The sequence below is a fragment of the Papio anubis genome, chromosome 7 (assembly GCF_008728515.1).
Source record: "Papio anubis isolate 15944 chromosome 7, Panubis1.0, whole genome shotgun sequence".
NCBI classification, from domain to species: Eukaryota; Metazoa; Chordata; class Mammalia; order Primates; family Cercopithecidae; genus Papio; species Papio anubis.
The window spans coordinates 2186345-2256901 of record NC_044982.1 but is presented as its reverse complement, the minus strand read 5'-3'; the positions used below and the strand labels follow the sequence as shown (position 1 = coordinate 2256901).

At 53.7% G+C, this 70557-nt stretch overlaps 2 long non-coding RNA genes across 6 annotated transcripts; one reads left to right on the top strand and one right to left on the bottom strand.

Moving 5' to 3' along the window:
* Nucleotides 1-25224: 25224 nt before the first annotated feature.
* LOC103886536 lies at nucleotides 25225-29665 on the top strand. 5 transcript variants are annotated; one of them, XR_650256.4, is made up of 6 exons: nucleotides 25225-25813; nucleotides 26062-26175; nucleotides 26360-26475; nucleotides 26692-26811; nucleotides 27148-27186; nucleotides 27569-29665. It is a non-coding gene; the product is annotated as an uncharacterized LOC103886536 (long non-coding RNA). The 5 variants fall into 5 exon arrangements; XR_650255.4 differs by having other exon boundaries at nucleotides 27016-27186; XR_650251.4 differs by having other exon boundaries at nucleotides 27016-27194.
* A 25560-nt stretch (nucleotides 29666-55225) lies between these two features.
* On the bottom strand, nucleotides 55226-60900 carry LOC116275677. Its single transcript, XR_004184747.1, has 2 exons — nucleotides 60074-60900; nucleotides 55226-59414 (listed from the first exon to the last, which is right to left on the bottom strand). It is a non-coding gene; the product is annotated as an uncharacterized LOC116275677 (long non-coding RNA).
* Nucleotides 60901-70557: the final 9657 nt, after the last annotated feature.

Genomic DNA, 70557 nt, shown 5'->3' with positions numbered 1-70557 from the left:
GCAAAATAAATTCCCTAAAACCCATTATGCTCAATGTACAGTGTGTTTTGGAGGCCGGGAGAGGCTGGGCTGGGGGCTGCACACTCCTCTTAAAATGTGGCCTCAGTCCCCGCTTGGCCACGGGGCCCGTTTTCCTAGAAACCTGGTAAAAATGGGAATGGTGATTGCCCAGCTCATGGTCTGTGACCGCGGCCAGGTGCTGAGAAGCTTAATCCCAATGCTTCCTCCAAGAAAATAAATGCCTTTATGGTGCTCCCCACGCAGGTTCTGCCTGACTCCGGAATGCTGCTGTCCCAGCTCTGGGCTGAGTCCCCTTTTGTAATTACAGGGGGACCCTTTCCCTGTTGGTGCAAACACTGAGGCCTTAGGGGTTAGAGAGCACGGGCTTCAGAGTGGCCGCTCCCAGATTCCTGCACTGCCTCCCCTCGGCAGCTTAATAAACTTCGCTTCCACTTCTGTATCCCGACTCCTTCCTTCGTAGTGATATTCACGACTCCTGATTGCAGGTGCAAGTTTTTTCTTTATTATTTTTCTGTTTCAGGAGACGAAAGCTCCAAAGAACAGGCTACCACATTAAAAAAAAAAAAAACATTTACAACCAACTTTATCGAGGTATAATTTCCATGCAATAAAATGCATGCCTTTTTTTAAAAAGTAGGCTTTATTTTTTAGAACGGTTTTAGATTCACAGAGAAATTGTGAAGATTGTACAGAAAAATGCCACAAACTCCAAGCCCCATCATCAGCACCTCCCAGAGTCTGATACGTTTGATACAATTAATGAATCAACAGGGATACGTTGGTACTAGCTAAAGCCCACGCATTCCTCAGATTTCCTGAATTTTCACCTCAAGGCCTTTCCCTGCCCCAGGGCCCTGTCCAGGACACACCACGCCTTTTGGTGGTTGTGGCTCCTCCTCAGGCCCCCATCAGCTGCCACAGTTTCTCAGACTTTCCTTCGTTTTGATGACCTTGACCGTTTGGGGGAGAACGGGTCAGGTATTTTGTGGAACCTCCCTTTATTGGGATTTGTCTGCTGTTCTTCTCGTGATTAGACTGGAGTGATGGGTTGTTGAAGGAAGACCGCAGGGGCAGAGCAGAGGGCCACTGGTGCCACACCCTTCCCGGGGGGCGCTCTCAACACGTCTGTCCCCATTGATGCTGACCGAGGTCACGCTGTCAGCTTTCTCCTAGGTGACGTTACCGCCCACCCCCCACCCTGCCACGCCCTCCCGCACTCTTTGGAGGAAAGTCACAGTGCACAGCCCACACCGGGGGGTGGGGAGTCATGGTCGCCTCCTTGGGGGCAGAGTACCTGCATGAATCCTTCCGAACCCTTCTGCTTGGAGATTCGTCCCTTCTCCCGCGTTTGCTCATTTGCTCGCTGGATGGTTTCCATCAACACCGACTCACAGACACTCTTGTCAGATTTCGGGCGTCCCAGTCCCCCTTCATTTTGTTGCTCAAGCTGTCCTGTCTTTGGTGGCGGCAGCTCTTCCAGTTGGCCTGTGCCCCATCCCTTTGGTTTTGAGTGCGGCCTTATTTTCTGGGATGAGAAGCTCCAGGCTTATCCTGTGTTTCCTGCCTCAGCCCCAGATCAGCCGTTTCTCCAAGGAGTCTGGTGCCTTCTGTTGGAAGGTCCTGTTAGACACCCAGACCTGGGCACCGGGCGTGCTTGCTGCTTGGGTGTGGCTGCTTCCAGGCCCTCTTGGCCTACAGAGCAGGGAACTGTCTGTGCGTGCACTAACCTGGGCATAAGCCTGTGTCTAACGCATTTCTGTGTGTGACCCTCCGTGTGAGTAGGGGTCATCAGAGAAACGTATGCAATGGGACATTCACACGCACTCAGGTTTGAGATTGCTGGGAAACCTGGGTCCAGGCGACGACGCAGATCAAGAGGTCCCACGCCCGCGGAGACCCAGGGAAGTCGGTGGTGCAGTGTGGTCTGAGTCTGAAGGCCTGAGATCTGGAGGGCCAATGGCGTTTATCTTAGTGTCAGGGCTAGAGAAGGTGAGATGAGTGTCCCAGCTCATCAAGCAGGGTGGCAGGAAGAGAGGGGCAAATTCACCTTTCTCTGCTTTCTGTGCTATTCAGGTCCTCAGCAGATTGGGTGACGCTTCCCACCCTGGGGAGGGCCGATGGCGTTAATCTTAGTGTCAGGGCTAGAGAAGGTGAGGTGAGTGTCCCAGATCAAGCAGGGTGGCCGGAAGAGGCAACCCTGGGGAGGGTGGCCTGCTTTACAGCACCCACTGATTCAAATGATAATCTCATCTGGAACACCCTCGGACATCCCCAGAAATAACATTCAATCCGGTACCCCATGGCCAGCGGAGCTGACACATAAAGTTAACCGTCACCGCCCTCATGGAGAGGGAGCCCACAGGAAGGGCCTGGTGCTGCTGTCTCAACGCTGACCCTTGGCCATGTGGGTCGTTCTAGTCGCTGCCCCTGCTTGTCTGTAGCTCCAACCTCACAGTGAGGAACCTGCCCCACCACCCAGCATCTGTTGACCTAATCGCTAAGCTCCAGTGTACTGGGGCAGCAGTGTAGGAATTACTCACGTGTACCCCGCGGCAGAAGCATGTGTCTACCCGGGTACAGGGCTCATGTGCGGGTGCATTTGCTTTTGGCTTCACAGACTTCATCATTTGTGAGGGTACCCAGGTCAGCGCCTTCCCCCAGCCCCTCCCTATGCTGTAATGCACCTGCTCGCTGGGTCTGTAATACAGCCGGAGGCTCTCGCCACACACGGCCTGCCTTCCGTCCCAGACACCCAGGCTCTTGACCAAGCTTAAAAATTGCATCCGTTAAGGCTCGCTCTTGCTGTAAAGTTCTGTGGGTTTTTTTTTTTTTTTTTTTTTTGAGACGGAGTCTCACTGTGTGTCTCCCAGGCTGGAGTGCAGTGGCGCCGATCTCGCTCACTGCAGCTCACTCGGTTCACGCCATTCTCCGCCTCAGCCTCCCAAGTAGCTGGGACTACAGGCTCTCGCCACCACGCCTCGCTAGTTTTTGTATTTTTAGTAGAGACGAGGTTTCACCGTGTTAGCCCGGATAGTCTTGATCTCCTGACCTTGTGATCCACCCGCCTCGGCCTCCCAAAGTGCTGGGATTACAGGCTTGAGCCACCGCGCCCGGCCATGTTCTGTGGGTTTTGACAGATGCGTAGTGTCGTGTCTCTGCCATTACAGTGTCGTTCACATTAGTTTCCCAGCCCTAAAAACCCCCTGTGCTCTACCTATCCAGCCATCTCCTCTCACCTGGAACCCCTGGCTGACACTGATCTTCTTACTGTCTCCGCAGTTCTGCCTTTTCCAGAATGTCACGCAGTTGGAAGCATGCAGCACTGTAGTCCTTTCCGATCGGCTTCTCTCACTTAGCAATGTTCATCTGAGGTTCATGCATGTCTTTTGGCGGCTCGATAGCTCACTCCTTTTTATCAATGAATTTGTATATCTACCAGAATTTGTATATCCATTCACCCAGGACATCTTGGTTACTTCTAGGTTTTGGTAATTATGAATAAAGCTGCTATAAATATTTGCATACAGGCTTTTGTGTGGACCTAAGTTTTTCAGGCCAGTTGGGTAAATACTTAGGAATGCAACTGCTAGATCATATGGTGAGACTATGTTTAGCTTTGTAAGAAACTGCCAGACGGTTTTCCAAAGTGGCTGTGCCATTTTGTCTTTCCACCAGCAGTGAATGGGAGTTTCTGTTGCTGTGTATTCTCATAGCAATTGGTATTGTCACTTTTTGGAATTTAGCCATTCTCATAGGGAGAGTGGTGCGTCATAGTTGTTTTAGTTTGCATTTCCTTCGTGAAAAATGGTATCAAGCATCTTTTTATATGCTTATTTGACATTTGTCTTTTTTGAGTGAGGTGTTTGTTCGGACCTTTCCCCCATTTTAAAGCCGAGTTGTTTGTTTTCTAGTTGTTAAGTTTTAAGAAGTTCTTTGTGTGATTTGGATACAGGTCCTTTAATTTGACTTACATTTTACAAAGATTTTCTCCCAGCCTGTGGCTTGTGTTTTCACTCTTTTAATGTTTTGTTTTGTTTTGTTTTGCAGGGCAGAAGTTTTTAATGAAAAACACGTCTTAACAATTTTTTCTTTCATAGGTTGGGCTTGGAGGTTGCAACCAAAAACTCATCGTCAGACTCAAGGTCACATAGGTCCCATGCTTTCCTCTAGTTTTATGGTTTACATTTAGGCCTCTGATCCGTGTTTAGGTGACTTTTGTGAAAAGCGCCCTCAGAGTGTGTCTAGATTTATTTACTTATTCTGCATATGGATGTCTAAATATTACAGCACCATTTGTTGATGAGACTTTCTCTGTTAGAGGCACATTTCTCCTTTGTCAAAGATCATTGGCATTTGTGTGGGTCTACCAGTGGGTCTCTGTTCTATTCCACTGATCTGTTTATCCATTCATTCATCAATACTTCCTGTCTTGATGCCATCATCTTATAGGAAGTTTTGAAATTGCATAGCGTGAGTCCCCTAGCTTTGTTCTTCACCATCGTGTTGGCCATTCTATGTCTTCTGGCTTTGTGTATAACCTTTAGAATCAGTGTGTCCATATCTACAGGATAGTTTGCTGGGATATTGATTAGGGTTGATTAGATCTATTGATTCTATAGATCACATTTGGAAAAGTAGACACCTTAACAATATTGAGTCTTCCTATGCAAACAGGGACTATCTCTTCATTCATTTAGATTTTTTGGATCAGAGTTTATCTTTCATCAGAGTTTTGCAGTTTTCAGCATATAGAGCCTGTACATGATTTGTTAGATTTGTGCCTGAGTATTTCACTTTTGGGGGTTCTGCTACAGCTAGCATTGTTTTTTAACTTTCAAATCCTGATTGCTTATTGCTGGGATATAGGAAAGGATCTGACTTTCATATATCAAACTTGTATCTTGCAACCTTGCTGTGCTTGCTTATTTCTTGCAGGAGATGGATTCATCCATTCATCCATTTAATCATTTACACATTGATATGGTTTCGCTGCATCCCCACCCAAATCTCACCTTGAATTGTAGCTCCCATAATTCCCACGTGTTGTGGGAGGGACCCAGTGGGAGATAAATGAATCATGGGGGCAGTTTCCCTCATACTATTCTTGAGGTAGTGAATACGTCTCACGAAATCTGATGGTTTTATAAGGGGAAACCTCTTTTGCTTTTTTCTCATTCTCTCTTGCACGCTGCCATGATTGTGAGGGCTCCCCAGCCATGTGGAACTGAGAGTCAATTAAACCTCTTTCCTTTATAAATTACTCAATCTTGGGTATGTCTTTATTAGCAGCGTGAGAGCAGACTAATACACACAATCTTAGATTGATTTTCCAGTGTGGAAATCATACCTCAAATAAGTCCCACTTGGTCATGCTGTGTAATTGTGGTTATACATTGTTAGATTTGATTCGATAATATCTTGTTGATTATTTTCACATCTACACTCAGGAGAGTTATTGGTTTGTAGTCTCAAGTTTCTTTTCTTGTAATGTCTTCATCTGTTTTGGTATTAGGGTAATGCTGACCTCTTAGAATGAGTTAGGAAGCATTCCCTCCGCTTCTATTTTTCAGAAGAAAAATTGAATCACTTAACTAATGATCTCCAGTTCCGTCTGTATTATTGCATGTAAAGACAGATTGTAGAGAACTGGTATTTATTGCTTACATAGTTGGTAGAGTTCACCAGTGAAGCCATCTGGGCCTGGTGCTTTCTTTTTTGAAGATAATGAAATATTATGTAAATTTCCTTAACAGATATAGACCTATTAAGCCTTTTAAAAAATTTAAAGTTATTTAAAAAGTCTTTGTGGGTACATGGTAGGTGTGTATACTTACGAGGTGCATGAGATGAAGATGTTTTGTTATAAACATACGGTGTGAAATAAGCACATCATGGAGAATGGGGGCATCTGTCTCCTCAAGGATTTATCCTTTGAATTACAAACAATCCTATTACATTCTTTATTTTAAAATGTAAAATTAAGTTATTATTGACTATAGTCACCCTATTGCGTTATCAAATACTAGGTTTTATTCATCCTTTCTACTTTTTTTTGTTTTGTACAGATTAACCACGCCCACCTCCCTCCCAGCCTCCGACTATCCTTCCCAGTCTCTGGCAACCATTCTTCTATGCTCTATGTCCTTGAATTAAATTGTTTTGATTTTTTTAGCTCTCACAAATACGTGAGAACATGAGATGTTGGTCTTTCTGGACCTGACTTATTTCACTTAACATAATGACCTCCGGTTCCATATGTGTTATTGCAAATGACAGGATCTCATTCTTTTTTATGGCTGTAGAGTACTCCGTTGTGGATACACACTGCATTTTCTTTAACCATTCATCTGTTGATGGACACTTAGGTTGCTTCCAAATCTCAGCTATTGTAAAAAGCGCTGCGACCATCATAGGAGTGTAGGTATTTCCTCCATATACTGATTCCCTTTCTTTGGGGTATATACCCAGCAGTGGGATGTCTGGATTGTTTAGATTTTTAGTGTCTCCCTGGGTAGTTTATGTCTTTTAAAGAATTGGCCCATTTCATCTTAAATTTTCAAATTTGTAGAGATAGAGCTGTTCATGGTGTTACTTTATTAAACTTTTAATGTCTATGGAATCAGTAGTGACAACCTCTCTTTCATTTCTGATATTGGCAATCTATATTTTCTCTGTTTTTTTTTTGTTGTTGTTGTTGTTTTTCCTTAGTCAGTTTTATTGATCTTGTCAAAAAATGAGCTTTTGATTTTTTTCTATTGCTTTCCTGTTTTCAGTTTCATTGAATTCTGCTTTACTTTTTATTATTCCTTTTCTTCTGCTTACTACAGTCTTAAATGGTTCTATTTCTAGTTTCCTACAATGGAAGCGTAGATGGTGTATTTTAGACTTGTCTTCTTTTCTAACATGTACATTCATGCTATAAATTTCCCTTGAGCACTGCTTTTGCTGCAGCCTGCACATTTTGATAAATTGTCTTTTCATTTATTCCTAAATATTTAAAATTTCTCTTGAGACTTCTCCTTTGACCCATGTGTTATTTAGAAGTGTGTTATTTAATCTCCAAATATTTGGAGATTTTCCAGCTATCCTTTCTGTTATTGATTTCTAGTTTAATACCGTTGTGTCTTAAGAGCACGACTTCTCTTCTTTTAAATTTGTTATGGTGGGTCCTGTGGCCCAGAATGCGCTCTGTCCTTGGCGAACGCTGCACGAGAGCTTAGAAGAATGTGAACTTGCACGTATTCTACTGTTGCTGGGTGGAGTGTTCTAGAAACGTCAGTTGATGAAGTTGATTGATAGTGCTCTTCATGTCACCTCTCTCCTTGCTGACTTCTGATTGCTTCATCTACCAGTGACTGAAAGAGGGTGTGGATGTCTCCACCTACAGAGGTGGGTTTGTCTGTTCTCCTTGCAGCTCCTTGAGTTTTTGCCTCTGGTGTTGTTTGGAAGGACGTGTCTGGAGCTGCTGCAGTACCGCTGCAGAAGTGACCTCGTGGAGTCCCAAGCCCCTGTGGCTTCTCAGTTGCCAGCAAGTCCTTTCCTTGGCTGTGGGCCGGTGACTGCAAGACTGCAGAACAGTGAGCAGCATGTGAGTCGCCAGTGGAGGAGCCTGTTCTCCCCAGCTCGCCAGCCCCGCGCCCACCCTGTCTCAGAGACTTATTTTTCCTCCCTCAGTGTCGTCAGGCTTTGCCTTCTGACTTGCCTTGGCCAACGGAACGTGAGCAGAAGCAGAAGTGCCCCTTCATGAGAGTGAAACTGTCCTGCAGGGAGCGGCTCCTCCAGCCCGGATGCTCAACTGTGGCAAGCGCCCGGCTGACCTACGGGAAATGCGGAGCCCGAGTGGAAACACGCGTGTGTTGCAAGCTGCTGAGATGCCGAGATTGCCACAGCCCGGCCTGGCATCAGCTGACTTGAGGAGAAACTGGCACCTAGAATTCGGTGCTGTCACACACAAAACCTAAAATTTGTGGCATTGGCTGGGATGGGGCAGGGGAAGGGGAGAAAACTGTAATTAGAGGCTGGGAGCAGCATTTTTATGTGGTGAAACATTTGGCAAGACTGTCATCTATATGATATCTCGGGGGCAGAAAACATAGGAGGCTGTGGGCTGGGCACGGTGGCTCACGCCTATAATCCCAGCACTTTGGGAGGCCAAGGCGGGTGGTTGACCTGAGGTCAGGCATTCAAGACCAGCCTGGACAACATGGTAAAACCCCGTCTCTACTAAAAATACACAAATTAGCCAGGCATGGTGATGGACACCTGTAATCCCAGCTAATTGGGAGGCTGAGGCAGGAGAATCTCATGAACCTGGGAGGCAGAGGTTGCAGTGAGCCAAGCTTGTGTCACAGCACTCCAGCCTGGGCGACAGAGTGAGACTCCGTCTCAGAAACAAACAAACAAACAAAAAATAGGAGATTGTGGATTTAAGCAAAGAGATTTGGAAACCAAATGTGACTGGTGTGTCTTGGTTGCCATTGGAGATAACGGATGAGATAATACAAGAAAGATGTGCTCCGGTGGAAATTGTCTGGCTTGCAAACAGCCTTGAAAGAAGCAACTCCTTCTTATCTCTAACCAATAAAGGATAAATGGGAGAAATGCTTGCTCAACAAAAGCCAATTTGGCTCAGGCTGGTGGCAAAAGCCAGGTGGGGAGTGTGACTTCCCGGGGTTATGTGGCAGCCCAGTACATGTCCCCTCCCCTCCCCTCCCCTTCCCTTTTTTTTTTTTTTTTTTTTTTTTTTTACCAGTGCTCACTCTGTTGCTCAGGCTGGAGTGCAGTGGCACGAGCACAGCTCATTGCAGCTTCGAGCTCCTGGGCTCAAGCTATCCTCCCAACTCAGTCTCCCCAGTAGCTGAGACTACAGGCGTAATTTTAAAATTAGCCCAGCTAATTTTTAAACTTTTGTAGAAATGCGGTCTTGCCATGTTGCCCAGACTGGCCTTGAACTCCTGGGCTTCAGAGATCTGCCTGCCTTGACCTCCCAAAGTACTGAGATTACAGGCGTGGGTCACTGTACCCGGCCCCAGCAAATCTTTTGAGTCAGGTGAAATTTCGTAAGAAGAGAAATTGGGGGCATTGCTCTCCCAAGGAAGCCCCAGAAGTTAAAAGTAGCTGCCATAAAGTCCAGACAGTGAGACGTATCTCCTCACCTGCCGTGAACTGCCTGAAACAGACGTGAAGCCAGCCACGTGCTGAGGGAGCTGCACACCCGGCTTTGCCTTGCAGTGACTGCGAAGGTGCGAGATTTAAAAATCATGTCTGAGCCTCCAACCTTCTCTGGACAGAAAGCAGGAGCGGTGCAGGCTCCCTGAGGACATAATTTCCAATCTCCTCTTCAGATGTAGGCCAGAGGGTGATGGACAAGGAAGAACCTCCCAGAGGCGAGCTCAGTGATGGGCCAGCAACGGATTAGGGGCTCCCACCGTGGAATGGAGTCAGGTGTGTTGACCAACCCGCTGGGGTTTGCCTGGGACTTTGCTGGCTTCAACACTGAAAGTCCCGCCTCCCACGAAACCCACTGGTCCTGGTGAACTGGGCTGTATGGTCACCGTGGGATCCTGGTTTGGAAACATTCCCCGCACCCAGGTATGGGGCTCTCAAAATCTCTGCCCAGCAGAACCACAGGGCTGCCACCCACGAGCGAGCACGATGCCGCCCTTCCCCTCTCCGAAAGGGGTGCTTCTTCCATCCCCCCGGAGTCTGTCCCACCGTGGTATTTTGTGTTGTGAGTTGAAGCTGATGTTCCCTTTCAGCTCCTAGGTCGCTGGATCGGAAGGATCTGTGTTCAGACGGGAGGCGGAGGCTGTTCCCCGCGTGTTCTGTGTGTGGACGCGAGAGAAGCGAACATGAATGGCGAGGCAGGTGGGCTGCTGGGTTACGGTCACCAATGTGGACTCTTCTTCTTGGACTTTCCTGCCTTACTCACAGCAGTCTCAGCCACGCGACTCGCCCAGAGTGAGCAGATGTTAGCAGCAGTGGGCCGGGCTGTATCCAGCACCAACCTGAAGAGCACCACGTGGTCCTGCCACATTCTCTCTCCCTCGGCTGTGGGAGGGCCTGGATCCCAGGGTAGAGAAGATGCGTGGGGCAGAGCCACAGCCGCCTGCCACCTACATGGAACACCAGCCAGAAAAAAACCTCGTGTTGAAAGAGAGATCGGTGGCATTGCTCAGTGATTCCAATCCTGAATTGCTGAACTTCTGGGGATGTTTGTCACAGCAGCAGAATCCAGCATAGCGACTAACACAGACCATGCCACTACCTTCTCCTGGAGACCCTCACTGACTTCAGGTTGACAAGCACAGGGACCTCCTGCCTCCTCTTGCACCAGTCCTGGCCTTGCAGGCACTGTCTATACCTTGACTCTGCTGCCATGCACGTGATCTTATCTGCCTCCTTTTCTACTGAAATATTTTAAGCAAGGGGAGAAACAAGGGTGGAGCAGCAACCAGAGGAGAGCCTTGCCCAGGGGATGCCTGCTCGGGGTCTGTCCTGGGCAGGGAGCAGCACAGCCCTGGTGGCTTGGGTAATGTGGCAGCCCCCCTCCCCAGGAGTCCCCTGCACTGGCCACTCCAGGCAGCAATATTCTCTTTGCCTTAATGAATTCCCCTCAAGTCTCCAGTTAGAAGTTTCCTGCTCCAATCTTCAATATGCATCTTTTAAAACACTCTGCAAATTTGAGGGCCTCTCATGTATCATTTCAATCCTCCAGCTATTAGAGAAATTGGGGTATCATATAGATTACGGAAAAATTACTTTGGGCAGAGAAGGAGGTGGAAGATCAAACGCTTATCCGTACAAATAAATTCAGTGCGATCCACAATTAAGCAGCATTTGACATTTAAAAAATATTTGATCCATGTTTTGGCTTCCAGAGCTGCTTGAGGGAGCCGCGATGTGTAAATTACATTCAAATCAGGGTTAAATATAGTTCCCAGAGAAAGATTGTATGATTTAAATTGCCTAATTATTTGGGGGAAAAATCTGTTCTCCAATAATTAAGAGAATGAGGATGCTTGACTTATTGGGGAGAGAGATCAGAAGTGGCTATTCCCTTCTGGGAGACCAGGAGATGCTGCCTTCGGGAGGGGATGGTCACACCCCTGGGGTGGGGGCGGGTGATAGAGACCCAGCAGGCAGGCCCCAGGCAGGGGCAAGAAGCTGTCCTTATCTGGCCCCAGGTAGCCTGCTGGGGTCTGTGGCCAGGCAGGACACCCGGTGCTCAGGGACCAACCAGAAACCAACCAGAAACTGGCAGCCTGGGTGCTGAGCCAGAGGCCCGCAGCCGCGCCAGGCAGGGAGCGGGCGCCAGCTCTCTCTGGCAGGGCTGGCCGGCATATGGGAGCACCCAGGCTGGGGCCAGACGCCTCAGGAGGGGGATTTGGCAACACCCAGAGCCAGCAATTAGTTAATTAGCTGATATGTCTTAAAAGTTAGTATGGGGAGGGGTGTGGATGGCAACCTGCCTTCAGGAAAAATTCCAAACCCCAGCATCCCCTCCCTCCAGACCCAAGAGTGTGTGTGTTGTGGGGCTGGGGGAAGGGGCCCTGGGGCAGCTAGGCAGCCTCTGATCCCTGCTTGACATAAATGCACGTGAGGTGCGCAACCTGGGCCAGCGCAGAAGGATCGTGAGCTCCCCCCATATCATCTGTGAGATGGGGAGAATTGCCCACACCTTTCAGTCCATGCTGAGGATTAAATGTCAGCATAGACAGGAGTGCAGCGGTTAGAATCTGGAGGCAGACACCTGGCCCTGCGCCTCTGCTGTGTGACCTTGGACAGGTTACCTACCTCTCTGAACCTCAGCTCTCAAGATAGTAAGAAGAGTGACCTCCCAGGCTGCTTGGGGGATTCATTGCAACCCCATTCGTGAGACAGGTTGAACCAGGTCAGTGGTCGGGCAGGAAGCAGGCCTGGGTTCCTCACCCTGCAGATACTCACTGATGACCTGTGAAGGGCCTGGCGTCCATTCAGGTTCCAGGACTTCCACAAAGCAGTGGAGAAAGCTCCTGCTCACCTTCAAGTGCAGAATCCGGTCGTTCCCAAGGAAACGGGATCTTTGCAGAAAGTTGTTTGGCGCGTGATCTAGAACCACAGGTTCAGCAGGGGAGCGGGGGCCTGAGTCGGAAGAGGGGCTGCAGGCTGGAAGGCAAGGAGGAGCCGTTGCCAGGATGGGATAAGAGGGCTCCAATCCAAGGCCGGTGGGGGCGTTTGCTGTGTTCCCAGAACTGCAGGGGGTCACTGGGGCCTGACAAATGACAGGAAGCCATGTGTGGGTTTTGAGCAGGGACCACTGTGGTGTGATCAGATTGAAGGGAATGGCACTGGCCAGGGAGGGAACGGAGCAGCAGGCCGGGCCCAGACGAGGTGGTAGCAGTGGACAAGTGCTCACGTGTGTGTACGAGTGTGTGCATGCAAGTCTGCATGTGTGATCTGAATCAGTCTCCTGACTGCAGCCTCCCACCACCCACCTGCCTGCGAGACGGAGAGGGTGGTCAGTGTGGCTGCCGCCCGCCACACACACCTGCCTGCGAGACAGAGAGGGTGGTCAGTGTGGCTGCCACCCGCCACACATATCTGCCTGCGAGATGGAGAGGGTGGTCAGTGTGGCTGCCGCCCGCCACACACACCTGCCTGCGAGATGGAGAGGGTGGTCAGTGTGGCTGCTGACTTTTGGGGCTGGGGCCTACAGGGCTTGTGGAGGAGTTGGGTGGAGGGTGGGCATTGGGGAAGAAGCGTAGCTGCCTCATTCCTGCATCTTTGGCAGCAGCTCAGCACCCCGTGGGGCACACCCTGGGTGCCGCTGCCCAGTGGTGGGCCCCGGGCCATGGGGAGGGTGCCCTGCAGGAAGCCCTGTACCTGGTGCTATGAGCTGTGGATGATGCACGCCCAGGCCCTGGGCCCAGCGTGTAGGGCTGCCCCAGTCCAGCACACAGGCAGCTCCTGAGGGCTGGGCCACCTCCACTCAGCACCAGGGATGGTGTAGAGGCTGGTCCTGGGCTAGTCTTGGCTCCAGAAGGCTTCAGGGGCCTGAGGTGACCTGAGGGTGTGCTAAAATTCCTAGGCCAACCTGCCCCCTCCGGGCAAAGCTGAAGGTCCTGCCTGTCCTGGAACCCAGGCCATGGAGACGCGCCGGGAAGAGAGGCTGTGGTACGCAGAGTTCAGGTCTGGGGACACTGGCTACAGTGTCGGGTCACTTCTCTGCAGGCCTGGGCAGGAAGGGAACCCAGCAGGCAGAGCCAGCATGGGAGAGGGAGGTTGGCCATCTCGGGCACGATCAGGCCCACGGGAATGTCGGAGGTGAGGGCGCCAGGGCCTCTGGTTGGGGGCTTCAGAGGAGCTGCAATAGCCCTCCTGACACAGAGGTGAGTGAGCCCCTGCCGCTGTCCCCCTGCTCAGAACTTGCCCTTTGAGATGTTCACACTCAGCCACGGGCCCCAAGAACCATGTAAGGGGGTCTGAAGCCTCTACCCCCACCCAGCAGAGCCACTCTCTAGCCCCAGACTGAGCCCACCCAGTGGGTTTGCTCCCAGGTCCCTGCTGCTGTTGTGTGCCCCTGTGTCTTGAAGGACACAAACAGCTGAGTGGGGTGGGTCTACCTGCAATGCCCCGCTCCCTGCCGTCTGATGAGCCCCCACCCCAGCATCTGCCTGCGTGAGGAGATCATCCCTGGGCCCCCAGGCCCTCCCAGGAGGGCCTGAAAGGACAGCAGTTCTTGGGGGATCCAGGAAGCCTCCCTCTCCCCTCTTCCCCACCGCAGACATGCACATGGCTTGGACATCCTGCCCCTGCCCCTGGGGGCAGCGTGTGGAGCCTGCTGGGGGCTTTTGGGTAGGAGTGTGACTTTCATTGCCCGAGAATCCAAAGTGCAGGGCATGGAGGGAGGCGTCTCGCAGCGCCAGCCCTCACGGAGCCCCTGTGGCCACTACGGCCAGCGGGAGCCCTGGCCCTCTGCCTCTGCCTCAATGACAGCGGTCCTTCAGGCTGGGACAGCTGCCCCTGCTCTGGTCATGGGGGCTGAGGGATGGCAGCCTGTGCTGGGGGACCCATGCCCACGGCCTCCATGCTGTCGGCTGACCCACATGAGCAGGGCCCAGGCTTCCTGAGGTCTTTAGACACCTTCTCTTGTCCCTGCCATCCATGGAGCCAGGCCCGGGTGGGGCACTTGCTTCCAAGAGGTGCCCTGGAGCCGACTCTGCCACGTGCCCATTCTGTGTCTGGGGAATGAGAAACACTGACACAGGCCGCCTGCCTGCACGCAGCGAGGCCACTGAACGCCAAGGCCAGGCCTCCTGGGGGGCTCCTGGGGTTCCTCTCTCACCTCTTCCCGCAAATGGGCCATCGCCAAGGAGCTCAGGTGCTGGGGACACTTCCTAGGGGTGATGAAATGAGGAAGAGGGCCGTGTGGCTGGGCCTCGGGGACTCCAGCTAGCCTGTCCCCATCTTTGTCTTCTGCCCTCGGGTGGACCAGATCTATGCTCTGAGACCCACTTCGCCCCAAAGCATCTGAAACCCCATATGCCTGAGACTCTCTGCTGGGGGAGGCCCCTCTTCTTTCCATCCCAGGGAGAAACCAGGAGCCCTGGCTGGTGCGGGTCATGTATCCACTCTGGGATAACCCACTCTGGCCACAGGGCAGGATGCCAAGACCTGAGCCCTAGGACCGTAGGGCAGGAGTGGAGGCAGGCAGTCAAGGGTGGCGTGCTGGGGTGGCTGTGTGGGCCCATGAGCACACACACTGCACAGGCTCTCCACATCACCCAAGACACTGTGGCATGCCTCCCTGTGCCAGCCCTGTTCCTCTATAATTCTGGGGCACACAGAGTGGCACGCCAGCATCTCCTCTGACCCTTCCTGTGCGTTCAGAACTGGTGTTGCTCGCTCTGGTCTTCCTGGTTCCTAGGAGAAGGTGCAGGAGGTAACTTTGGCCTCTCCGCCCTCCCCAGCACCCCGGGCATTTGGACATGTGCGACAGAGAGACAGAGAGAGAGAGAGAAGCGGGTGGGGCCACCCCAGCCAGCTGGCACAGGGTCACGTCTCTCTGTCAGAGCTCAGTGAGCGCTGCTGGTCTTGTAAAACCTGTGATGGTAATTGAATCCGGGCAGGAGTCCTTGACAGGGGCTATTAAACGCAGGAGCAGGAGTGGGCTTGGGTTTATGGGCTCCCGGTCCCCAGCTCCTCTCCTGGTCCCCAGCTTCTCTCCGGAAAGGCCAGGGCTGAGCTTCTGCTGGGGCTTGGATGCGATGGAGCAAGGGGATGGACTTGATGACCCCCGCCCCGAGAGCAGCCAGGGACTGGCCTAAGAGCCACAGTCTGTGTTTCCACCCAGGGGCTCAGGAAGGCCCCGGGAGCTGGCTCCCTCCATGGGCGGGTGGTCATCCTTCAATCTGCGCTCCCGTGCCCCGGGTTCTGCCCTGCAGTCGCATGGGGGTCGGCCCTGTGCCTGGTCCCAGGCTCCTAGAAGAGGAGACGGTGGGACACTGACCTTCGGGAATGCCAGGAAGGGAGGGAGCCCAGGATGGGCAGCTGAGGCCCCTGGAGTGGTCAGGCCAGTGCTGAGGCTGGGGGCAGAGAAACTGCTGCCCAAAAGGGTGGAGGGGGCATGGGTGGAGTGGGCAGGAGTGTTCCCTGCTGGTCCAGAGAGGTTGACCATTGTCCCCAGGGTGGTCTGGCACACCTGTGGCTGTGCCCAGGTAGGAAGGCTGCTGTGCCTTCTGGAAAGGCTGCTCCTGAAAAGGACACATCACCAGACATTTGCCCTTCGAGGGGCCTCTGCCTTGGAACAGTGGAGCTGCGACCTCCCTGCAGAGCTGGTGGGGGCAGAAGCAGCGCTGGGCACACCTGGCCGGGTGAGGGCAGCCAGGGTGGTGAATTATTTAGAGTCGCCAAAGGTGTTGAGTTAGAAGCTAATTAAACAAGCTTTCCGCAGAGCAGCGCTGTAAAAGAATCATAAAACTCCAATCTCATTTGTTCCGCTCGGCTTGCACAGGTGCAGCACGCCCCATAAAAGGCGGCCAGCGCTGCACAGTCTGTGGGCAGCTTGCAAGTGTGCGGCCTTCAGCGGTGCTCTGCAGGGCCGTCCTGGCTGGCTAGGGCTGGGCCAGGCTGGAGAAAGCCCTGGGCGTGTGCTGGCAGCTGGGAGGCTGCGGCCCCCCAGGCAGCCCCTTGGTAGGGGCAGTTCTCACTCAGGGTGAAAGGGAGACCTATCGTGGAAAGGTGAGGTGGCTTCGCTAGCCTGCAGGTGACCCAGGGCCCCCTTTGTGGTGCTGCTGTCCTGCTGCCTTGGGTCTTGGAATGAAGCCTTCTGGTGCCCAAGCCACAGTGGGCAAGGCTGCTTCACCCTTGAGTTGTCATGGAGTGGGAGCGAGAGGCTGGGCTTCCAGAGGAAGGACAGGGGTTTCTCTGTACTGGGCTGAGAGAGGACTCTGGGGTGGCACTGTGGGCCGGGGTGCTGCTGGCTTCTGCCGTGCACCTGCTGTGTGCGGCTCTGCACCAGGAGCCCAGACTGCAACGGGGGAGGGAACCTGCAATTCCCACACACCGGCCATAGCTTGTCCAGCAGAGCTCAGCAGGGGGTCGGCCTCTCTGACACCTGAGGGAGGGGCGCAGGCAGGAGGGGAGGGGACTGGTGCTTCTAAAGCCCACCCACTCAGGCAGGGGGACGTGCCTTAGGGCTCAGGGTGAGGTGGGGGCTCAGAGCTTAGGCCCATGTGAGGGGCTGTCTAAGCTCCAAGCTTTGCTGGGAGGGGTTTGGGTGGGTGTGTTTAGGCAAATCCCTTTAGCATCGGGGGACTCGGGCTGCGTCCTCTACAGCAGACGCCGTATTGCCTCCTGGACCTCCCTCTACCATGCCTCTGTTTCCTCGTTTCTACCATTGTCACGGAGGCAGCGTGACTGGTCACTGAGGGTGCAAGGCGCTCACCGCTGTCACGGAGGCAGTGTGACTGGTCACTGAGGGTGCAAGGCACTCTCTGTGTGTTGGGCTCCCTCGTGGCTGGCAGAGGCTCTGCATGCCCGGCGGGTTGCAGTTTGCAGACAGAGCTCACTTGGTTCCTGGGACCTGTGAGTCCCTGCAGCGCTCCAGGGCGTCCACTCAGTTGAAGGATGGGATGGGACAGCTGGAGGTAAAGTGGGTACCGGGGTCATTCCTGCTACAGCTGGGTCTGTCTTTCTGGGTCTCTGACCTTCCAGAAGGACAGCTCTGCCCTGTGGGCCCCTCGGCACGCGCATGAAGCCTCTGGGGCCTGGACCATTCCCGTCCTATTGAGGGAGGATGCAGGGTGGAAAGCGCTCCCCCAGCAAGGATGAAGGAAAAGCCGGTGGCCGTGATTTGCCATTGTCCCTGTCACCTGGGTGTCCTGAGACCCCCCTGGGGACCAGCCTTGGAGGGTCCAGCCTTAGCCAGACAGGTGGTGTCTGGTTGTCCAGGTTGATGGCCCAGCTCCTACCCTCATCGGCAGCTGGCTTTCATGAGCCTGCCACGCACTGTGCGTACAGGGCAGGTCTGGTCACATCTGGAGTTTGGAGAGCCCAGCTGTGCCCCTCCTGGGCAGGACTAGGGGTCACCTAGGCCTCTCTGTAGCTCTGGAGGCCAAGGCAGGGCCATGAGCAGTGGCCAGGGTCCTAGTGCTTATCCGGGATCTGCAGTCCAGCTTCGAGCCCCACACAGCAAGCCCAGGAGCCCAGGCTCCATCTGCAATGACAGGCAACAGGCAGACAGTGTGGGCACCCGGAGCGTGGGTGTACATGCTGTGATTTGTTGTCATCTCAGCACAGAACAGGCTGCTTTCTCCAGCCTGGGTGGCCTGCCGTTTGGTGTGGGGCCAGGGCACGCCATCGTGTGGCATGTCAGGCCTCTTTGTCTCCCGGCTGGAAGATGTTGATGGATTCTCTATTGCTCGTTTGATCAAATTGTCCAGAACACAAAGGGGGAGATTGTGGCAAAAGTCACATTTGGAAAAAACAATTCCTCATCCTGACAGCAGTCCCTGGAGAGAGGGCTGGTCCCACTGGGTCCCCAGCACAGAGAGCGCTTGGAAATCTGGCTGGCAGGCGAGACCTGTAATTAGGGCTAGAGTGGGCTCCATGGCCAGGAGCAGGACAAGGAGAGGCAGCCCACCAAGGAGGATGCCCTGAGACCCTACCCTGAGATTCAGGATTTGTGGCAAGCGTGGCCTGTCACGTGGGAGGCACCTGCAAGTTCATGGGCAGCAGAATATGGAATAAAGTGGCGTGATCTGCCATTCAGGCTCCTATAGCAAAACAGCCTGAGCAGGGGGCTATCGAGACTGACGTCTCCCAGGTCTGGAGACTGGAAGGGAAGGACCCTGGCAGACGCCTTGTCTGTGAGGGCTGCTTTTGTTCTCCAGTTCAAGGATGGCTGTCTTCCGGCTGTGTCCTCGCATGGAGGACGGGGTGACGGAGCTCTCCGGGGTGTGTTTGTAAGGTCCTTAATCCCATTCCCGAGGGCTCCACCTCCATGACCCAATCAACTCCCAAAGGCCCTGCCTCCCAATTCCATCACGCTGGACCTGAGGTTTTCAACAAGGAATTTGGGGGTGACTCAAACGTGGAGACCATAGCAACGTCTGCCCTGCAAGTACAACACAGCAGATAAAAAGACAAGCTAGGTCCTCAAGGAAAGACAGGCGATGTCCATAGCATCTGGGGCCTTCTGGCCACGGTAAACATGGATTCAACATGCTGCTCCTTGACTCAATAGACGTTGGGTCTTGTTGGTGGCACAGTTCCAGGTGGGTCTTCCTGGTTGAGGGCCCAGGGCCTTCCAGGGCTCTGCCACCCTGTTGGGTCTCACTTCCACCTGAGGAGGGTGGAGAATCCTGACGGGAGGTGAAAATGGCCACATGGAGCTGTGACGGGTGGGGAGGGTGGCCGGGTCATGTGGGCAGACGCAAAGGCAGCCTGGGTGCTGCGGGCAGTCAGCTCTGTCCTCAGCAGTGTGCACAGTCGCTGGGGAAAAAAAGAGAAACCGCAGAGCGACGTGTGCCGTTCGATGCCATCCACGGAAACACACAAAGCACAGCTGCGTTTCCCTAGACGCGAATGCATGAGGTGCACAGGGAATGTTCTGGAATGACACACACCGAGGGGAGAAGGGCTGTCACCCTGGGGAGGCCACTTGGACCGAGGAAGGGGGAACGGGGGATTTCTGTGTCTATAAAGTTTGAATTTTCATTATATAAATTTATTCACAAATCATTTGCATAATTAAAAAAACAAACTGGAATACAGTATAAGAGGGGTAGTGATAAGAGGAATGAATTCAGAAGTGAGGTGTTAACTGGGGGCATTGATCCAGCAGCCTGGCCATCTCCAGCTCTCCCCTTCAAGCCACCTCCCAGGCTCCCAGGCTGTCAGGGGCCCCAGGCCAGGCAGGTGATCAGAGCTTTCCAGTTCTGCCAGACTGAAGGGGTGGGCAGTGGGGAGCAGGTGCCTCTACCATCCCGTGGTCCCAGCTCCTCAGGCACCATCCTCCACGGACAGCCCCTGCGACACCTCCCTGGGGTATAGTCCTGCACTGTGGACTGGTGCTGGGGCCTGGCCAGGTGCCGAACACAGGTGATAGAGCCGTATCCCCCTCTCTCCCAGGATTCACGTCTGCAATACGGAAGGGAGACCCTTGGGAGCTCGGAGACTGCCGAGGCCCCTAGGCTCAGGTGAGTCCTGCCGGGCTGCGTTCCAGAGGGCAGACAGGAGGTGATGTGGGACTCAGGGCTCTGATGATAGCAGCTGCTGGAGAAAGAGTGGCATCAAAGTGGGACTGGGAGAAGGCTGGGTCCAGCTGCAATGCATGGATGGGTGAGGTGCTTGCTGGCTGGGAACCCAGCCTGCGGGGTCTTTGGTGATGAAGGTGTCTTTGGGTGGAGATGTCTTGGGGGAGGTGGCCTGGGGCAGCTCAGAGGCCGGCTGTGTCTTCCTGGCCCTGTCGCCCTTAGCATGGGGTGTCCAGAGTTGTTGCCTTGTGGACCAAGACAGCCCACAGCCCATGGCAGCTTCCAGAGCCGGAAGAACAGGAGTCATCTCTGAAGAGCCCTGGGCTACCTCTTTGCTGATCTCATTGGCCAGAACTTTCTGGCTCTCATGCTCACCCCAAGGCCAATCACTAGCAAGATAAAAAAGCAGCACCCCTGCAGGGCCGAGACCAGCTGTACTCTGGGCAGGGGAGGGGCTGCCCCTTCCTTACTGGAACTCAGTTAAATTTATTTTTATTTTTTAACATAAAGAAAAGGCAATGGGAATTCAGTGAGTGGACGACTAGCCACCTCTGTGGCTGCCTGCCGTGTGAGCGTGGGCCGTGTTCTGTCCTTGGTCTCCTCGTGGCTGCCTGCCGTGTGAGCGTGGGCCGTGTTCTGTGAAGCGGGAATAAAAGCAGGGACTAGGTTCTGACCCCTCAGACCTCGCCCCTGAGCTTTCCACGTCTGTATCCATTTGCTCTTCATCCCTACCCTCAAGACTTTCAGGATTCCGTCTGCAGATGAGGACTCAGAGGCCCCAGCTTACAGGGCTGAGCGGAGGGGCCAGAGGTCCAGCCCAGAGGCCATTGGCTCCCTGGAGCTCTGGGAGCTCCCGGCTCCCAGCAGTGCGTGAATGTGCATGCGTGCGTGGGTGTGTGTGAATGTGTGCATGTGTGCATGCCTGTGTGAAGTGTGTGCATACATATGTGTGAATGTGTGCATGTGTGTGCATGTGTCAGGGAGAAATACACATTAACGTGCCAGTGGCACGCCATCCCCCCTCCATCATTCATTCACAGCCACATATGCATATGTGTGTGAATGTGTGCATGTGTGTGTGAATGTGTGTGTCGGGCATGTGTGCATGTCTGAGTGATTGTGCATGTCTGTGAATGTGTGTGTGCATGCATATATGAGTGCATGTGTGCATATCTGTGTGTGTGTATGTCTCTGTGTGTGCATGCATATATGAGTGCGTGCATGCATATCTGTGTGTGTGTGTGCATGTCTGTGAATGTGTGTGTGCATGCATATATGAGTGCATGTGTGCATATCTGTGTGTGTGCATGTCTCTGTGTGTGCATGCATATATGAGTGCGTGCATGCATATCTGTGTGTGTGTGTGCATGTGTCTGTGAATGTGTGTGCATGCATATACAAGTGTGTGTGCATATCTGAGTGTATGTCTACATGTCTGTGAATGTGTGTGTGCATGCATATATGAGGGCGTGCATGCATATCTGTGTGTGTGCATGTCTGTGAATGTGTGTGTGTGCATATATGCGCATGTGTGCATGTCTGTGAGAGTGTGTGTGCATGCATATGAGTGCATGTGTGCATATCTGTGTGTGTCTACATGTCTGTGAATGTCCGTGCATGCATATATGAGTGTGTGTGAATATCTGTGTGTGAGTGCATACATGTCTGTGAATGTGTGTGCACACATATGTATGTGTGCATATCTGTGTGTGTGAGTGTGTGCATGTCTGAGAATGTGTGTGTGCATGCATATATGAGGGCGTGTGTGCATATCTGAGTGTATGTCTACATGTCTGTGAATGTGTGTGTGCATGCATATATGAGGGCGTGTGTGCATATCTGTGTGTGTGTCTACATGTCTGTGAATGTGTGTGTGCATGCATATATGAGTGCATGCATGCATATCTGTGTGTGTGCATGTCTGTGAATGTGTGTGTGCATGCATATATGAGGGCGTGTGTGCATATCTGTGTGTGAGTGTGTGTGTGTCTGTGAATGTGTGTGTGCATGCATATCTGAGTGTGTGTGCATATCTGAGTGTGTGAGTGTGTGCATGTCTGTGAATGTGTGTGCATGCATATAGGAGTGCATGTGTACATATCTGTGTGTGTGTGTATGTCTCTGTGTGTGCATGCATATATGAGTGCATGCATGCATATCTGTGTGTGTGTGCATGTCTGTGAAAGTGTGTGTGCATGCATATATGAGTGCATGCATATATGAGTGCATGTGTGCATATCTGTGTGTGTCTACATGTCTGTGAATGTGTGTGTGCATGCATATATGAGTGTGTGCATATCTGTGTGTGTCTACATGTCTGTGAATGTGTGTGCATGCATATATGAGTGCATGTGTGCATATCTGTGTGTGTGTCTACATGTCTGTGAAAGTGTGTGTGCATGCATATATGAGTGCGTTTGTGCATATCTGTGTGTGAGTGTGTGCGTGTCTGTGAATGTGTGTGTGCATGCATATATGAGTGTGTTTGTGCATATCTGTGTGTGAGTGCATACATGCCTGTGAATGTGTGTGCACGTATATATGTGTGTGCATATCTGTGTGTGTGAGTGTGTGCATGCATATAGGAGTGCATGTGTGCATATCTGTGTGAGTGTGTCTGTGTGTCTGTGAATGTGTGTGCATGCATATATGAGTATATGTGTGCATATCTGTGTGTGTGCATGTCTGTGAATGTGTGTGCATGCATATATGAGTGTGTGTGCATATCTGTGTGTGTGTGCATGTCTGTGAATGTGTGTGTGCATGCATATATGAGTGCGTGTGTGCATGTGCATGCACATGTGTGATGAGCCCAGCTACCAAGGCACCTGCTAAACACCGCACCTGCACCCTGGAAACCCTCCCACATGCCATCAACCAGGGTCATGAGTCAGCAGACATGATGTGCCTGACGGCAGTGCTCCTAAGAGAAGCCTAAACAATTTTCATAGGAAATGCATCTAGGAGCTGGATTGTATAAATGCGACACTAATTACATAAAATTTCAAAAATACTGTGCACAAAGAAAAATAGTCTCCCCATTATCATATTCCCCCATGTCACCTACTATAAACATGTTGATGTCAAAGGCTTTCGGGTTTTGTCTGTGCACATGTTCGTGTTTTAGGTCATTTTTTTCTCACAGGTTGAGACTGCCTTATCTACTGCTTTGTAAACCTGGAAGATTTTTGTTGTGAATAAATACATGCCGCAACAATGCCTAATGCTTTTGTAGGGTTCTGTTATTTGGATGTGCCACTGGTGGTGACGGCTGGTCCCTGGGTGGCCTTTTGAGGTGCTTCCAAATCTCTTCGATGGTGACATCACCTCTGCTGCCTCTCCAGCCACAAGTCCGGGCACCTCCCCTGCCTCCTCCTTCCTGCTGCTTCTTCTCAGCCTCCAGGCACATTCCTGCGCAGGGCCTTTGCACATCCCGGGATTCTACCGGGGCTGTGCCCTCCCCAGGTCTTCTCACAGTCTGTCTGTCACTCCTCTGGGGCCTCTGCTCCATTGTTTCTGGTCTGATGATGGCTTCCAAGTCAGTCCTCTGGAGTGGCACATTCGGGCCACATGACACGCCGGCCTACACTGTCCCCAGGGACGGTGGTCATTTGCTCTCCCGCCCCCTCTCCTCCCATGCCCACCTCCCAACCCTGGCCAGCATTTGAAATCTCCAGTTTTTGAGTCTTTTTCACCCCCATGGCCAGCTTGGTGAGAAACGGCTTCTCACTGTTGGGGCGTGTCTGGCTCTACGCGATTGCACATTTCCGTGCCTCTTGTCACTTGCCCTTGTTTTATGAATTGCTACTTTGACCTTTTTGCTCATTTGTCTATCCAGTGCCCATCTCTTCCCAATGATTCCTGTGTTCTCCGTGTGGGTCGCTGGGGATGAGAACAGGAGCTTTTCCTCCCCCACACTGAGTCTAGCGTTCAGGGTGGAGTGACATCCGAATGGCCATCAGCATGCAGTGGGGGCTGGCGCTCCTCAAGGCCAGCAGGGTTTGGGGGTTGTCAGGGCTGTGTGCCACCAGGGCTTGGCAGATCCCCAGGTGTGGCGTTTGCCATGTAGGTGTCCCATGCGCCACAGCCCCTGTTCCCTGCGACCTTCCCCTGATCCTGCTTCTCAGGTGAGATGTGGCCTGGGAGCTTCTGGTTATGTGGAAGACAACAGCTGTGGAGGCCTCCCCATGACCTCAGGGGCCACTGTGGAGAAGGGCTCACTGGATGCAGACAGGGGCAGATGGCCTGGGGGTCCCGAGCCATGACATCTGTCCTGTGTTCAGCTGGGAGGGTGCCGTCATTGGAACCAGCAGGCACAGGAAGGAGGGACCTTGTGTGGCGGCAGGTGGAGGGGTCTGCGTGTGTCCCTCCCTGCCATGGCAACCTGTTTGCCTCCGTCTACCCTGCCTTCAAGTGCCAGAGGGTATGGGGACAGCAAGGGCCGCAGTGGCAGCGAGGATCCTGCAGACGTTGCCCTGCAGTGCCCTGGAGATCTATAGACCTGGGGCCCCACTTGCAGAAGCCAGGCCTGTGCGTCAGGTTTCGGGGCTCCTCAGCCCGTTCCCATGCCATTACTGAGGCTAGTAACTAGTAACTGTGCCCCCCTTCAGGAGTCCCTGGGGCAGCTGCTCACTCCTGGCTGTGCAAACACCCCTTCTTTCCGAAGGCCACCAGCCTCCTCTGTCTTGCTAATAGCCCTGTTCTTTTAATGAAGGATAATCAGTGTTTACCCAGAGCCTTCACAAACAGCTCCTGATGCTTGGTTTCATTATGCATGCAGGCTTTGTGCGAAGCTGCTTCCAGCTGCCTGTGTGGCCTGCTGCAGGGGACGTCCGGCTGGAGGGCCCACCATCCTCTTACCGTGGCCCAGCACCCTCCAGGCCTCGCTGCTGGCCCCTGGGGCAGCTTCAGGGCGCTAGGGTGGTGACAGCATCTCGAGACCCTGCCTGGGCAGACCTCCTCCTGTCAGCTCCTCCTCTGTCTAAAGCGCCCTGTTTGCCGGGAGGGGCAGCACCTGCCTAGCTGGACAATATCCAGGACACAGGAAGCACCCGATAAATTACAGCCAATAAAATGTCTAGTAATGGCTGCTAGCATGTCTGCAAGCCGTCTGCGTTCTGGGTACTGTACTGGACACCTCGTGTGTGTGACAGGGGCAAATATGCATTAAAGTGCGAGTGGCACAGCTGTCCCTCCCCACCTCTGCCCCCGCCACCTCCATCCCCCTCCACCTCTGCCCCTCCCTGCCCCCCCAGCTCTCCCCCCGCTGCCCCACCATCAGTGGGGGCTCTTGCTGCTGCTCGGCTCTATGGCCTTTGATAGAACCTGGCAGATGGTGGGTTTTGGAGCAGAAGATGCCCAAGAAGAGAAGGAAAGGCACACAGGTGTGGGTTGGGGAGGGAGGGAGGGAGGTTGCAGTGGCAACGGGAGAGGTGGGGCAGGTGAGAAAGGAAGGTGGCGGGGAGGGCACTTTGTGGAGACAGAGGTCACTGAGGGCCTTCGGGCTCCTGCCTGGGGCCAGGCCTTGCAGTGCCTCCCAGAGCAGCCCTAACCAAGAGAGTTCACTGGAAATCAAGACAGGCCCCGCGCCCCTTACCCTGCCAATTTAGAGTTAGATCTGTACTTGTTTCTGGAAGTTTCTTACGTGAGGGGTTGGCCGAAGGTACATGTCTGGGTCTCACCCTCGTCCAGTGACCATTCCACCTTGGCCAGAAGGCGCTGACGTCCCGGGTCGAGGGCCTGAGCGAGGGCCTGGGAGTGCCCACCCTACCCTCTGCAGCCTCCTCTTTCCCACAGCCTCTCTGTCCTCCAGTATCCAGAGGCCCTGAGCTGGTCACCCCATTGTCACTTTGTGACGCCAAAGCCCTGGGCCAGCCTTGCCACCAGCGCTTTGGCTCCCGTGTGTTGGGGCAGGGCCCCACGGAGCTCCTGGGGTGGCTGTTTGGAGTGGGCGCACGGCACACGGGCACGATGTCTCTGGTCATCTGTTCCACGTGTCCACAACGCTGATGAGCTTTAAGAGATCACATTTCTGTGTTTCCGAGATCTGCCTTGTAAGGGGTCTTGCTGGGGCGGGGAGAGGGGCTCTGCTGGGGAGGGGGGCAGGGGTGTGGGAATGGGGGAGTCGGCTACTGGGCACGGAGCAGAGTCCCTCAGACGTGCTCCCCGCTTCTCCCCCTGACTCGCCGCCTCTTTCTGAAAGTGGGTTTTGTTCTTCCCAGCATCTGTGGTTTCTGATGGATTCTAAAACATTTAATAAATATTTGGCTTCCATTTTCAAAATGTTCTGTGCTCTTTTTAGGTTTCCTTATGGAAAGAGACTGAGATATTCTTATTTCAACTCCCAGGAACCCACGAGTGTCTTTTACTTCCTCCCACTCTTACCCCAGACTGCCTGGTTTGTCCTGGTTTGGAGGTGAAGGCTCTGGCCCAGAGCTGCGGAATTGGTTCCCCAGGGCTTGCAGGAGTAGGCCAGGGGCCTGCAGGGGCCAGGGGGCTGCAGGGGCCAGGGGGCTGGAGGGGCCAGGGGGCTGGAGGGGCCATCTGCTATCGGCCTTTTCCCTTGAAAATAAGCCAGTGCTTCATTTCCATTCTTTTAGCAGAAAGCGAGCTGGCCGTGGGCCTCAGAGCGCTGGCCCGGGTGTGAGGGGACTCCACACTTCTGCAGGGACTCCAGCCAAGCCTCACCCATCCCCAGAGTTCTCCTTTGTCTCCTGTGAGGCCCCAGGGCAACTCAGAGCCCAAGTGGGATTGTCTTGGGAGGTGCAGACTTGGGAGGTGTGGGCTGGGATGAACCCCGGGGGCGGGGCAAGGCCAGGCAGAGGTGAGTGCAGAGATCAGAGGAGGGAGGGGGCAGCCAGGAAGGGGCCCTGGGCAGGATGGAGGCTGTCCACAGCAGCAGCCTGGTTGACAGCTGGGGCCTGCCCTCAAGCTTCCTCCTCCAAGGCGGGACAGAGCAGTGATTAGGAGCACCCCATCCTCCCAGAGCAAAGGCAACCCCTGTTATGCGAGCCGAGAGCACCAGGGAGCTTCTTCCTGCTGCCTGACCCGGGTGAGTGTCTGAGAGCGGCTGGGGCAGCCTGGCTGGTCACCAGAGTGTGGTCATTGTCATCTGCATCCCGGGGTGAGGAAGGACCAGAGGGCTGCCTGCCACCCGTGCTCCCTGTCCTGAGGCCGGTGGCTGTGAGAGAGGATTGTCGCTCAGCAAACTCTTTCCTCATCCACTGTCCCCATCGATGGCGGGCTCGGCCACCAGGCTCGATGTAGCTAGAAGTGGCCATGTGCCAGCTCCCAGCTGAGGCCTCTGGTGACCCTCCTGCGAAGAGCCTGCTTTGGGGGCTGCAGTCGCAGGGAGGAGGCCGGACTCAGCCCTTGTCCTCCAATGCAGATGCGATGAGTCTACTCCTCCTGCTGGTGGAAAATGCAGGTAGGCAGGTGAGCCACCAACCCTGGGGGCTCAGTCAAAATCCTGAGGACCCCCAAGGGGCAGAGCTGATGGGGCCTTCTGACCAGGGTGCCTAGAGTGGTTGGCTTTGGGGGACACAGGCTAATTGCCAGGGGGCTGGTGAAGGTGGGTGAAGCAGCTGTGTGTTTGGGGCAGAGGGACAGGCATTGTGAGGGTTAATTTTATGTGTCCACGTGACTGCAGACATTTGGTGAATCCCGATTTGGGGTGTGTCTGTGCCGGTATTTCTGGATGAGTTTCACACTGGAATCCGTAGACTGAGCACGGCAGATGTCCCTCCCCCATGCGGGTGGGCCTCACCCAATCAGATGAAGGCCTGCTGAGGAAACGGGCTGCCTTCCAGCCGGGAGGGCGGCTTCTGTTCTGCTTTCAGACTTGAGCTGGAACATTGGCTCTTCCCCGGTGTCGAGTCTGCTGGCGTCCGGCCTGATTTGCCACCGTCAGCTCTCCCAGGGCTCCAGCTTCCTGACTCGGTGCAGGTCTGCGGACTCAGCCTCCATCATTGCATGAGCTAATTCGTTGTAATAAAACTCTCTCTCCATGGCCTGTTGATTCTGAGTCTCTGGAAAGGAAAGTACAGCAGCAGTGGGTGACAGACACCAGGGTTCTCATTGGCACCAAGGATTGTCCCAGACCGGAATGTGGAGTCTGGGCTGAAGGAAGTGACTCCCCACCTTCCTGCCCTGCCTGTGGTGGGGATGGGTTCAGGGAAAATGCCCAGTTTCTGAGCTGGACTCTGAGTGAGAGCTGCCCTGGTTAGTGGGGGCCCACTGCTGCGCAGTGGCCGGAGGGAGACAGGGTGCCAGGCTGGGAGAAATGTTTGGAGAGCATCAGTGCCAACTTCCTGGGCACGGTGCAGGTGTGGAGAGAGCTGTCCCTAGCCCGAGAGGATGCTGGGTTGGGCTTATCTCTACTCCGAATTGAGAGAACTCACCGCGCCCAGAGCTGGACTGGCTGCCGTGGGAGGCCACCCCACCAGAAGAGAGGAGGAGCCGAGGCCTGTTGCTCGGGGTTGGGGATGGCAAGGAGGTGGACACAGAGGGGCCCTTCCCAGGCCTCTGTCATCACGGCTCATTTCTGGAGTCCCAGAGCCGGGCAGAGCCAGGCTCAGCACAGCAAGGATAATGGCCCGAGTGGAGGCACGGGCAGGGAGAGCTGGGACAGACGCAGCCCCAGCCAGGCTGGACCCCAGGGATGGTGCAGGGCGCACACCGCTTGCCCCACTCGCAGCCTGCGCCCAGCAGCTCCCTGGATGGTGGCCTGGCAGGAGGCTGTTCCGGCCGCTGTCGCAAATGTATTTACAGCTATGGACAGCCTGAACGTGGCCTATTGATCCGCGCCTGAGCTTGGCCAGGTGGCGTGTGCGCTGGGCCAGGGCAGCCCTGCGTGATGAACGGGCAGCTCACAGCCCACGCTCTCTGACAGGTGACTGTTTCAGTGAAAATGAGAAATGACGACCAGGGCTGAGGCTGATGATTGAGGAAGATTTCCAGCGACTTCGCGGGTCGTCTGGTGGTGCTAATAGCCAGGGCCTCCTAGAGAGAGGCGCGTTGCCTGACTAGGCAGGCCGCCGTGGCTGTCTGCAAAGACGCTGTCCCGGCGTGAGGACCCGGGCGGGGGCACAGGCCGTGCGGATGTTGCTGCCCCTTTCCCTGGCTGGGGTAGGCTGCCAAGGTGGGCCAGGTGGGGCTCACTCTGTCTGGCTTCTAAGGGGGCTCCAGACCCCCGATGGGCCTGGGGAAATGAGGGGTTTGTGTGGACAGCCCCATGGGAGAGGGGCTGTTCCCAGCCCTGGTGCCCACCTGCCCAGGCCTCCCTGGGACTCTGGGCCCAGCTTCGTCATCGCTCTCTTCTCTTCTAAGAAGAAAAGAGGATTCCTGCAAGTGGAGACGAATCCTTGGGCCCCTGAGCTGCAGGCGGTGAACAAGGAGCTGAGGGCCTGCTGGTTCCAGGGAGAGACCAGGAACCTCCTCAGCTTCCTGGCTTCCTTCCCGGCCCAGGCCCCCTGTTACCGGGGCCCTAGGCAGGGCTGAGGTCCCCGATGAGCCTCTGCCAGGCGCTTGCCCTGTGCAGGGCCCGGGGCTGCAGGTTCTGCCAGCTGTAGCCTGGGGCCTGAGGGTCTATCTGATATTTAAAGTCTCAGAAGGCCCTGGGAGGGTGTTGGCAGGGAGTAGCCTCGGTGTTGATTCCTCGATGGCCCCTGAGCCAGGTTCAGGAGCACAGAGGGACGTGGGTGCCACCTCTCCTGAGCTTGAAGCTCACTCCTGGGGGTTGAGACGTCGCCAGGAAGGGGTTAAAGCAGGAAGCATCTTGCAGGGCAGTTAGGAAAATGATATTCTGCTGTTTGACGTCATTTTAATTCCATTTCAAGGGCATTTAATCTTATTTGTCCGATGACTAATCCCCGGCCTTGAGTGAATTAACGTGTGGCCCCTTCTCTGAGGGGAAGCCGGACCCTTTCGGTGGAGACCTTGCGTCACCGCGTCCCACCTCTTGCTTGGCTTGGCAGGCAGGGCTCCTGGCCAGAGGCGGGGGCAGCCACTGGGTGGGGGCTGTGGTAAGGACCTGACCCCTGGGTGAGGAAGAACGACTCGGCATCTCCTTAGCCCTGGAACTTTCCAGAAGCGTGCCTGCCCGCTGTTTCTCCTTTGTGCCTGTGGGCAGAACACGCCCATTTCCCAGGCCCAGGACAAAAGCTGCAGAACTAGATGCTTCCAGGCAGGTGCAGGAACACAGGTGGCCGAGCAGGGAGCAGTGGGAGCCAGCTGCTGCATGTCCAGGGCTGGTCCGCCCAGGCCATCCAGCAGGGGCCTCAGCCAGGGCTGCAGGGGCCATGACAGACGCATCAGGTGCTGGCATGCAGGAAGGAGTCACCAGACTTCTCCACCCAGTTGGAGAGGGCCAAAGAGAAACTGGAAACTGAGGCACAGCCGGGCGGGGCTTGCTAGATGCATTTTTCAGAAGGGCTTGGTCTTGTCCCTGGATTTTCTCTGTGATTCCATCTTGACTTTCAGCCTTATGGGGCTGGGACCCCCTCCCCTACCGCCACCCTTGCTTTGCCTTCAGTGGCCACAGGAGAAGAGGACCCATCTGCTGGGTGGGCAAGCTGAACTGTCACAGCCCCCATGCAGTCCCACGCCCCCTCTTACTCAGGCCACAGCCACGCACAGGAGACGCCAGGTCCTGTCTGCCTTGCAGAGTCAAAGGAAAAACTTTCTAATTGTAATTTCAGGCCTTGGGGAGCCTCCAGGAAGAGGAGAGGGGGCCAGGGAGGCTGCGGTGGATGTTCGTGGAGTCTCGCCGTGTGGACAGCCCTGTGATTGGTGAATATTTCAGTCCTCACAGTGCGTGAGGCCCAGTGGTGGCTCCTGGGGACCAGAGATGGTTCTGGCTCAGCTCTTCTGCAGCAGCCTCTGACCTGCCTGTGCTCAGTGGGCTCCTTCCTGTCACTCCACAGGGCTGGGTGAAACTTCTGCTTGGACCATCCTGACCCCTGGCAGAATTGTGGGGTGATGGGTCCTTTCCTCAATCCAGGCTCCCCAGGCTTTAGGGGCCCAGAGGCCTGGGATGGGGGAGCAGGTGGGGTCACAGTCCTAGGAGACGAGATGTTCTGGCTACCTTCTTCCCCCGGCCCCTGCATCTGCTTTCGCCTCTGCCGGTACCTCTGAGCTTTAAGGAACTTCTGCTAAGTGCTTTTATCACTCCTGGCCTGGACCTGGCTGAGCTTTTGGGTCTTCTGGGAGTGGACATGTCCTGTGAGTACCCCAGAGTATGATTTGCATGGAAGAGGTCTGTGTGGACCACGGGGGGCTGCGGCGGCTGCAACCTGGGTGGCCTGGGCTTGTGGGAACTGCAGCAGCTCCTGGGGCTTCCCAGGTGGTCTGGCAGGGACTGGAGGCATAGGAGGGGCTCAAGATGCTTTTCCCACCAGAAAGAGCTTCCTAACACCTGGACAACCAGGCGGCTCAGAGGTCAACCTGGTGACCGAAGGACAGTGTGGCCTGCAAGTTGGAGATGTTGGAACATCTGGGTTAATCAGAATGACCCTACAAGCACGGCCGTTGTAGCTGGCATTGGGGTTGACCCCAGCATCCATTGTGCCCAGGTGTTGCCCTGAGCCTGTCATCATGGCACCCACTTCCTTGCCATGGGCTCGAGGTGGCAAGGTGTGAACCAGTCAGGCAGGCTTGCCCACCCACTGTGGGCTGCATGGGAGCAAGGAAGGTCATACTTCATGGTGGTTGGCAGCCACCATCTGCTCAGAATGGCCCCTACCTGACACAGAAGGCAGTACCAAGAGTGGTACTTCATCTGTCCATCCACCAATCCATCCATCCAATCATGCACCCACCCACCCACACTTCCATCCACCAATCCATCCATCCAATCATGCATCCATCCACCCATCCATCCGTTTACCCATTTATCCATCCATTTACCCATCTGCCCACCTACCATTCTATCCATCCATCCATCCATCCTCCTAACTATCCACTTAACCATCCATCCATCCATCCATCCATCCAGCCAGCCAGCCAGCCACCATCCATCTACTTATCCATCCGTCCATCCATCCATCCATCTAACTATCCACCTATCCATCCATCCATCCATCCATCCATCCATCCATCCATCCATCCATCTATCCATCTACCCATTCCATCCATCCAACATTTACCTGGATCCTGCTGTATCTCTGGACTCAGACTGAGTGACAGTTCTCTGTACATAGCGTCCTGGATTGTGACAGAGGGAAGTTCTGGGGTGGGGATGGGGCAGGCCATGGCAACTCAGAGGAAGTCCCTGGCCCTAGCCAGGTAACAATAAAACAATACTTTTTTTTTTTTAAAAAGCCACCTATGAAATGTGTTATTAAACCCAATTTAATACAAATGATTTGAAAGTCCTTGCATGTGAGTAAATTTACAAACTAAACGATTATCCTTTGCCAGATCCCTAGTTTGGTTCTGGAAAGTAGAGTCTGTGCAACTCGAGGAATTTCTTAAAAGTTTCCTTAGAAGTTCCAACAACAGGAACTGGGTCCCCAGAGGCAGCTAGAAACAGGATGGGTGAGGACTCCACACTAATAATAATTTTTATTTAAAAAGGTGTGGATATATGGGTACCATAGGCATGGAGATCTGTTTTGCCAAAGAGTGAATCAAAAAGTCTGAGCATGCTGAGCTGCTCTGTTTGCTTTCAGCTGTGTGGCACTGGCAGGCAATGTGACCTCTCTGAACCTCGGCTTTCTCCTGGACAAATGGGGATGCTGGTTCCACCCTGCGGGTGGCTGTACTCAACAGGCGTTGCTTGCATCCTACTGTGGGGCCACTCTGCAGGTAGGTGTTGCAGGAGGGGACTGAGACGCATCACCCCAGGTGGCCGTGGGCGGAGGGTGCTACCCTGGCGTCTCTTGCGTGGCCTGGTCTGTCCCAGCTCCTGGCTGGCCCCGGTGGAAGAGGGCAGGGCGGGTTCTCTGCTTTGAGCTGGCTCTGCTGTTATTGGGTTATCTCATTTACAAACAATAAATGTCATGAGCAGGAGACCCTTGTCAGCCTCCCCTTCCAGGATGCAAATGTAGCCTTTATCCGCCTCTGCCCTTTATTAAAACAATCTCGGAGCCGGCGGACAAACAAGACAATTAACTGTGAATGATGTCATCTCCTTCTACCTTCTGTAATGAGGCCCAGGCCCTGGCGAGGGCAGTGGCGGAAGCTGGGAGAGGCCGAATCTGATTAAAGTGTGATCAAGAGGCAATGCTGGCCTTTCGCTTTCAGCCACTGACCCAGTGCCCGAGAGGTGGTGTGACAGCTGGGACAACGGTGCTGATTTCACAGCGATTACCTTTAACCGGTGGATATTGGCTGTCCCCTGTAAGGAGGCACCAGTGGATGTCAGTCCCCAGACCCGTGGGGTGCGCCATGCAGGGGCCTGGTGGTGGCCGAGTCATGACACACCTCCTGGGGAGGGCACCCACTGAGTGCCACTGCCACCATGACTGCTATTACTACTACCATGACCACCATTGCTGTGTCACCACTACCACCACCGCTGCTACCATTACCAACACTGCCACCATGACTGGTACTATAATGACCACCACTGCTGTATTACTACTACCACCACTGCTACTATTACTATCACCACCACCATAATGACTACTACTGCTACAATGATGACCACCACTACTCTATTGCTACCACCACCACCACCACAGCTACCATTACTACCACCACTACCACCACTATTACTATCACTGCCACCATGACTGCTACTACTACTATGATGACCACCACTGTTGTATTACTGCCACCACCACCATCACCACTGCTACTATATTTTTGTTTTGTTTTTTTTTTGAGATGGAGTATCGCTGTGTCACTAGGCTGGAGTACAGTGGCACAATCTCAGTTCACTGAAACCTCCATCTCCCGGGTTCAAGTGATTCTCCTGCCTCAGCCTCCTGAATAACTGGGATTACAGGTGTGTGCCACCACACCCAGCTAATTTTTGTATTTTTAGTAGAGGCGGGGTTTCACCATGTTGGCCAGGCTGGTCTCGAACTCTTGACCTTGTGATCTACCCACCTCGGCCTCCTAAAGTGCTGGGATTACAGGCATGAGACCACTGCTACTATTACTATCACCACCACCATGACTACTACTACTACTACTACTACTACTACTACTACTGTGATGACCACCACTGCTCTATTACAACAACTACCACCACTACAGCTATAACTACCATTATTACTGCTGCCACTGCTACTACTATTACTACCATTACCACGCTCACCACCACCTCCATTAATACCACTACTACTATCACTTCTGCCACTATTGCCACCAGTACTGCTGTTACTGCTGCTGCTACTACCACTGTCACCACCACGTCCACCACCCCTCCTACTTCTACTGGCAATTCTATCACTACTGCCACTGCTATTACTATCACCTGCCTGCACCCCCACTGCTACTGCTGCTGCTGGTAACAGCGGACACATTAACCACATGGACGACCTGCCGGAACTTCCTAAGCACATAGTACTCCAGCTACGTCATTTCCTGGACTCATGACGGTGCCGTGATGAGGTGGCGGCCACATCTCCATTTCACACAGGAGAAGCTGCACCAGGCCCCTCAGGGGATCTGCACCAGGCCTCATGGGCGGGGAAGGGGAGCTGAGCCAGAGCTGCTCTACCTGGTGCCAGGCCTTGTGCCCGTTCCAGGGCAACCAATGCCTCAGAGTCCTGGTCCCAGACCAGAGAGCCTCCCCACCCTGGAGGGTCCTGCTTGCTGGAGTGAGGTGCCTGCGAGGACCGGCTCCATTCTCAAGCCCAGCTTTGGACCTGTGTGGGCTGCCTGGCGGGCCTCATTCTCTCTGCAGTGGGAGAAATGTACAGTCAACCCTGAGCAATCTTCTAAACCTCCAAACACACCACGACATTCAAAGCCTCATTTTCTACCCCGAGTAGCCTGGCTCTGTGAGATAGGCCCAGCTGCTGTGTCCGCAGCCACCTGCCTGGACTGGGATTGGCTGCTGCTGACACACATGTGCTGTGTGTGAGTGTGCATGTGTGCACCACGGCTGTGCAGACAGGAGGGTGGGCACGGACCCTCGGGGTGGGTTCTGTTTCCTGGGGACAGACGGCACCCAGGCTCTGTGGGATGCTGAATGGAGCGGGAGGCAGGCAGTGTGTGTTCACTGGGATGGAATTCTTCCCTCCCCACCTCCCTTTCTTCCTGAGACTCACCCAGATCGAGTGCTGACACTCTGCAGCCCTGGGTGGCCCCAGCAGCACCCCAGCCCAGCGTCAGCCTAGGGGAGAGTTGTGGTTAACAGTACAAACTGTGAACCCAAATGGGTTCAAATCCCAGCTCTGCCTCCCATGAGCTGTGTGACCTTGGGCAGCTGACTTAAACTTTCTGAGCTTCTGTTTGCTCATCCGTAAAATGGGGCAAATGGCAGGATCTCCCTCATGAGGTTGGTTGAGGGTGATATGCACTAAGCGTAGCTAGCACCCAGCAAATGTTTATATTATTATTACATTATCACAGAAAAATGCACCGGAATTTAAACAATGCTGACAATAAATACGCAGTCAGTTATGACTTCCCAGAGCTCCGGAAGCACTCCAGGACACAGAGAGGCACAGATGTGCCCCTGTCAGGTGCTGCTAGTGAGGAAGCCGCTGCTGGTCTCTGGAAACTCTTGCATCCCCAGGAGTGCCGTGTGCCTGGCCTCCCCATTCCTGCAGTCCCGGTTGTCGTCCATGTGGGCCAGGCCATGAGCCCTCCAGGCAGGCTGTGCTTCAACCCGTCCCCTGCACCAACAGCAGCCTGCTTATCTCCCAGCTCAGCTCAGCCCAAGAGCAGAAAGGGAGTGTGCTGGAAGCTGGCTCAGGAAGATGAGCGTTCACGGGCCGTCTGCATGCCCTGGACTGGGCAGCTCTCAGTGGGAGCCACATGGGGTTGAGGACTGGGGGAGGCTATGCAGGCCCAGGGGCCTCGGGCTTTCGAGCTCAGGCTCTGGAACATCCTTCTTCATGCACCCCCACACAGGGACTGACACTGATTTGCAAGAATGCCATTTTGAAATTTCACATCACACTTCCACCGTGGCCCCAGACAGCAAGCCCGGCCCAGCCCCAGACAGGCAGGCAACGGGCTTATCATCCAGCACCCTGGAGAGAGCAGGAACTAGTGCTGTGGTCCAAGTGTGTTCGCTGGACTCTAAGCGGGGAGTGGGAGACCTTTCTGGAGACCTTCCCTGGTGTATCAGTTTGCCTGGGCTGCCATAACAAAGACCATAAACTTGGTGGCTTAAAACAACAGAGATGGTGTTCTCCCACAGTCCAAAGTCCACCATCGGGGTATGGGCAGGGTTGGTTTCACATAGGAATTTTGGGGGGACACAGTTTGACCCAGAACCCCTGGAGAGGAAGCCTAGAACCCACAGTGGGTTAGCCCTGAAGGCAGGTAGAGTAGTGGGAGGTGTCCCCTCCGGATTCTGCTGGGCCCTGGGAGAGGATGGCCCCAAGTGGAGCTGGTGGCAACTGGCCGGCTCCTGCTAAGGTTCCTCTGCTGGAGGCCATGGTGGCTGAGTCATCGTAGCTCCTCAGGCCAGTCTGCGTGGACGTGGAGGGTGCTCAGGATGTGTGGCTGGATGCACCAAGGAATGAACGAGCGCCCTGCGGGAAACACAGGGAGGTGAGCCGGAGACCCCCACCCTGCAAGTTGCCCGGGTCTGGCCAGCGTGCGCTGGTGTAGGAACTCAGCTGGCCACCCCCGACAGCCTTCTGAGCTTGGCCCCCTTACCAGGTGCCGCAGCTTCCCAGCCTCCAGCCCCACCCCGCCTCGGGGATCCTGTCCAAGATCTGCTTTGCCCAGAAGTGAAGGGGAAGCCCGTCTTCTTCCCCCTCAGGCTGGGGAAGAGCTCACAGTCCAGGTCACACCACAGAAATCCCCTCCTCATCTGGCCCTCTGACCCCACCTTTCCACGCTGTCCATGAGACCAGGGGCTAAGCCGTCAGCGACCGTGGACCTTGGACCCCGAGCCACTTTCTGCGCTATGATCTCTCCCAACTGCATCATCGTCCTCTTCTTCCCACGTCCCCAGTGCAGCCCGGGGGCCTGTCCTGAGAGACCCCTGAGGAGAGACCCCTGCAGGGACACTCTCACTGTGACAATGTTGAATTTACCTGAAGGTTAAGAAACCCTCTATTCTGGTGTTCTGGAAAACAGCTTATAGCAGAGGGGAGGCCCCTTGCTCGTAAGACTGGAAAACATTCCCAGATGCTCCTTGTTTCCAGGCCCAGGCCAGACACACACCCTCAGAGTTCTTGTGTGGCCTCATAAGTGATTGGCTGCTCAACCGGAAGGAAAGTCTTGTTACTCAGCTTCGGTTCAGCTCCCTACTCCCGCATGAACTTTGGCCGCCCTCACTTGAGCCAGCAGATGCCCTCCTGAGAACAGGCACCCCAGGGCCAACCGCACTTGCCTCTGACCTCTCTGTCTTGCAGACTGTCCCTGCTTCCCCATGCCACATCCTCCCAGGTGTGGACGCCTCTCTCTAAAAGAGAAGCTCTTTCGCCTTACCCTGGAGAAGCTTGCAGCCCTTTGACGAGGCAGGCGCGTTCTCCCACTGGACTGCCCTTCCCTGTGGCAACAGCCCCCTCCCCGCCCCTTGCAGTAACCCTCTTGAGTAAACGTCTCTCCTCACCAGTCTGCCTCTGTCCTTTCTCTGATAATGCAGAGGAGACAAAGGAGGCCAGGTGCAGTCCGACTCAGGGGTGGCTGCAAGGTTGGCAGAGGCTTCGGTGACCCCCGTATTAGGGTTTTCCAGAAAATGCCAAAAAAGCGTGTGTGTGTGTGCATGTGTGTGCATGCATGTGTGTATGCTTGTGTGTGTATGCATGTGCTTACGCATGTGTGTGTGTGGATGTGTGTTTATTATAAAGGATTGGCTCATGTCGTTGTGGAGGCTGGAAAGTCCCTGAATGTGCCATTGCCAAGTCGGAGACCCAGGAGCACCGATGCTGCGAGTTCCAGGGAGAAGACAGATGACCCAGCTCGGCAGTCAGCAGAGAGCCAGTTCTCCCTCGATTCACCTTCTTGTTCTTTGCAGGCCTCCGACCTATTAGACAGGGCCACCCACGTGGGGAACACCCCTGCTGGACTCAGTTCACTGACTCCAGTGTTGATCTCCTCCGGAAGCAGCCTCACACATGCCCAGAGTCACGTTTGACCAAATGTTTGGGCACCTTGTGTCCCAGTCACACCGACACATGTAATTACCCATCACAACCCCTGAGGGCACCGGCTTTGTGGCCTGGGCTGCTGCAGATGGGGCAGGATGAGAGGTGACCCAGGACTCTGGAAACCTGTGCATGGTTTCTGGAAACCAGCACATGGGTGCTGAGGTCACCATGCCACTCCCTGGCCCTGTGGCTGTGTGAGCTCCGACCCTGGACTTGACCCGGGCCTCAGCCCTCGTGTTGGAGATGCCGAGCGGCAGCCCCTCACCTGCTGCACCTTCACTATTAGGGGCAGGTTGCTTCAGCCAAAGCCTCTGCCTTGATGGCATCGCCCCGACATGAGCACACGTGGCTTGGAGAAGCTCAGGGTCTCGCTGCACTTGGGCCTGACTGCAGGTGCGTGTGTGGCTGCCCTGTGTGCAGGGTGTGCATGCACAGTGCTCTGACTTCCCGTGTGCTCCCAGCTCACCAGCACTCTGCTCCGCTGCATCCCTGGGGCCATAGCTAAAGTGCCCCCTCCTGAGAGAAGCCCCCCATCCCTGCTCCCTGTCCCCCGACGGTAAATCCTTGGAGCCCCCAGGTTTGGCCAGGGTTGAGAGGGGCCAGGCTCTGCTGAGAGGAAGGGGCTTTGAGTGCCAGGAAGAAGGAGGATGAACCCTGGACTGGGGCCTGGAGGGAAGTGATATGTGAGATCTGCAGCCGGGATCTGGGAATGACCATATGACAAGAAGGTGTCAGCCCCCTCCCCTTCCCTGGGGAAGCTCAGGTCTGCTGGGCCCTTGTGGACACAGTGAGTGGTCATTTCCACAGCAGGTTTTGTGTCCATGCCTGCACTGACCAATGCATGGGCAGAGCCGTCAGCTGTCGGGCAGACGGGCAGCAGAGCCCTGGTTTTGACCCTGGGAGATGGGGGCCTTCATCAGCTGTTTGCCAGCAGCTGCCCTGAGACTTGCTTCTGAAACAGAAGAGGGCCTGGAGCCTGTGCAGATGGCCTGGGGAGGCTGGTGCGAGGGTGGGCGGTGGGGAGGGCAGAGCAGGCAGGGGTGCAGGTGTGCCGGGATCTCTGAGAGCACCAGCTCCAGTATCTTTTCCGTTTTCTCTTTTTGTCAAAGGCAGGCGTGTGGTCCCTAGAATAAAATCCCCCCTTTAGTTGCCAGAGGCTTGGATTTTCATGCCTGCATTGGGGGTGAGGCTCCAAGGCTGACTCCTGACTCCTGGAGTTTTCAGCCCCTCTGGGGGCTCCTGGGAGGGACGAGGCTGCTTCTGCCATGAGGCCTGGACCCCTGCAGAGCTGGAGGGGTGGCCCAGAGCAGGGCGGGCTCGGTGACTTTTGACCCTTGCTGTGAGGTGAGCTTGGGAGGGAATTTCAGGACTGCGGGCATAGCAGGGAGCGAGAGGTGAGTGGCCAGGGTGGGACGTGAACACAGCAGGGCCTTGGGAGTCCAGGGGCATGACTACAACCTGGGCTGGAGCCTGGAGGGCAGGTGAGGGGCTTCGCCTGAGAGCCGGCTGCTCAGAGGTCAGAGGTGGTGCATTCCTGCAGGGCCCTGGCAGCTGGAGCAGTGAGCCACAAAGGGGCCATGGCTGACGAGGGGAGCACATACAGCCAGGTGCAAGAAGCAGGGAGCACCTGATGGGACAGCGAGGCATGGGCTGCAGGGGCCCGACCTGGCCCTGGGGCATGCAGGGGTGCTGGAGTCATCAGCTTCCCTCCCAGGGAACAGCAATGATGGTTCTGGGGGCTCCAGGGTGTGGCAGTGGTGACGGCCCCACAGGCTGCTGTCTGTGGGTTTTCCTCTCCTTGCTTGGAGCCACCTCTTTCCCCTGCTGACTTTAGCTCACGATCCCTTTAGTCTGGGAAGTTTTTATGGGCCTCCTTCTGGGTACAGGGGACTTGGGCCAGATCAGATGGTCTTGCCAGAGGGCTGGCGGTGGGGATGGGAGTGATCCTGACATGCAAACAGGAGTACCAGGCAGGGCCAAAGCCGTGGGGTCTGGGATTCAGCCAGCCTGGGAGCCTCTCCTGGGAGCTGCCCTGTTGGGGTTCCAGGGGTATGAATGCCCCTGGTGACCCTCAGTGTTCTTGTCTTTGAAATGTGCTGTGACCAGGCTCCCCAGGGTGCCTGCCCAGTGCCAGGATGGGGTGTGAGGTTGGGATTGCAGCTGCAACTACATGCCAGGGAGTAGGACAAACATGGTCTCAGAGGGTATGCCTGGGCACAGGGGACCGGGACACCATGTGCAGAGGGCAGCTGAAGGGGGCGAGAGGCTGGAGCTGGAATCTCACCAAAGGCTCCTGGCAGCCTGGGCAGGAGAGGGATGGGGAGGGGCCTGCCGTCTGCCCCAGCGGCCCTGCATTGGGCAGTCCCTAGGCCCCGACCTCAGCACCACCCCTGGCCTGGCACCTCATTTTTCCACTTGGGCCCCTCCCTGGCTTCCTGGCCATGCCATTGCCTCATCCAGCCCTTCCGTGGGCTATCAGGGCTGGACCTGTTTATGCAGCTGGGGCCAGAGGAACCAGCTCCAATGCCGAGACAAGGCAGGGACAGCCATTAGTCACGGGTGGAAATCGGAAGTTAGACGAACCAAGGTCTGAACGTCGGGGATGGCGTTCGGGAGCGCAGGCGTGGGGCCGAGAAGGGCTGCAGGCGGCTTGGTGGGAGCCCCAGACTTGGGCCCATGGGCCTCCGTCAGCCCAGCCGCACCATCACCTGCACTGAGCTGAGCTCTCCCCTGGGCTTGGATCCGCTGGGTGCTGACAGGACCCTGTCCTTGGCTCAGGGCAACTCTGGGGAAATCTGGAATCCTCTGAATGGTGCAGATTGCTGTGACTTGTGGCTATGGGGCCATGAGGGACTGGCGGCCGCCCAGCCTGCAACCTCGTTTTGAGACTTCAGGGTAGACCCCTGTGCAACCCCAGGCCACCCTGGTCACTGCCCTCAACTGGGTCCTTGTGCCCGGGCATGCTGTCCTGGGCCATGACCCTGCCCACGGGCTCTTCCTGCCCCTGGCCCAGGGACTCAGAGTCACACAGTGGATGGGACCCCACAGTCATGTAGACCACATTCGGATCATGTGGTGGCCCACACACCTCCAGAGATGGGGCTTGCTCTTTGCCAGGGGCCAGAGGGCACAAAGAGATCTTGGATTAGACCCCTATATCCCAAAGAAGGATGATTCCATATCCCAAAGAAGTCCCCCTTGGCTGCCCACCCAAAGGGGAATGGAAAGTTGATTGGCAGCATCTGCCAAGTCCTGGAGAGGGTACCACATCCCGGAGCCCTGCGGGCCAGCAGTTGGTGCCCTACAGCTGACCAGGCCCAGGCTTGGGCTGCTGGCATCCCTCCTGAGGGCACCTGTGTAATGATAGCACGATTAGACCCGTACCCTGCAGAGAGGCAGAAACTGTCATTGCTAATTGGTAATTCCATAAATTAGACAGTAAAGACAGATGTTGTGAGTATTAAAAAAACACTGTCAAATAATTGGGTTATTCTCATAAGAGGAGAGGTGATTTGCTACCTGTCAAACAGCATTTCACCCCTGCCTGTTGCCTGTCTAGCTGGATGGAGGCTGACTGGGGAGGGGCCCTGGGACCCAGGGCCCCTTAGAATTCTCCAGGGCCCCAACATCAGGGGGTAGGGAGCCCCACTGCCGGCTGGGAGAGGCCTGGGCTTCCCCACTCCCCACAGTCCCCTTCCTTACCGTCTTTCCCATGGTGGACCTCCTCCGTGCCCCTCAAGCTCACGTGAGCAGCCCCCTTGCCTGGAAACTCTCTGTCTTCCTGTGCACCTCCTAGTCCTGGTAGACCCTGCTGATGGCATGCCTCCAGCAGGAAGCCTTCCTAGCCCCATGCAGATGCGGGGCCTATAGCCTCAACTGCAGCTCTGGGGAAGCTTCAGGGCTCACCCTTCAGGGTCTGGTGAGTCATGTTACTTCTTTCCCTCAGCATGAGCCCTGCCTGCCCGGTGCTCCTGGAGGTGAGGGATCACATCTGACAACACCACGGCCTCCATCCCACCTCCCACAGACCTGCCCTGATGACAACTGGGAGATGAAGCCGCAGGTGAGCGGGCTCGTCCTGGGGCTTCTGTACTCGCAGGGGCTTCGGTTCCTCCTGAAAGGTAATAGCACACTCAGTGTGCACGAGACATCTTGCCTATGAGCAGACAGCCTCGGGACAGGCAGCTCATGCCCTCCCTGGAGAGTCTGACCTTCAGCTCGATGCTCTGCCTGCCGAGAAACTTGGCCCCTGGGGCCTCCCCTGTTAGAACCTTCCCCAGCGTGGGGGAGTGAAGGCCCCTGTAGAGAAGGCAGGACATGGGCTTCGTGGCGGACCCGGACAGGGGGCTGCCTTGCCTCCCTGTGTTGAGTTGAGCTGCTTCTCCATCCTGGGCCCCAGGACCCAGGGAGCTGCATTCTGGCCACTTGGCAGATTCTGGGCCAGCCTCAGGCAGGCCAGACTTTGGACGAGGAAAGGGCTGCTCTGAGGTAGGCAGTGGTCAGGTGTTGCTCTCTGCTGTGCCCCTCCAACTCTATGCACAGTTGGCAGGAAGCTGGGTCTCTGGGCCTGACAGCCCTGAGTGATCTGTGGGAGGGAGAGTGTGGAGAGACGGACAGGGCTGCAAACATATCTGAAGAGAGGCAGGAAGAGACCTGGGGTGACCCCAGGTGGAGCTGCCTCTGCCCTCTCCTGATTTCCTGCTCTGGCCCATCTTCTCCAGGTAACAAATGGCTCTGAAGCCCACCTCTGGCCTGCTTGCAGCCCCTTGGCAGTGCTGGGATGTAGGCTGGGTAGGGTATCCTTTATAGAAGCCCAGAGCAACAGATGAACTTGGGGAGGGCTCCCCTATGGAAGCGACTTTGGGACTGAGTCAAGGCAGGGAAGAACACTGCAGGTAGGGGCACAGCAAGTACAAAAGCCTTGGGGTGGCAGGGAGTGCCAGGAGCATGCAGGGCCATGGTAGGGTGGCAGGGAGTGCCACAGGGCCCCAGGGGTGGATGGAGCAGTTCATTTGGAAACAATAGTCCACTGATCAAAAAGAGTTCTAAAGGAAATTTTAAAATTACCCAAAACAGTATAAAAAACAAACAAACCACAAACTAATAACCCTCATGAACACAGACACAAAATCCTTACCAAAATATTAGCAAACAGAAGTCAGTAGTATACAAAAAGAATCATATACTATGACTAGGCCGGGCGCGGTGGCTCAAGCCTGTAATCCCAGCACTTTGGGAGGCCGAGACGGGCGGATCACAAGGTCAGGAGATCAAGACCATCCTGGCTAAAACGGTGAAACCCCGTCTCTACTAAAAAATACAAAAAACTAGCCGGGTGAGGCGGCGGGCACCTGTAGTCCCAGCTACTCGGGAGGCTGAGGCAGGAGAATGGCCTGAACCCGGAAAGTGGAGCTTGCAGTGAGCTGAGATCCGGCCACTGCACTCCAGCCTGGGCAACAGAGCAAGACTCCGCCTCAAAAAAAAAAAAAAAAAACAAAAAAAAAACATATACTATGACTAAGTGGGTTTATTTCAGTGATGCAAGGCTGGTTTAATATTTGAAATCAATCAATATCGTTCATCATGTTAACAAGCTAAAGAGAAATATATCACATGAAAGTATCAATCTATGAAGAAAAATCATTTGACAAAATTCAGCACTCATTCGTGATAAATTGTCGGCAAACTGGGAATAGAGGGTGATACAGTTTGAATATAGCTTGTCCCCTCCAAAACTCATGTTGAAATTGGATTGCTATTGTGATGCTGTTGGGGAGCAGGACCTAATGGGAAGTGTTTAGGTCATGGGGATGGATCCCTAATGAACAGATTAATGCCATCTAACCAGAGTGCATTCTCCTTCTCTCAGGACTGGGTTAGTGACTGTGACAGTGGGTTGCTATAAAGCGAGATTTATCTTTGTGTTTGCTTTTGCATTGCACATGCCTGCTTGTCTTCCTGCTTCACCGTGTCTTGATACAGTACAAGGCCCCCACCAGAAGCTGAGTAGGGGCTGATGCTGTGCTCTTGGACTTTCCAGCCACCAGAATCATGAGCCAAATAAACTTCTTTTCTTTATAAGTTACCCAGCCTCTCGTGTTCTGTTTTAACAACACTAAGTAGACTAAGAGGGGAAGTTCCTCATTTGCTAAAGAACATCTACAAAAACTCTACAGCTAACTTTATATACTTAAAATTATAACTAACTATGTAATTAATACTGAATTTCTTTTCCCGAGATTGAAACAAGTCAAGGATGTCTAATTTCACCATTCTTATTCAACATAGTGCCAGAAGTTCAAGCTCTTGCACTAAGACAATAAAAGCAAATAAAAGACATACTATACATATCTGAAAGGAAGGAATATGACTTTCCCTATTTGCAGAGGTTGTCTACATAGAAAATCCCAAAGAATTGACAAAATATTCCTAGAACTAATCAGGAATTCAGCGAGGTTTCAGTATACAAGATAAACATACAAAACTCAATTGTATTTCTATATCCTAGCAAAGAACATGTGGACACTGAAATTAAAAATAGAATTACCATTTACAACTACTCAAAAATGAAATAGTTATAAATTTAGTAAAACATAGGACTTGTGCTGACCAATGTACAACACTGATGAAAGAAATCAAAGATATAAATAAGTAGAGAGAATGACTGTGTTCATGGATTAGAAGACAACATAGTAAAGAGGCCAATTCTCCCCAAATAGATATGTGGGTTTAATGCTATTTCTATAAAAATCCCAGCAAGCTTATTTTGTAGACACAGGCAAGATAATTATAAAATTTACATGAAAACAAGGAAGACTTAGAATAGCTGAAACAATTTTGAAAAAGAAGAATAAAAAAGATCATGCCATCCAATTTCAAGACTTTTTAGACAGCTATATTAGTCTAGACGGTGGTATTTGGCCAGTTGGCTGAGGGATGGACCCACAAATCAATGGACTAGAACAAGAGAACTTGGGAGTGAAGCTACACAAAAGTACCCAACTGATTTTTGACAAAGTGAGATTTCACAAAGTGCATAAGTAATTTAATGGAGGACAAATAGTCTTTCAACAAATGTTACTTGACCAAAAAGAGAACCTCAATCTAAATGTATCACACGTTATTTAAAAATTAACTCAAACTGGCCAGACAGTTTGAGTGTGACAGGTGAAACTAAGAAACTCTTAGAAAAAAAGCGTAGGAGAAAACCTTTGGGATCCAGGGTTAGGCAAAGAGTTCATAGGCTTGACACCAAAAACATGCTCCTTAAAGGAAGCATTGATAAACTGGACTTCATCAAAATTACAAATTGTTGCTCTATGACAGAACCTGTTAAGAGGATGAACAAGCTATAGAGTAAGAGAAAATACCTGAAACCACATACCCGATAAAGGATTAGTATCTAGTATACACAAAGCACTCTCAAAACTCAACAGTAAACAAACCTTAACAATCCAGTTAGAAAATGTGCAAGACCCCTGCAAAGACATTTCATTGAAGAGAGAAGAGAGATGGCAAATAAACAGATGAAAAGGTGTTTGACATCATTAGCCACTGAGGAAATGCAAATTAAAACACAACGAGATGTCACTACACACTTATCAGAATGACTATTAAAAAGAATGAACACACCAAATGCTGGTGAGGATGTGGAGAAGCTGGATGGGAACGTAACATACTACTGCCAGTCTAGAAAGACAGATTGGCAATTTCTTTAAAAACTCAATTACCCTACAATGCAGTTATTATATTCCTGGTCTTGTATTCTGGAGATATAAAGACATGTTCACATAAAACATGTACATTACTGATTAGAGCAGCTTTATTCACCATAGTCCTAAACCGAAGTCAACCCAGTTGTCCTTTGATGGGCAAGTGATTAAACAAACCGTGGTGCCTCCACACCATGGAGTACCACTCAGCCAGGAAAAGGAGTGAGCTAGTGACACGTCCAACCACCTGGGTGAATCTCAAGAGAATTATGCTGAATGAAAAACACCAGTCCCCAAAGCTTATATACTGTATGTATGGTTTCATGTATATAATGTTCTTGAAATGGTAAATTTATAGAAATAGAAGAGACTGGTGGTTAGCAGAAATTAAGGAGTGGGTGCAGGGGGTGAGAGGAAAAGTGGTCACAGCTACAAAAGGGCGCCCTAAGGGTCCCTGAGGGGTGGGGCTATGTGTCTTGGCTGCATCCATCAACGCCCTGGTGGGGGATACTGTGCTAGAGTTTTGCTAGAGGTTTCCACTGGGGGAAATGGAATGAAGGACACATGGGATCTGTTTGTGCTATTTCTTGTAGCTGCTTGGGGATCAACAATAATTTCTCAATAAAAAGTATAATAAAGCAATAAAAACAACGAATAAAGGCACATGTATCACCAATTTAACCTCCTCGGGACATGGCCCCTTCCTGTTCTCACTCTGTAGCTCTTTTTCTCTGCTGGATGTTGGGTTTGGGGGAAGGCGGGGGTATGGGAGGGAGGGGCTGCTCTCAGAGCCTATGGAACTGCAGGCTCTTCTCATTGAAGGAGATGCATTTTCATGTCAAGGTTAGGAACCTTCTGAAAATGCATCAGAGGAACCTGAGGCCTCTGAGGCTGGGGGAGTCCCCTTCTTCCCCCACGTTCCCTGAGGCAAGGGCCCAGCTTCTACCTCCAGGGCTCCCTCACCAGGGCAGGCCCTGGATGGGCCTCTGAGCAGGTCCTGGCTCCATCTGCCTCCATCCCAGCCTGGATGTGTGTGTGGAGTGGACAACAGGCCTCCCAACTGCTGAGCAAGCTGCAGGAGCCACACGCCTTTCTCAGCATCACGCTTGCTGCCTGTCTCAGCACAGCCTTGACGGGGGCCTTTGCTGAAACCCCAGGATAAAGCCCTGAGGCCAAAGGACAAGCCCGGGACAGGCCTGCTGGTGCCACTACCAGAATGCCTTACTGCTCCCTGTCCAAGGAGTGGCCGCAACGCTACCGTCTCCCTGGAACAGGCCAGCAGGGTGTGTGGGCGAGGCCTGTGGGTCACTGCACCAGGCGCCCTGCCTTGGAGTCAGCTGGACCTGTGGCCTCAGAGAACTCGCTTCCTGGCTCCTGCTCTCTTCCCTGGCCTGTTGGGCTCACTGCTGCAGGCCCAGCATGGACTCTCACCCAGGGTCGGCGCCTGGCACCTGGGGGCCCCTTGGGTGGAGGAACTCAGTCAGTCCCCTGGTGGTCTGAGCTGCCCATTGGATGCCCAGCTCTGCCCAGTGGCCCCACCCGGCCCTGCCCGGCCCTGCCTCTGGGGTCTCCACCGGCCTCGGAACTGCCCAGTCATTCTCATCCCCAGTGTTTTAATTGAAATGCCCTACCAAGGGCTTAAATTAAAAATCAAATGCTCAAAGCACCAGTGCCTTTTAGATGACTAAATTAAAACCTAATTGAATTTTCCTAGGGAAAAATATCTTGTGGAAATTTAGTTAAGGGAGTGAAAGAGTGGGTCTTTAAAAATAGATATATATGGTTTCTAATTCAGAGTTATTTGCAAAGCAAATTAAAGAAATAAAAAAAAAACCCTGCTCTGCCAATGGGGAGACTGGATCCAGACAAAGAGGAGCCTGCGAGGTGTGGTGAGCGCTGGGCGGAGCTGGGGGCCGACCCCACAGTCCTGCCCCCACCAGCCTGGCTCGGGGGCTGCCGGCCCTGGACCGGGCTCCTCCTGTGGGGCCGGTGCTTCCGTCCCCAGTGTAAGCGCCCACGTCCTATGTTCATGTGCTCTTGTTTTTCGGGCTTTAAGCTGGATCTATGGGGTCTGGGCTCAGCTACGCGGCTCCTCCCCATGGAAGCCAAGACACTGAGACCCCAAAGCCAACGAGGCAGAGCCGCCACCTCTCAGCCGCTCCTCAGCCTCACCCTTACCGCACCCCTGCCCGCCTGAGGACAAGTCTGGCCCCATGTCTTTATGTTTGCTGAGCCTTCTTCTATTTGGTGAAGGGATTAAAACAAACAAACAAACAAACAACAAAACAAAACAAAACAAAACCAAAACAACTGGAGCTCTCTGCTGAGAACCAGACTAAAGTGAGATCTCATTCCCGCATGGGACCCTCCCAGCACTGCCCCAGCTCCCAGAGGAGCAGAGCAGGCCTGGCTTCGACCGCCAACACCCTGCCTTGGCCCCCACAGCGCCATGCCCACGGCAGGGGCACCTTGAAGACATGGGGCGCACTCCTCCACCCCAAATTTGGCCCAAACGTTGAGGCTTCTGACACCGCACACACCCCGTGGGGGAGTGAAGGGCTCGTCACTCATGTGATGGGGCTTTCTGGGGACAGCAAGGCAGCTCCCACGGTCTAGAAACAGCTTGGGAGAGCGGGAGGGCCCTGGCTTTGGGGTTGATGTGGCCGAGTGGAGGGTGGGGCTGGGTGGGCGGTCCCCAGGCTGGCCCAAGCTGGGGCGTTTGGAGTTTTCCAGGGTCCCAAGGAAGGAGCCCCCAGGACATAAAACGTGAGCCCAACTTTATGGGCTGTGACCTTCCAGCCTGACTGAGCACCTGCCTGGCCTCAAGGCTGTTTCTGCCAACACTGTGTGCGATGCCCAGCAGGCGGGGCTGCGGTCTCCTTGGCCCTTGCCGTGGGCAGCCCCAGCCCATCTTCTGGGACTCAGAATTTCCCACTGGGCCCTCCCTCTGCCTCCAGGGCCAGTCCCAGCCTGGCTGCCACACGCCAGGAGGCCCTGTCCCATGCAAGGAACTCATCAAGGATGCTGCCCTCCCATCCCTGGCACTGTTTTGCCTGCCAGGGGGCAGGGGAGCGGCTGTCCGTGCCTCCTCTCCCAGAAGACAGGCACTGCAGCTAGTCACAGGTGCTTTCAGATTGGCAGAGGGGCGGGGCTTGGGCTGCGGGCCGCTGCAGGTAGAGACCTGACAGGTGCAGGCAGCGCTGTGGGGGATGCGTGCACAGGGGCCCAGCCTAGGCGCCTCCCCTCCAGGGACACCCATCTCCACCCTTCCTTTGGAGGCTTCCTCTTGGCTGGAAATTCAGAGTTAACTCCCACAGCAAAGGGCGAATCGCTGATGCTGCAGCAGGCCAACACCACGTGCTGCGGCCCCCATCAGGAACGCATTTTAATTAAGTGAGGACAAGAGAGGTGCCCTGCGGTTCCTGGGGGGACCCTGGACTGCCACCAGCATCTCACGACACACTTGTCAAATCTTCGTGGTCCTGGCAGGTAGTTTGGGAGGGCTGGGGGGTTGAGGGGCTGGGAGAAGAAGGGTTGCCACTAGAGTCAGCCTGGCAAGTTCCCTCAGCTTCCAGAAGGTGTATCTTGGGAGGATGTGAGCAGAGCAGAGTCAGGGTGGCCCGGGTGCAGGCAGGTGGTGAATGGTCCTTGGGGCAGCCATGAGACGTGTGGGGGCTTCAGGACCCCAAAGGCCTGTCTGCTCTGCACCCTCGAGGACTCCCACTCTCAGTCAGCCTGCAGCCTCTCCATGGGGCTTGTCCTGCTTCCCTCCTGCTGTCCTGCAGCTGAGGCCCCTGCCCTGCAGCCCCCACCCCAGAGAGTGCCCCGCACATAGGCCACAGAGCTTCAGCCCTGGCTAGCCGGGGCAGCTCAGCCTCTAGATAACAGTCTTGTGTGCGTGTGTTCAGAGCTGCATCCTGGAGCCAGGGATGGTTTTTTGAGACCCAGCCTATTTATGCCAGGGTTACTCCACGAAACCCAAGCCTTGTCCTCTTCTGAGCCCTCTCAGACTAGGGGCTCATGGAGCCTTTGCTCAGTGGGGGCATTTGGGACTTTCCCCTGCAGCGTGGACAGGCCTGGTTTTGACTGACAGGAGCATCTCCAGGTTCCTCCAAGCCATGCACGGCTAGGGAGCACCCTCTGCTGTGTGCGATTGACTTCTGAGGCTTGGCCAGAGGAGCTGTGTATCCTTGGCACGTGCCTGTTCACGAGGAGGCAGCATTTTCTTCCTGTGAGTCCTGCTCCCTGGGAAGACAGGGGTTCAGAGCAGACAGCCTGGGTGGACTGCAGTTGTTGCTCTGGCCTGCTGTGGACCCGAGCAGGTACTAATGCGTTCCATGCACACTCTGCTTCACCTGAAAATGGGGTTGTGGGCAGGGGGAGAGTGAAGTGAGTGGATGTGTGTGTATTGGTGCCCAGCATGATGCCAGCATGTGCTCTGGAGACGAATGCTAACAGGCACAAAACAATTGATAAGGTAAAATCAGTTTCTTAATATACACTGCCTTGTCCGAGGTGTGGACACTCTGATATGAGAGGTGAAGGATGAACTGCAGGGATTTCAGGGATTTGCACGTGAATCTGTTTTTCAGGCTCCCCAAGATGTTGACCCTATGGGGAGCCCTTTGCAGAGCACCTCAGTGAAGTGAGTCCCCTGACTTTACTGGGGAGTCACAGCTGTCCCCCATCATGGCTCAGCCTTCGGTCTCCTCCATGGCACGCCTGTGAGCAGCTGGGCCCAGCTCTCCTTGTCCTGAGTGGCCTGGCCCAAGCTGTGGCCAGTGCTGCTGGAGCAGCCCCACCAGACCTGGGGACAGAAGGGGATTGGGAAGGGCCCGTGTGCAGCTGCCGACATTGGGGGCTTGGGGAATACCTCCCATCCCAGGCCTCCTCCTCACTGGGGGCCTTACTTGGCACCCTCTTGGGCATTTGGGGTGGGAGTTCCAGGTTCCTGGCCTCTCTCATGCCCAGACCTGGAAGTTATGGAACCAAGGAAGTATGGGTGAGCGGATTTCCACGCTGCAGTCCACCCCGGCGGTGGCCCGTCTGTCCCTCCTGTCCCTCTGCACCCCGATTTCATTTCCCTACTGCAAGGAGAAGCCCAGTCCCTCCTCTGCAGTGTCTGCGGCCCGGGACTGGCTGGAGCGTGGAGAGGCCGGAGAGATTATAAACAGACCATGGCTCCACAAGAGGGGCCCGAGAACTTGCCCAGAACCGGCCCCGCACCATCTCTGTTTCTGCCTGGGCCTGCCCGCACCCAGCCTCAGCCAGGATGATGAGCTTCCTCCCCTCTCGAGGGACCTCTGTCCACCCCTTGGAGGACGCTGCCCCTGGGCTGCAGTGGCACATGTGTGGGCTTCTGTGTGAGAGGCATCCCTGTTAAGTCGGAAGACTGGAGAAACTGAGGCTCAGGGAGGCCCTGGCAGAGGAGCTGGGCTGTGGCCCCTGACCCCTCTCCTGCCCCTCCACTCCGGGACCTGTCCAAGACTGCACTTCTTCATCTTCAAATGAACCCAGGGAGCCTCCCTGTGCAGGGCAGGGCCTTGTCAGCCCAGGCTGCCCCTTAGGGCGCCTCCCCACTGTCCCTCCTTGCCTCCCGGCCCCTGTGGCCACCAACATGGGCATGGTCCCTTACCCCACCAGCACGCAGGGCTCCAAGCTCGTCCATCCTGGCCCTGCTGGCTCTGCCTGCTGTGAGTGCTCCTTGGCCAAAGGAACGTCCTAGGCCCTGGGCTGTGCTGGTGCCAAGAGTGGGGCCGACACCGAGCCAGGGCCCCCGCCAGCAGCTCCAGGGAGGTCAAGAGATGGAGGTTCAGGAAGCCGGCCAGCCCCTTCCCCCTCCAGAGCCCTCTGCTGCCCCGTGGGGCCTCTCCCTGCACCATGGCAGCCCGAGGCCCTTTCCCTCCCCATGGTGACAGGAGGGCCACAGGCTGCTGGGGCTGTGGCGGCTTCCTGGAGAGGGTTGTTGCTCCTGGGGCTCCCTCTGTCTGTGTTCCAGGCTGGCCATTAGGAGGGTCTGGTCATCTGGGGCATGTGCCAGCCAGCAAGGGGCACTGGGGCAATAGTGCCCCCCCGGTGTGGGCACAGAGCTGGGCAGCCACTGTGGTCTCAGGCAGGGCAGGAAGGGGACTGGAGTCACAGGGTGGGGAGCGGGTAACAGGCCTGACTCTAACAGAGCCTCCTCCCTTGTTCCTCCTCCCGCCTCCCTCCCGTGCCGTCTTTCCTTCCCAGTCAGTGTCTCTGGCCACCTCTCCAAGGAGCGGGCTGCACTGAGATGGGCCCTGTTCTGTGTGTTCTGTGGGCAGAAGAGCGGGTGTGCCTGAGGGTGCAGGCCTCCTTGGTGCCCCAGTCTGTACATAGGAGCCACCCGCATGGTCCCAGTAGCGTCCTTTGGTGACAGGGTGTGTTCCTGGGGCTGAGAGGGAGCAGGGGCAAGGGACTCCTTGTCCCCGGCCTCCGGCTCTGTCTCTGGCTGCTGTGGGGAGCTCAGGGTGCACAGTTGGCCCCCAGCAGCCCTAGCAGTCTTGATGCCTCTTGATACGACTGCTCTCCATGCGGGCTGCAGGGCGGAGTGTGGGAGCCTGCAGAACCCAGGCTGGCCTGGGAAGCCCTGAGCCTGGTGTGAAGCCCTGGAGAACCTGGCTACTCCCACCACTCTCCTGTGGAATCCGCCAGGCACCATTTATTCTTGGTGCTCAGGGGCAGCTCTGTCCACACCTGCTGGCCACGCTCCTGCAGATTCTCCCAGCAGCCCCTGCGTGTGTCCAGGATGCACCAGTCCCGTGGCCTGGCCTGAGCGGGGTGGAGAGGCTCCTCCAAGCCCAGCCCCCTAGGGTGAGGGGAGCCTCAGCCCCTTCCCCAGGCAGCCCAGGAGGACAGAAACCTGAAGGTGAAGGATCTCAGCAGAGTGGGGCCTGGGCACCAGGAGCGAAGAGAAAGTGGCTTGGGGACCTGGAAGAGAGACCCTGATCCCCAGACACTCACCTTCCACCCCCCCTCCTCGCTCACCCACAGGACAGACTCTGTGGGTCTTTAGAATTCATCAGGCCCCCCGCACGCTAAAGTGAAGGATGGAAGAATGGGTTTTAAATTAGTGAAACCTTTTTACAGGGGACGGCTGTCAAGGATATTCCATCCATTTGTCTATTATCCATCCATATATTTATTCCATGCCTTCCGCCTGCCACCCTTCAAGACCACCACAGCCACCCCCTTCCCTTCCCCCCTCAGACCACCCACAGCCCCTTCCCCCCTCAGACCACCCACAGCCCCTTCCCCCTCACATCCACCACCCCATTTGCTTCCCCTTAAGACCACCCCCGGCCCCTTCCCCTCAGACCACCTGCAGCCCTTCCCCTCAGACCACCTGGCCTTCCCCCTCAGACCACCATGGCCCAGCCCTCAACAGACCACCCATGGCTTCTTCCCTCGAGACCTTACAGCCCCTTCCCACCAGACCCCCTCCCTCCGTTCCTTCCCCCTCCTTCCTTCCTTCCCTCTTCCTTCCTTCCCTCGGATTCCTTCCCTCCATTCCTTCCCTTCCATCAGTTCCTTCCATCAGGTTGCCCCATTTCCATCCAGTTGCCCGCGTGCATGCATCGTCGCCCGCCCCGGCATTTGCATCGGATGCCATGCCCCTCCATTTTCCTTCCACCTTCCCTTCCACCACCCCCTCCCTTCCTTCCATCCATTCCCTTCCCTCAAGTTCCCATTTCATCCTTCCTGGCTCCTTCCTTCATTTATTTCATCCTTCCATCCGTTTGTTGTCTGTTGCATATAGGGGTGCTAATTTTATTTTCTGCTTGCTTGGGAGTGATCCTGGGGAGACAGGACTGTGGAGACATGGGTTTTAGGGTTAACATTTGGGTAGGGGCTTGGAGTTGGCCTGGGAGCCACCCACACCCAGGCTGGGAGGAAGAGGAGTCCCAGCCAGGGAGGCTCGGCCCGGGAAGGGGCACAGGAAGAAGCGGTCACCCTCGGGGGCTGGGCTGGGCTCCTGAGCTGGTGAGGGTGGCCTCGGCCCCTCCCTCGCCCATCTAGGGTCAGGAGGAGGGTCTCGGGGCAGGCCCGGGACGGTGAATGGAACACCCTGCAGTGCCAGCGGTTTCTGGTCCCCGGGCACAGTGCGCCGAGGGGCAGGTTATGGCTCAGGGAGTATTTTTTTTCAGAGCCTGCCACAGAGATAATAACACCTCTTAAAATGTGGTAATTAAAATCCTCTCTGCACACAGCAATAAATCCATGCAGCACAACTTTCTTGTAAAAATGACCTTGCGAGATGATGTTTTCCAGCCGCGTGTTTTATCAATATCACACTTCCCACAGCCTGACACAGCGCACGGGGAGCCCCCCATCTTCCTGCCGGGCTGCCCGGCCCGGATGCCCACTCCTTCCTGCAGTCCTCCCGCGCCTCTCCATGGCCCCTGAACGCGTGGACACCCCCTGTGCTGGATGCCGCCCACCCTTCCTGCCCTCTCCTGAGTCTGGGTCTGGGGTTCCAATCCCCACCCCACCACTGACCTGCCCCGGAACCTTCCTGGCTGTCTGCAGGGCCAGAAAGCTCCCCAGAAGGAGCCTGGGGGTCCCCGCCACTGGTCTTATCCCATCTTGGGGGACAGTTAGGAAGCGAAGGTGTGTCCTCATCTCCGCCCTCATCATGACGTGACAGCCGCCATCTAATGTTCCCACGAAAGGGCAGAAGCGTGCTGTTGGTTTTGACCAATGCCATGGTGACGGTGGCACCTCTCCTGTGGGCAGGCTCTGCGCTAGGTCCTAGATCCAACAGCCTGCCTGGCAAGACCACGAGTATCCCCATTTCACAGATGGGGAAACTGAGACTTGGGTCCACATTGGATGTGGGCCGGGCGCAGAGATGAGGGCTGGGGCCCACCAGGCAAGAGCTGTCTGGGAGGGCGAGTGGCCTCGGGGGCAGGACATGTGGCACAGCACTGGGGGCGGGGGCAGCCGGAGGCATCCAGCACGAGGAAGGAAAGGCGGGACCCCTTCCTGCAGGATGGCATGGGCGTCCCTGTGCCCAGAGCCCTAGGCCTGTGCTCCTGCCTGTCTCTGCTCCTGACTTCTGGTAGGGACCCAGGAAGGATCTGAGGAGGGTGGAGAAGGGGCTGAGAAGAAGCCCAGTGAGCATCCAGGCATGGCCGCTCCCTCCTGCACTGCCAAAGCCTGTCCCCCCATCTCTTCCTCTAGCCTTATAATAAAACGCAGTTTATTGGCCAGGTGCCGTGGCTCATGCCTATAATCCCTACACTTTGGGAGGCCAAGGCGAGCAGATCACTTGAGATCAGGAGTTTGAGACCAGCCTGGCCAACATGCCGAAACCCTGTCTCTACTAAAAATACAAAAATTAGCCTGGCATGGTGGCGGGCGCCTGTAATCCCAGCTACTCGGGAGGCTGAGGCAGGAGAATCGCTTGAAGCCGGGAGGCAGAGTTTGCAGTGAGCCAACATCATGCTGCTGCGCTCCAGCCCAGTGACAGTGCAAGACTCCGTCTCAAAAACAAACAAACAAACAAGCAGACACCACAGTTTATTTAGCTAAAATTCATGTACCATACACTTGACCCATTTAAAGTGAACAATCCAATGATGATGATGTGCTCACAGACACGTGCACCATCCCATTGTCGATCGTTCCCATCACCTCCCCAAATCCCCTCCCCATTAGCAGTCACTCCCATCTGCCCACATACTCCCAGCCCCTGCCGACCCTCTGTCTCTGTGGATTTGCCTGTTCTGGGCATTCATTTAAATGGCACCTTTGCGGCGTGGCCCAGTGTGTCTGGCACTTTCAGTGAGCACAGTGTCCTCCAGGTTCTCACGTTGCAGCACGTGCCAGCAACTCGTTCCTTTTTATAGACAAACCACATCGCATTGTCTGGATGGACCGCATTGTGTTTATCCATCCACCCCTTAATGGACACGGGCTGTTTCCGCTCTGTGGCTGTGGTGAATAGCCTTGCTGTGAACACTCGCGTGCGTGTGCTGTGGGGACGTGTGTCTGCCTTTCTTCCAGGACAGCACCAAGGCGGGGAGTCACCGGGTCGTGCGGTTCCACTCCAGCCTTCATCAGCTCCCCTCACGCAGAGCTCTCCCTCCTGGGCTTGTCCGTGCTGGCAGTGCCCACAGCTTCGAGGCTGGCCCCTTTGGCACAGCGGAGCCTTTTGTGAAGTCTCCGAAGTGGACTCTGAAAGCCTCCGGCGCCCTTGCTGGTGGTGCAGGGGCTGAAGGGCTGTCTGAGAGTGACGTGTTCATGAAGAATCACTTCCCCCATGTTCCCTTAGTGTACGCTTCCTCGGGAACCCGCGCAGGGCCTTTTAAGTAGTTTAGGAAAGCACGGTGGTTTAATGTATTACAGGAATATAATTGTATTTTTATTGCTCATTACATTCTGAGTTAATTACATAGCAACCAGGTTTGTACTTTGTAATATTCCAACGAAATCAGCGTATGCGCTCTTGGTTCAGAGTAGGTGTCCAGCCCACACACCTTGGGGTTAGTCGGCTATGGCTGAGTTTGTCCCACAAACAGTATCAGAACTATCATTGGTTCCTGGGGCACCCAGGAGGGTGCACCGTGCTGGGACCCAGCCTTTGCTTCAGGGTCCACCTTCCATGTCGTTCCAGAAGGTTCCACTTCCTTGGGGTCAGGTGCTGCCTCACCCCTCCTGCCCATGGGCCGGCCCTCACCTTGGCTCAGACTCCGCCCTCTGAGACCTGCCGTAGGGATTTTCCAGGATGAGGACCATTAGTGCTGACATCTCAGTGGAGACACGCCTGCTGAGAAATAGACTCGACCTGGCCTCACGTTGGGGAGGGAGATGGAGAGCCGGTTGGGGCGGGGAGGACAGATTCGAGCTGAGTAATGGGATCCCCCCAGCCCTGAAGCACTGAGTGCCAGTGGCCCTGGCAGTGGCGCCTGCGTGGGCAAGGTTCCGTTTAGTTCTGGGGACTCCTGGAGATGAAGGTGCTGCAGCCGCTGACAGACAGCTACGTGCCCCTGGGTCCAGAGAGCATCCCTGAGGCTTGTGTGCCTTCTGTGGTGCAGGGCTGCCTTCCGGAAGCCTCTTCTGAGAGATGGGATGACAGAGAACACACCAGTAATGTATCCCAAGGCAATCATTGGAAAAATAAGCAAAAATGTATTTCTGAGGCCGTTGCTTCTCTTGCTTATTCGATGTGAATAGTCACTACTGGGATGAGTGTGAATATGCATTAATGGGAGTGTGGCTACACATGAATGTGTTTGAACATGCATGAGTGGGAGTGAATGTGCATTACAGTGAGTGTGAATGTGAACATGCATGAGGGTGAGTGTGAATATGTGTTACTGTGTGAGTGTGAATATGCATAACTGTGGGCATGAGTGTGCATGTGCATTACTGTGAGTTTGTGATTATGCCTGAGTGTGAGTGTGAATATGCCTGAGTGTGAGTGTGAATATGCATGAGTGTGAGTGTGGATATGCAGGAGTGTGTGATTATGCATGAGTGTGAGTGTGGATATGCAGAAGTGTGAGTGTGGATACACAGGTGTGTGAGTGTAGTTATACATGAGTGTGAGAGTGGGTGGACATGAGTGTGTGATTATGCATGAGTGTGACTGTGGATATGCATGAGTGTGAGTGTGGATAGGCAGAAGCATGAGTGTGGATAGGCATGAGTGTGTGTGTAGATATGCATGAGTGTGAGCATGGATGGGCATGAATGTGAGTGTGATTATACATAAGTGTGAGTGTGGATAGGTGTGAGTGTGAGTATGCATGAGTGTGAGCATGGATGGACATGAGTGTGAGTGTATGCATAAGTGTGAGTGTGAATAGCCATGAGTGTGAGTGTGGATAGGCATGAGCATGAGTGTGATTATGCATGAGTGTGAGTGTGGATACACGAGTGTGAGTGTGGGTAGGCATGAGCGTGAGTGTGATTATGCATGAGTGTGTGATTATGCATGAGTGAGTATAAATATGCATGTTTCAGTGTGAATATACATTGTCAGTGTGTGATTATTCATGTGTGTGACTATGCCTGTGTGTGAGAGTAAATGCATGTGTCAGTGTGAATATGCATTATTGTCAGTGTAAGTGTGAGTGTGAGTGTGTGCACACACACTCCCAAAGGAACATGCATGGAGGGGAACACCAAATGTTCCACTGGGACCTGGTGTGTATGGAGGAATCTCAAGGGTCCTTCCTGGAATCTTTGTCCTTCCCGGGTCTCCAAGTTGCTCTAGGTAGAGACGTGTTTTTCGGTGACGCAACACAGCCTCCAGCGCATTGCTCTCCTGGAGCGGGAAGGCGTCCACATCCAGGCAGCTTCTCCAGCCTGGCCTCACCCAGTATGTACCTGGGCTGCTTTGAGCCCTCAGAATTTCTTCCAGGGGTTCTCCCGTTGGCACCTGCTTGTCCATCCTTTTTGTGGGTGGAGCTTCAGGAACAAGCTTTGCTCTGTTTCCCAGGGGTCCCTCTGGGGCCCAGGTCTCAGTGGTCCAGTGAGGCTCCACTGCCCCTGCTGACACCAGGGAACCCCTGGCCTGTACTGGCTCCTTGCCCCCTGCGCTGCCTTCTGGAACATGTTGCCTCACTCAGCACCTGTGTCCTGTCTCACAACAGATTTTTTAAAGTTGTGTTTTCTAAACGTTTTAATAGGGAGCTTTAAAAAAGACACAGAAGCAATGTAATGAGAGAGAGTACGGTACCTGGATACTCACATGCCCATCTCCTGGCTTCAATAATGAACACCACCAGGCCCCCACTGGGTTATTTTAAAGCAAATTATTCCATATTTAAACTTTGGTCTTGAGACCCAGAAGAGTTCCTGCATAGATGTGGCCGATTCATGGTGCCTGTCTCCTTACAGCTCTAAGTGGCTCCAAACCTCTTTGCTGGTCTGGCTGTGTATGTGTTGAAGAAATTAGTGTCTTTGCCTGTGGAACTTCTTGCCCTCTGCACGGTAGTTTGCGTCTGTGCGGAGTGCCTCATGGTGCCCTTCACCCTGCACTTTTACCCAGCAGTGCCGCAAAGCTGTGCTCAGCCCTGAGGCTGGGTAAGTAGCCGCACACACCTGCTGTGTCACTGCACACACCATCGGGAGGGTCTGCTGGCTGGGGCCACTAGCCTGGCTCCCCCTTCATAAGGTTTCTCATGGGTTTCCTCACCATGGTGTGAGTAGCCACCAGGGGTGACACTAGTCACCATTCTAACCCGCTGCAGCCGTCTCTTGGCCTTCTTCCATTAGGGACATTTTCCTAATGGAAGAAGGCCAGGAGACGGCTGCAGCGGGTTAGACTAGCAGAAAAGGCAGCCAACACCTGATCCTCACCCACGTAGCTGTGTCCACAGGGATGAGATGGTGCCACGGTACTTCCAAATGGGCCGTGAGGTTTTTCTTTAGTGTTTTGTCCTTATGGTATCATTTAACTTGGTTTCGATTCACTTCAGTTGTATATGAGATGTGTAAAGGTATAAATTGTATTCATTTCCTGGGGTTTTGTAACAAAGTGCCACAGACAAAATGACAGATATGTCTTGTCCCGCAGCTCTGGCGGCTGGAAGCCAGAGGTCCAGGTGTTGGCAGGGCTGGCTCCTTCTGAGGCTACAGGAGAGGCTCTGTTATGGCCTGTCTCTGCGGCTTGCGATGGTCCTTCCTCATTGTGTCTCTGCACACAGTCATCCCCCTGTGCGTGGCTGGGCCGCAATCGCTTCCTAAGAGGACATCAGTCAGATGGGATTAGGGCCCACCCTGAAGATTTCATTTTAACTTTATTGTGTCTTTAAAAATTTTCTCCAAACTACGGTCACACTCTGAGGTACTGGGGATGAGGACTTCAGCATATGATTTTGGGAGACACAGTCTGGCCCCTAACGTAGACGTGGACTTTTGCAATGTGAATAGCGCCATCCTCCTCTAGAGGGAGGCATCCTAGTTGCCTCCAGACTCTCTCGCTCAACCTGGTCATCCTGAGGGCTGTTTATTTTCCTGTATGACAAGATGTCACAGATTCATCTTGCACGTTTCCTGCTCCGGATCTCACAGTGGCCATTTCTCTAAGCAGCCCTGGTTTCCTTTAGTGGAAAATGGCATTTCATGGTCACAGTCGGGAGCTAAGGGGATTGTGGCTGCTAGGCAGGTCATTCCTTCTAAACTTTTTCTGTGGCCAAAGCTGAGAAATGCATTTATTTTTGGGGGCTTTTTTTTTTTTTTTTAATTGGCAAGAGAAAAATACATCATGAGTTCATACTAATTTTCCCATTTAAATGTAAGATTACAGTGTTTTGTGCAGCTTCTTTGATTTTTTAATTTATATCTCTCTCCTCTTATGCTGAAAATCTTGGTTCCTAATGACATCTACATAATGACTTACCTGCTTTCTCTCACTGCACACGATCCGTGTAACTGTAATGGAACGTGGGAGAGCCAATTTGGTCACAAGATTTTTGCTCTGACCCCATCAAGAGGGAGAGTCTGTTTTCCTATGTTTTGCATCCGGACTGATCTTATTTGCTTTGTTCTGGAAGGTGCAGCAGACACGATGTAGTGTGACCTTGAAGGCAAGCCCTTAAGAGATCTTACAGTTCCTGTTTTCCACTCTCCAGGATCCTGAGACCGCCAGGCTATGAAGAAGCTGTGATGAAAAGCTCTTTTATCCAGAGTGGGCTCAGCTTTTCTAGCTGCTCCAGCTGGGCCTGGTGCCTGGGCCTTCACCTGGTTGCAGGCAGGTGGGAAGCCCCTGTGAGGCCAGCAAGGGAGCCAGTGTCGGCCCCCATCATTGTGAGACGTATAAAGCATTGTTACCCGATGCCACCACGTTTCAGCATGGTCCGTGATGTAGCAAATAGAAAAGTGATTCAGACGTTCAGACGTTGATACCACCAGTGGAATGGTGCCTTGACAGGCACCTGAGACATGTGCCATTGGCTTTGGATCCCCGGGTGTATAATGGCTGGGAAGAGGGAAAGGGACCTTTGGAAGCTGGAGAAACAGTGACCCTTGTCACTCAGGAATAAGTGGCCAAACTGGCACCTATGGTAACTTGGAAGGTAAAAGATATACCTCATGAACTTGTAGGATCCGGTGGAGGGTCTTGCTTCTGGACAGAATGTCAAAAGTGCCCATAAGCTCCATCTCACACATGTGATAAGATAGAGAAAGAAAGGTGAGTTGGGCTGGGCGTGGTGGCTCACGCCTGTAATCGCAGCACTTTGGGAGGCTGAGGCAGGAGGATCAGGAGGTCAAGAGATCAAGACCATCCTGGTCAATATGGTGAAACCTCGTCTCTACTAAAAATACAAAAATTAGCTGGATGTGGTGGCGCACACCTGTAGTCCCAGCTACTCAGGAGGCTGAGGCAAGAGAATTGCTTGGAGGTTGCAGTGAGCTGAGACACTGCCGCTGCACTACAGCCTGGTGACAGAGCGAGACTCAGAAAAAGAAAGAAGGAAGGAAGGAAGGAAGGAAGGAAGGGAAGGAAGGGAAGGAAGGAAGGAAGGAAGGAAGGAAGGAAGGAAGGGAAAGAAAGAAGGAAAGAAAGAAAAGAAAGAAAGAAAGAAAGAAAGAAAGAAAGAAAGAAAGAAAGAAAGAAAGAAAGAAAGAAGGAAGGAAGGAAGGAAGGAAGGAAAGGGAAGGAAAGGGAAGGTGAACTGGAGAAGGGATCATTCAATTTGCAATCAGAACTTAAAGACAAAAGGCCCAGGACTAGCTTGCGTGGAAAATGAAACTGTCACTCATCCCCATTCTCTCCGACTGGTAAAAATATGCAAAGTGAAATGAATGAAGCTAGGGCCAAAGATCAAATTAAGGATGTATCTGTAAGACCCCTTGTTAAGGCTTTTGAAAGACTTATGGCAGTACCTAACAGGCCCTCTCAGCCACACAAAAGGGATTTTAAGAATCCAGGATTATTCCATAACAGTCATACATGACCCAAGACAGGGAAAGATCTGTTTCAAAAAATAATTATGCATGTGGCTTTTGAGATATGGTGTAAACTTCAGTTAGGTTCGTAAGAAATCCACAAAGTTTTAAAGAGAGTTGTATTGGTAAAAACACTGTCAGTTTAGACTACAGAAGACAGTTTAAAATGAAAAGAAGCTTCTGGGAAGAAAAAGGTTGAGAAATTACTCAGCTACAAATATGGGTCACTTCTTAAGGAAAAGAAAATAAATCTCAGAGTGGGTAGCTAAGAACAATAAATTAGAAAACCACTCCCAGAGAGGAGAGCTGGACCTAATTAAGGAACATTCTTTGCCCTCGGAGTACAGGACACTGGTTGTGTTTCATAATTGCTGGGATTGGTGACTGCATGTGCCTCCTGTTCCTCCCCTTTTCGAAGGGGAGTGCGTATAGTTTTCCTGTCCCTGACTCACCATTGTACAGGAATCTGTCAGAGATAGGGTGAGTCTGGTTCCAGATCATCTCAGTAAAGCAAATAGCTAAAATTTGAGTCACACAATATTTTTTGTTTTTGCATTTAAAAGTTATATTTATACCATACTGCAGTCTGTTAAGTGTGCAACAGCATTATGTTTAAAAATCGATGTAGATACCTTAATTAAAAATATTTTTTAATTGCTAAAAAATGCTAATAATTTTCTGAGCCCTCAGTGAATTATAATCTTTTTGCTAATAGAGGGTCTTGCCTCAATGTTGATGGTTGCTGTCTGATCAGGGTGTTGGTTGCTGCAGGCTGGAGTGGCTGTGGCAATTTCTTAATATAAGACAATAAAGTTTGCCACATTGATCGATTGACTCTTTTCATGAAAGATTTCTCTGTAGCATGCAATGCTGTTTGATAGCATCTTATCCACAGTAGAACATTCAAAATTGGAATCCGTCTTCTCAAACCCTGTCACTGTTTTATCAACTAAGTTTATGATCCTATTCAAAATCCTTTGCTGTCATTTCAACAGTGTTCACAGCATCCTCACCAGGAGTAGATTCCATCTCAAGAAATCACTTTCTTTCCTCATCTATAAAAAGCAACTCCTCATCCCTTCAAGTTTTCTCATGAGATTGCTGCAATTCAGTCACATCCTCAGGCTTCACTTCTAATTATAGTTCTCTTTCTGTTTCTACCGCATCTTCATTTCCTTCCTCCGCTGAAGCCCTGAACCCCTCAAAGTCATCCATGAGGGTTGGAACCAGCTTCTTCCAAGCTCCTGTCAATGTTGATATATCTTCAATCACAAATGTTCTTCATGGCATCTAGAATGATTAATCTTTTCCAGAAGATTTTACTTTGCCCAGATCCATTTGAAGAATCACTATCTACAGCAGCTACAGTCTTACAAAATGTATTTCTTAAATGATGAGACTTGAAAGTTGAAATCCCTCCTGAGGCATGGGCTACAGAGAGGATGTTGTATTACCAGGCATGAGAACAATGTTCATCTCTTTGTACATCTCCATCAGAGCTCTTGGGTGGCTGGGTACACTGCACCGCTGTGGTACACTGTCAATGAGCAGTAATATTTTGAAAAGAATCTTTTATTTCTGAGCAGTAGTTCTCAACAGTGTGCTTAAAATATTCAATAAACTATGCTGTAAACACATATGTTGTTATCCCGAATGTGTTGTTAAACTTTGGGATTTCTGACAATGGGATAGGTGGCACATGGTACCTTGGTGTGGTTTTAATTTGCATTTCTCTTATTATAGGGGAAAGTGAGCTTCTTTTTACATCTTCTAGGGCCATTTGTGTTTCTGTTTCTGTGAACTGTGTGTTCCTATCTCCAGCACAGCAGGTATTTAAACCCAAAAGTGATCTGATGACAAGAAACCCCCTTCCTAACTCCTAACCCCAGGTAGACTGCTCTCCCAGGCCGGGGCCTCTTGGACCCTAAGGAATGAGGACAGAGCATCCTGAAGATGGGGAGTCCTCATCTCCCAGCTGAGCTCAGATGCCCACTCCAGTGTGCCAAGCGTGTTGCCTGTGTCCTGCCCTGGGGGTTCAGGAGCCTCCTCTTAGAGGAGAGAAGCCTGCAGGGGCCCAGCCTGCCCAAGGCTCCATGTTCAGCAGTGGTGCGGCGGTGGTGAGAATGCTTGGGATGGAACTGCCTGCCTCCTGGGAGGAGAGTCACAGCCTGAGCTGAACCACTCCGGTCTTTCCAGAGGAACCAAGGTTTCCTTTTCCTCCTTTGGCTGTTTGGGGGAGCCAGGGCTTGAGAAGGCAAGACTTGTCCAGCAGGAGCGAGAAGGCATGGTCGTGGGGCTCGAACCTGCCACCCAACCCATGCTCTGGTGAACGATAGAGTGGAGAGAGCAGGTGGTAGTTAAGGTCCGGCCAGAGGAGTCTGTGGGACTGGCCTGCTGGCCACCAGGGCTTGCTCAGACTGAACCCAGAGCTGGGTGCACTGACCCTCCCAGTGCAGGGACTGCTCCAGCCGGCAGCCCCTGAACTAAGGCAGAGCCAGTCCCCGGGGGCCCCGTGGAGGACTCCACATCCTGGGCAGCTCAGCCCCGAGAAAGAGGGAGAGAGTCAGACCCAGTTCATCCTCCCAGCGTCATTCTCCTTGGGGTCCCAGAAGCTCAGGCTCACAAGGCACCATGAGCCCAGGGCTTGCCAGCTGCCTTTCCCAGCACCAGGAAACATCCAGAGCAGGTGGAAGTGCCCCACATGCCCACGTGGGGGTCAGGAGACTCAGCTCCCTCCAGCCGCAGGCTCGTCCATGCTTCCGGGTGTCCCTGTCACCACCTCAGCTCTGCCCAGCTGGCCTTTCAAATGCGGCAGAGACTGTTTCTCCAGCCAGCCCAGGAACTCCCCATGGCAGGGACAGAGCTGCAGGCCATTGTCTCCAGGTGCCTTAAAACCAGCTCTGCTTCTTTTTCTTGGGCTCCTCAGCAGCTGATGGCTCCTCCCTCCACACGGAGGCCTTGGGGAGGATGGGCCAGGAGGGTGGGGGCAGCTCCTGGGGGGTGGGAGGGGTGGGGACATTCCTGGGGTCTTGGTCCTTTCTGGGGCCCACACTCCTCATTTCTTCTCCCTCTGGTTCCGGGGCCTCTTCCTCCCCACCGGGCCTCCTGTGGCCCCTCCAGCAGGCTGTGTCTGGCAAGGCAGGAGACATTGCCCATCGTCTCGGAGGCTGGGCCTGGGACTGGCCTAGCATCACCTCTGCCACGTTCTATTGGTCAAAGCCAGTCCCAGGCTCAGCTCAGATTCAAGGGACTGTGAAGTAATCCCCACCTCCCAGTGGCAGGGAAGCATGGTAGGGAGTTTACAGTCCTCTCCAATGCCCCACAGATGCACCTGGCATCCTGGATGTGACCTGGGACCTGGCATTCAGCAGGCTCTCAATCCAACATGCTGGGCCTTCTCTCCCTTCCATTGGCCTTGACCCCTGGGCTGGGAGCTAGAGACCCCTGGCTCTCTGTATATGTGTGTGTGTGTGTGTGGGTGTGCACCCTTGTGTATTCCAGTTCCCTGGCTTTAAAGGCCTAGAACAAGGCACCCATGGTAAGTGTTCCATTATAGAGGGGGATCACATTCAAACCAAACTATTTCTGGCCACCCTCCACCCTCCACACCTTCCACACCCTCCACACCCCCACCTCCGACCTCCACCTCCCCCTCCACCCTCCACCCCCCACCTCCACCCTCACACCCCCACCTCCAGGGTTTTCCACCCCACCTCAGACCTCCACACCCCCCACACTCAGGGCCTCCACACCCCACCCACCTTTCCACCCATCCACCATGGCCATTCCACCTCCACCTCCACCTCCAGACCCTCCACCCTCCACCCTCCCCACCCTCCACCTCCAGACCCTCCACCTCGGGGCCCTCCACCTCCAGGTCCACCTCCAGACCTCCACCTCCGGGCCCTCCACTCCCTCCACCTCCACCCTCCACCTCCAGACCCCCACCTCCGCCCATCCACCCCCCATCCAGACCTCCACCTCCACCCCTCCACCCCACCTCCCAGACCCTCCACACCCCACCTCCAGCACCCTCCACCTCCCACCCCCTCCCAGCACGCCTCACACCCCACCTCCAGCCCTCCACACCCCTCCATGCTCCCGAGTGATGCCTTCCTGCCTATCCCAGGCTCCAGCATCCCCACAGGGCTGGTTTCTGGAAGCAAAGACAGATTTGGAGCCCCGTGCTGCTCCCCAGGTCCCCAGGGAAGGATTTCACACTTGTCCCTGGAAGGGCCTGTTGATGATAGTGTGACCACGTGGAAACTGACCCTAAATAGCTGTCCGGGAAATGCTGCTGGTGGCAATGATCGGTCAGTCACATACTTTCTATGTGTTAGGGGAAAAATCTTTTTAAAATTGTAATTTATTTAGACATTTTTAAAAGAAAATCCAAGGGAAAAGTGCTTTGTTTAAAATGCAGGGAGGGCATTTGTTTCTAGTTATAGGCACATTATTATACCATTGACAAGCAGAGGAGTCGCTTAGCATTTTCCCTCCACTTCTTTAAGAACTATTAGGGACTTTTCTTTTGGCTTTAAAATGGGATCACTTAGATCTAGGCATTCTTTGAAGCAAAACCACTTAGAGACCAGTATTTTGTGCCAAGGGAAGAAATCTTACAGAAGAGCAAAGCACTTAAATGTTTCACTTTAAGAATTTGAAGGCACAGATCGTTCACATCAGTTCAGATTTTACGTTACATGAACGTAAAATTCATAAAGCCTCCTTGTTACAGCTGTACCAAATCAGGGCTAAGGACTGGTTGGATTTCACGCTTCTTTAAAAAGCTCATGTGATTACACCATCTTTCACGCGGCCTTTAACATCCGCACGTGCACAGCTGCACTGGAACCCAGCGCCACGCTCCCCAGTCTCCCGTGGGCTCCGGGCGGTGAGTGGCAGCCGGAGGGCCCAGGGCCGGTGCTGCCTCTCAGGACCTCAGCCTGTGTGTGCCGAGGGATGTTCATGCCCAACAGAGGCCACTTGTCTCTGGACCGGGGAGGCACCGGGTGGCCGTGCCTGTCAGGGCCTCTTTAGACAGTGCATTCTCGGGCCAGCCGGCGGCTGCCCAGGTCAGGAACAGATATGTCGCCGGCGACACCATTATCTCCCGGGCGAACGGCGACGTCTCCGCAGCCAGGCAGAGCCCAGGCTGCCGTGTAATTGGACCATTCAAAAGTAAATTATCTGCAGCTGGAAACAAGACACTGCCTTTTAACTCGGGCATTATAAGGTCAAGACTCGAGACATCGCTGGGAAAAGCAGTTATTGAAAAGCGATGGGAAAATGAAATTTAAAATTCAAAGCCGCCATGTGCGGGGAGCGTGGCGGGAGGCGGGCGACACCCGCGGCCCCAGGAGCCGGGGCAGGAGGTTTATTTGCATCTTTATTTTGCTGACGCTGGAGAGCACTGCGTGAAGTGACTCTAATATCAGTCGGATGAAAAAATAAATCCTGGAACAAAAGCTGCAAGATCCTCGCGGGGCCCGGGCACTGTAGAAGGGGCCTCGCAGCAGACCCCGGCCGGGTGGTGGGACGTAGGCCCTGGGCTCTGGGCACCAGGCCGGCCTCAGACCCACTCCCTGGCATTGGGATGGCTGCTCTAGGGAGGGTGACTCGGTCTCCCCGATTTCATCCCTCCTCTCCGCCTGGGGCAGTCTCCTCCCAGTTCTGCCCACAGCCCTCTGCACACACAGGGCTCCCTGCACCTGCCTATCCTGTGGCCCCTCCTGCCACAGGAGTTTGCTCTCGCCCCCACCCCTGTTCAGGTGGCTGCCTCGGCCCTCGGCACCCTCCCTACCCTCGGCCTGAGCCGAGCCTCTGTGACCTCATCCCGCTGTGTCGTGTGCACCACTGTGGGCCCTTCTGGGCAGTCAACAAGTGTGATGTGCCCACCTGGGCCACACTCTGTGGGGTGCTTACCTAGGGCCCGGTTACCACACCCAGTCTCAGGCTCTTGCCCACAGCTCATACTCCTTTTCTCCACATCCTTTTCTCTCCTTGTGCCTGGCACAGAGCCCAGCCCAAATCAGGGCACACAGGAGCAGGAGAGGCCCTCAGAAATGGCCATGCCCACTCCCCGTCCCTGCAGTCCAGTGGGGACTGGGGAGTGGTGAGGCCCAGTGGGGAGGCCCAGCCTGCGGGGACAGGCAGCCACAAGCAGACACAGCCTGAAGGAGAAAGCACCCCAACCCCTCCCTCTTCTCTCATCCCCACACCAAACTGCAGTCCCTCCCCAGCCCAGCCCAGCCCAGCCCCCAGGTCTCCTCTGCTGCCAGCTCGCAGTGGTCACATGCCTTGGGCCTGGTAGAGCATGTGGAGGAATGGAGGATGGGCATTTGCAGGTGGAGGAAGCGGGTCCCTGCGAAGTGGAGAGCTTTGTCTGGGGTCACATGGCAACTTAATCTGGGGGACCTGAGGCCAGAGCCCAGCCTAGCGGTGGGTCTTTGGCAGCTTCCATTCCCAGATGCCACGGTGGGGGAGATGCTCCCTCACACATCTGCCAGCATCCTGTCGGTGGCCTGAGACCGTCTGCCCACTGCCCTGTGCGGGATCCTGGGCCCTGGACCCTGGAAGAAAGGGATCCATTCGGAGAGGAGCAGAGAGCACCAGCCATGTGGAGCCTGGGACACACTGTGTGCAATGCCAAACCAGCCACGCACCTTCCGTGGGACTTGGTTTCTTCTTCTGATAAACAGGGGACATGTGTGCTCCTCACAGGGCTTCTGTGAAGATTAATAACCAGGGAGTACAGAGCACCCAGCCAAGAGGGCAAGTAATGGGCTGGAAGCTTCTGCTGTTTGTTTTTAGAGGATTTTCTGCTGCCTCTCACTCCTATATCTAATTAGAATTAGGTTCTGCCAGATAGAATAGAAAGCTCTCAAATAATCATTACTTCAACATGATAGAAGTGTGTTTCTCTATGTGTTTCTGAAGCTGGAAGGGGGCAGGTCCAGGGCTGCTATCGTGCACTCAGCATGAGGAGCTGCGGCTACTTCTGTCCTGTTGCTCCACCATGCATGGCCTGTATTCCTGAGGTTTCCTTACCATCGCCAGATCTTAGTCACATGGCAGACTGCACTGCAAACAGCGCTGGGCAATGTGGCCTTTATTCCTGGAAGACACCTGCCCAGTGAAAATTGTGTGTTCTGTTACTGAAGAAGGGGACCGCAGATATCGAGGGCAACTGGTAATCTATGCATGACCTAGAGTCATATGCCTGAGGAAAAAAAATATTTTTAAGACCTAGAATGAATAAGGATATTTTTGGCTAAAAGTGGGAAGAATTTATCAACAATAATCCCTACTTTAGGAAGAGGGAAAATGATCTAGGAGTATGTTCTAAAACAAGGGAAGGAATAGCAATCAAAGAAAGGTGACACAGGTAGGTGCACTTCAGTAAACACTGACAATTTGAAGCAATGGTGATAATGTCTGGCTAAAAAGAACAAGGTGGAAATAAAATGCTTGATTACATATTAATTACATAATATGTAATTATTAAATACATAATAATTACATATAATTACATGATATGTAATTATTAAATACATAATAATTACATATCGATAGGAGGTCAGTGTTGGGAGTGAACATATTCTCAGATCCCGTATTATTGGAGAGGAGAGTAAGAGGATTACAGTATTAACTATTGCATTTTGCTTATTTTCTTGCTAATCATTTTAATTTTATTACCATTTTATATAGCATATATAAGAGTATAAAATATACGTATGGTATAAAGAAGAAGAAGACTAATAATCATGTAAACTCCTCTGTAGCCACCACTTGGATAAAATCCCCGCGGAACCTCAACAGCCCACAGAATGCTTCCCCCTAATCACACTCTCCTCTTCAATCCCCAATATTCCCAGGTAATGCGAACTTGAATTTGTGTTCATCTTTCCCTTGTTTTCCTTGATCATTTTTGCCATTTATATCTGTGATCCTAAATAACATACTGTTTTGTTTGAGCTGCTTTTAGACCTTATGTAAATAGAACCTTCTTCATATATAACGTTTGTGTCTTGCTCTTTCATTCAATGCTATATGCATGAGGACTATCCATTTGAATGCTTATGGTGCAGTTCATTAGTCTTTATTGCTGTTGGGTACTCCGTTGTGTGAATATATCACAATTTGTTGATCAGTTCTATCGCTGATGGACATTTATGTTGCCTGCAGGCTTTTTACAATCACTGTGCTGCTATAAACATCCTGGTATACATCTCCAGGTGCATGCACATGAGCCTTTCTCCGGATGAGCCCGCTGGAATGCTGTGATTGGGGTGCAGGCATGTTTAAGCAATGGGGTCCCACTCTGCTTGAGCAGCCAGCAGGGCTGGAGCAGCCTGGACCCTGGACTTTCTGGCTGGCCTTGCAGCCTGGAGCAGCCTCGCCCATTTACTCCATTGTGTCATATAAGTACTGCTGTTTTCTGCCAGGAGTTGGAAAAGATTGGGGGTCCCCTAGAGATGGCACCCCGGTGAGGAGTTGCTGGCTTGTTAGTTATGTGTAAAGTCACCTTTACTAGGTTTGAGAAACTGTTTTCCAAAGTAAGCGTAGCTCTGACTGCTGTGGCTGAGACATCCTATTGCCCGCTCTTCCTTTCCAGTACCTAAAATTGATCTGCTTCTTAATTTGTGCAAATTTGGTTGTAGTAAAATGATATCATATTATTTTATTTTGACTTAATAAATACAATTTAAATCCAGTCCAATCCTATCTAATCCAATTAATTGTCTATTATCAAGCATGCGTATAGCTGAAACAACAAAACTCACACAGTACAAAATGGTATGTTCACTGATCTTCTCTTCCCTGATCCCACCAGGGTCACCTCTGGAATTAACCATTATTGACTTAATTTTTTTTTGTTCTGGCATTTACACATCTGCATTTTTCTAAATATTGTGTATATATTGCTACCTT